This window comes from Helianthus annuus, chromosome 8 (assembly GCF_002127325.2).
Source record: "Helianthus annuus cultivar XRQ/B chromosome 8, HanXRQr2.0-SUNRISE, whole genome shotgun sequence".
Lineage (NCBI taxonomy): Eukaryota > Viridiplantae > Streptophyta > Magnoliopsida > Asterales > Asteraceae > Helianthus > Helianthus annuus.
Window position 1 is genome coordinate 26,078,724 of NC_035440.2, and position 72,089 is coordinate 26,150,812.

At 37.3% G+C, this 72,089-nt stretch overlaps 1 protein-coding gene and 1 long non-coding RNA gene across 7 annotated transcripts; both read left to right on the forward strand.

Annotated features, from left to right (window-relative positions):
• Positions 1 to 76: 76 nt before the first annotated feature.
• Positions 77 to 3,915, forward strand: LOC110870969. 6 transcript variants are annotated; one of them, XR_004864870.1, is made up of 7 exons: positions 77 to 242; positions 449 to 561; positions 1,809 to 2,082; positions 2,779 to 2,981; positions 3,058 to 3,340; positions 3,406 to 3,443; positions 3,697 to 3,915. It is a non-coding gene; the product is annotated as an uncharacterized LOC110870969 (long non-coding RNA). The 6 variants fall into 6 exon arrangements; XR_004864871.1 differs by lacking the exon at positions 3,406 to 3,443 and having other exon boundaries at positions 1,809 to 1,845; positions 1,942 to 2,082; positions 3,697 to 3,880; XR_004864872.1 differs by lacking the exon at positions 3,406 to 3,443 and having other exon boundaries at positions 1,809 to 1,845; positions 1,950 to 2,082; positions 3,697 to 3,880.
• Positions 3,916 to 41,016: 37,101 nt separating this feature from the next.
• On the forward strand, positions 41,017 to 42,224 carry LOC110869767. Its single transcript, XM_022118989.1, has 2 exons — positions 41,017 to 41,535; positions 41,616 to 42,224. The coding sequence occupies exons 1-2, from the start codon at positions 41,017 to 41,019 to the stop codon at positions 42,222 to 42,224; spliced, it is 1,128 nt and encodes a 375-aa protein (XP_021974681.1).
• The last annotated feature ends 29,865 nt before the right edge of the window (positions 42,225 to 72,089 follow it).

Genomic DNA, 72,089 nt, shown 5'->3' on the forward strand with positions numbered 1-72,089 from the left:
CAAGAATGTTGGGTCTGTCAAAATTAGCTAAAAGAAGCTAAACCATAAAAATAGGAGCATCTAACTTTTTAGAATTTGTTGTTGTTCCCTTGAGATTTCCTCAATTTTCTCAATCCCTCCCAACCCCTCTTCAAATTTCTCACACACACACACCAAGCCCTAGCTCTGTATCTATCTGCCCTACACCTGTATCTATCACTCATACATACACATCGGACCTATACAGGCCATTCAACCTTTTGGTATCTTCTTTCTCTCTCTCTTCCATATGCTTTTTTCTATTTTCTCTCTCTAGAATAACACAACAAGCACTCTGTTCTTTGTAAGTAGATTTATAGGGTTTATTTACAAGATTTCTTGAATTTTCTTTAAATTTAGACGCTTTTTTATGTTTGTTGTGTATTTTGTTGGTTGGTTTATTGTTTGTTTGACTGCGGTTTTTTGCTAGGGTTTCGAGTTATGGCGTCTGCAGATACTGAGCTGGAGCGACAACTTAAGGAGATAGGGAAACAGTTATCGCATCCGCATGATTCGGTTGAGGAACTCCTTCATGTTCTTGATGTAAGCTATTACTGTTTTGAGTTTTGATTGTGTTAAAAAAGTTTAGTTTTTGATGCTTGAAATTTGGATATTTGAATCTTAAGTAAACCAACTTTTGTTAGTTTTTAAGTTTACAAATGGATTGACATGTGGAAAGCTTTGTGAAATTATGGGCAACGTTTGAATCACTCGGGGCGACATATAATGTTCGAGATTTATGGATTTATGTTAGCTTGTTAATTGTTAATCATCATAGAATTTCTCCTGTTGACTTTTTGACCGATTGAATTCATCGAAGGGTGGTAAGAGTTAAACTCATTAATCATTATAAGACATTTGGATTCCAATTTTGTAATGTTTACTTTGATACTAAACCCTGCAATTTTCGAATCACTCTCAACACATAAGTAACAGTAGCATCAAGCCAGTTCAATGATTAAACATTAAATTATCAACAACTTTATAACATTTTTTGATATTTAATTTTCTTTATTTTTATAAACATCAAGTAAATTTCAAATTTTCTAAACAACTTTTCGTTCCTGTTTTTTTAATCCTCAAATTGTTAAAGCTTGAAATACAATAAAAAATGATTCACTTAACCATCAAATGCCTTTAAAAATGTTTAAATTGAAAATATCATAATGTCAAAGATAAAGAGATTAAAAATAAACAAAATGTAACCATACTTGTGTACTTATGTGTTGTCTTTAAATGCATCGTTATTAAAAGCCATCGCCTCTTGCGTCTAGGCCCAATTTCCTAGCGAGGCGAGGCAATTGCGCCTTAAGTCAAGGCAGTTGCGCTTTGATTCTCCAGGTGATGGTTCATGCGCAGATTCCGGCGAGATTCCTAGATTCTTGAGAGTTTTCGACCAAATTCTCTAAATTTTGACAAGATTCTATCTAGATTTCTACTTTTATCAAATGAAACTACTTTTCTACACTAATAAACTAGCATTTTATAACTTTTGGTACTAAATAGACCATATTAACTGTTATATAACAGCTTTAGTTTATTTTATTTGAAGAACAGTAAAAATTTTCTATTATATAAAAATAATTTTAGTTTTTTTTGTTGTACGCTTTTTTTTTTTCTCAGGCCCGCGCTTTTTTTGCGCCTTGCTCCTAGGCCCCAGGCGAGGCCTATGCGCCTTGAGTGCGCCTAACGCCTTTAATACCTATGTTTAAATGTATTAATTTGATTTAATACGGTATGAGTAATTACTGGAATTAGTTATTAATAGTTTCCCTTCCTGTTCCTTTCAGACCAATGATGAATAAGAGACCTTTTTGAATGCGTGAGGTATTTATGTGTGTTTTTAATTATAAAAACATACTTGGAACAATCGCTATTGGGACTGATCTTGTATGGAATATTGACACCACATTTGGATGGGAGGCTGGCAGGCGGCAGCATTTGCTGAGTTGATCCCGGGGTTGGACTGGTAGGCACTCTTAAGACCGCCACAGGCGAGCTTCCTGTCAGCGCTGTTGCTAGCAGCACTGTTAAGTCTTTTAACACCAGCACACCGGTTTGTAGGTAAGTCAGGCATGAAATCATGTTGCTAACCACCGTACCACATGTGATGGCTGCTTCTGCATGGGGTGCTAACACCACCATGCAAGCCACAACCACACAAGCCATCTTCATCAACATACTAGCAGCCATTGTTCTATGTTTTGGTGAAGAGAAATGTGTGGAGTATACGATGTTTATATAGAGCTAGCTAGCTAGCTAATAGTTATGAATCCCTTCCCTTCCCGACCACCACCACATGCTATTTTATTATAATCTAATCTAATATTTTGGTATGGGAAAAGCATAAAATGTTGCCATATAGATATAATTACGATATTGTCGGTTTGTACATTTCTTATTGATACGATAGGACAATTAAGACCAGCGAACTAACCTAAAAAATGCGGCTACGTCACCCATGCCCACCTATGTCCAGGCTTTAACCCCTCTGACAGTCACAGCATAAAACTCAAAAAACACTCCTTATTTTTTGTGTTCTTAAAGCACAAACATCTCTCTTCCGCACAAGCAAAAGAATGTATTGTTGACTGTATAGCTAATGCTCAATTTGTGTAAACATTAATGGTGATTTGTTGAGGACTTGAGGCATATGGAATTAAGTACTGTGATTGCTATTTGGCTTTTAGATGTTTGCTAGATATCTGAATGAAAGTTTGATGCTAGCATTTGGTTGTTTCTTTTGTCTGTGCTATTCAGAAAGTGGAGAAGCTTCTATTGAAGGTTGACCAGTCGCGAAATGATCGATGCTAGCTGCACTGAGGCCATCAATGAATGTGTTGATCAAAGATAGTCTATCAAAACATTCAGATATCGACGTGAAAGTAGCGGTCGCTTCCTGCATCAGTGAAAGAACAAGAATTACAGCTCCTGATGCACCCTACACTGATGACCAAATGAGGGTACACCATAACAAACTGCACCGTACTTCCTATAATTCTATAGCATATGTATTCAAAACCTCTTTTTTATGCACAGGATGTCTTTGAGTTAATTGTATCTTCTTTTGAGGATTTATCCGACCGCTCCAGCCGCTCTTACAACAAGCGGGCCTCGATTCTTGAAACTGTTTCTAAACTCAAACAGCTGACCTAGGGTTTTAGAATCAACAATGGCAACAGAAGGACTAAGATTCAGGCGCTGGCGAACCTCTTATCGACGCCGACAATGGCGAGGAGCTTATGCACGTCCAACCGGCCGTCGCTATTGTTCTCGCCAGCCACCCTCCAGGGTCTCCCGGAACTCTCTATATCTCCACCAAGTAAAACCCTAACTCTATTGTTTTCTTCATTTGTTTAAAAGTCAATTCATAGTGTAATTCTGCAGACAAGTGATATGGTTGAGCGATACTGAGAGGACCAAAGGTTAATACAAACTGAACCTTACATATCTGGTACAATTGTGTGTACATTTCTGTTAATACTTTAAACATTGGCTATACGACAATTATTTTGTTTATTCTATACGTGTTAGTTGCTATTATTTTATTCTACACCTGTACAAAAGGATTGGGTTGACCCGAACATGTTACCCGACCCGGCCCGGCCACGTTGCCACCTCTACTTTATCTCTTCTAGTGTTAAATCTTATCTTATGCAACTTACATGCTTGTTTCAGATGAAGTTGATCCGGAATGGGATTCATCACAAACCACAATTGGTCATGTGGATGGAAATAGTGACCTAGCTCACAGTGTGCTTGAGGTATTCTTTTATTTTATTATTCTCAATCTGCACACATTATTTAACATGATGCTGAGATCAAGCAATTAATCTTTTATGTTAGTATTTCATTATACTTAATCAACAATCTGAATTCTGAATATAACTGATTTAGAATGCATTGGTGCATCCATCGCCTGGCCCTATCCGTTCATGGAAATAATTTTAATACATGGATGGTTTATTTGTAGGTAGTCCATGAGGATTGAGTACGCATATGATGACTCAAGATTTTATGCTTCTTATTTCTTTAATTGCTTTTAGTTTCTTTGTTAAATGTTAAGACTTTATGTTAGATAATGTTATAACTTATTTATGGTTAGTGTTTTTGTTATGAACATGCTTATTTGAAATATAATGAAGTTTTATTAATTTCATAAGTTGATGTTATACAATAACTAGTAGGATGTTATATGTTGATGGTCTGTTTATAAAATTGGTTTTATAATCTTATTTGGGATATTAGGACCATTTTCTTGATATTAAAGTAGCTATACGTTACATCATAAGGGTCCTATAAATTAATTTTTAAGGACGTATGTGTATCAAAAGATTAAAAGTAGGTAATCACATATTAGAACATTGTAAAAGTGTCCTAATATGTTCTTTTTAGGACGCTATTTAAGTTGTATATAGACATATTATGCGACCATAAAATTGGTTTCATAATCTTATTTGGTATGTTAGGACCCTTTTCTTGGTACTAAATTAACTATAATGTTACATCATAAGGGTCCTATCAATTAATTTCTAAGGACGCTTGTAAGTATATCAAAAGATTAAAAGAATGTAAGCACATGTTAGAACATCGTAAAAGTGTCCTAATATGTTTTTATTAGGACACTATTTTGGTTGTTCAAAGACATATTACGCGACCATAAAATTGGTTTCATAATCTTATTTGAGATGTTAAGATGCTTTTTTAGTTCCGGGACTTATTACGACCCCTTTACATGAAACGCTTTTACCGTTGGTCCTATTAAATGAAAGGTCCTATAAAATTGCATTTTAGGACGCTTTTGCGCGTACAAAAAACCCAGTTTTCTTGTAGTGTAGTTATTGTTTCTAACTACACGCCAAAAAAATCCTACATGCCAAAAGTGAGAACGGTGTTGTGAGAAATTCATTGGAAAAGAAGATAAAAGGACAAAAAGCCCCTCCGCCTTGATTATATCACGCGCCACGTATTCGGCCAGGATCCGTTCTCACCGTTTTCACGCTTCCAAGCGTTTCTACTGATCTCATTTCTATATATGTGTTGTATAAATAATTACTCATGGGTTTATGTTCTACGTTGCGAGAGCATCATCACGAACCAAACTATGTCCAAAATGAAGCTAAGATAAATGAGAAATCGAGACTTGAAGTTGTATGATTGGAACAACCAAAGATGAGAAAAATGGATTGAGCTTTGTCAACTTGTTCCACATAAGTGGGATGACAAAGAAGTGGTTTATAAGGAGGAGCACTCCTTGTATATTGTTTACCTTTAGGAAAACACTACTTGGGACCCTAAAGGGTGCAAGCACCCTAACTCGCACTCACATAACGTGGCATTATGATGATGCACTTTGCGCTTCGCAACGTCGTGAGCCACTTGAGAGCCGCCTTTGGATTTTTTGTCAATGTACGTATGGTCAGATACTTGGCGGGTCTGCGTATGGCGTAGCCTTCAAATGGCAGATAACATGGCAATGGCATGTGCCATTGGCTACAATGGATAATGCGGGTGGCACGTGGGTATGGATGGCTGATGTATTGCAAAATACATCTCTTATTCGTGTAAAGTTTGTATAGTTTTCCTTTATTTTTAGTTTGAATTTCGTTACTTTGATCAGATCTCGTTTTACAGGTAGTTAATGCTTAAAATGTTGGTAAGACGATGAAGAATGAGCTGAGTTTGGGAGTTAGAATAATTTCTGGGATTTTGGAAGGCTGTAACTGATCAAAAAACGAGACAGTCTGTGAAAAATGCGCCGTCGCGCTACGCCACGAGGAACCACCATAGCAGTCGCGTGCCGCCACCACTTTAATATTAATTTTCAGAGTTTTGAGGCGTCGCGCCATGCGACGACGAAGGACCATACCCGTCGCGCGACGCGACGGGGTGTTATGACGACAATTCTTCGCTGTTGATTAGGGTTTCATATAAAAACTCAAGAAATTCATTAATAAACCCTAGTTACGAATTAAAGAGTTTAGAGGCGATTTTCAGAGAATACTTTGAGCTATTCGGAGCGTTTTTTATCACTGGAATCATTGGATTAAGTTCGGGTCGAAGATTGAAGACTAGCACGGGTTCTCTAGTTCCCTGTTTGTTCATTTCTCTTTCGAAACTTGTAAGGGTGAATTCTTGTTTGAACAATTTTGATTTGTTTTCTTTGTTTAATATGCTTGGCTAAACATTTAAATCGCCTAGACTATGATGAATGGATTGAAATAAAGTTTGAACCTTTTTCGTTAATTGCATGTCTTTTATGGATTGATTGTGTATTGTAAAAGGCTTAGTTTATTAATTTGTTGTGTATGCGTACTTTAATTTGGTTAATTCTTATCAATTGCTTCGTATGAATGTAGGTGGTTGTCTGATACAGGATAGGTTCATGCTAGATCTTTGACCTTGTGTCTTTGACCTTTAGGGTGAATTGGCCAATAAACCTTAGAAGTAATAGTTAATAATTTGCTAGATTTCAGTATTCTACTAGTCCTTATAGCTGGAAGGTACGGGGATATTGGTAGGTCTTACCCGGCGAATTGCTTTAGACAGTCTTTGGAAAAAGTCGTGCCTTAGTTGCCCTGTCGGTTTATTAGTCTATCAAGTCAAGTTAAGAAACCTAAACTACCCTAGATCTATAATTGGAAAAGAGTAGGTCAATATTAGGGTACTTACACAATAATTAGATAACCGGAAGGAAATCTAATAATCGGTAGGATTAACGGCCTATGTAGTGCCATAAGTTTCACCTCGAGAAGGGTTGAGGGGCTTAGTTGGTGTCTTAATAGGTTTAGTATCACAAGATCCCGGTTCCATAAAACATGCGGTTAACTTAATTGGTAAATTCTTAAAATCAATCCAGGATTCTAGTCTAGGTGGTACTCTTCATCATATAAGTAAAGTCTTCACATTAGTTCGTATTAGCTTAGTTCTAGTTTAATAATTAGTTAAATAGATTTCCTTAGATTTTCAGTAACCCCCCCCCCCAAAAAAAAAACAATTAAACAGTTTGAGTCGTGTCTGTCAGTGTATGTTAAAGTCTAGTTAGCGTGATTAATAGAGTCTCGTGGTTCGATATCCGGACTTCCTTAGGTCATACTACAGTGATCGGTACACTTGCTGATTGTGTGGTTTAGGTCGAGTCTAGATTTAAAGCTTTTTAGTGTCTAGACTAGAGAGTCTAAATTAATTATAATTTTAAGGGAAAATCACGAAAATGGCCACTGCAACGCCGTTTTTTCAATTTTGGCCATTTGACACCCCTCGACGAGCCGTTTCACCTTGCTGAAACGGCACAAGATTTTGTTTTAACGGCCAGCCAATCGTTCATGGACACGTGTTCGACAAAGCCTGTAACGGCTTGAGAATCCTGCAGTCAACGCCACGTGTCCGACAATTGTGGAAAGATCTTAGCCAAGCCATTACAATCGGCTCATGTTGAAAGATCTTAGTCGAGTTCTTCAACGAGCCAAGCCGTGTTCTTAGGTTGTAGCCGAGCCGTTACCGTACACACATGGACCCCACTTCTGCCAGCCAAGCCGTTACAGCTGACTCCGAGCCGTTTCAGCTGGCTCTAAGCCGTTTCAGCTGGCTCCAAGCCGGTACAGCTTTCTAATGCCGTTTCAATAAATGGTTCGAGCCGTTTGTGATAACCCTCAAAATCACATGTATTCCGTACAATTTATTATTGATAATTAAAGTGTTTGACGACTGTGTGGAATTACTTAACTACTCTCTGATTTATGTGTTATATTTACATGCGCTTGTTAACACACTAGTAGTATACAGAAAAGTTACTAAATAGTCCGGTATTCTTTCCTGAGTGTTGAAAATTAATAACGTTACAAATATATATATATATAGGACGCTTTACGGATTAATTAAGCACTTAAACGGAACAGGGTGAAACCGAACAACCGGACTTTACCCGTAACACAAAAATATTATCAGAAACATTGTTCCTATTTTTCTGAGCTAGTTATGGTCCCTGAACACCATAACACATTATATAAGGCATAATACACAAAGTCACTAACAAACTGTAACATTCCTATTTTTTATATAAAGAATTATAGGTTGGTTAAATTTATTAACCACTATTAACTAGTAACTAGTTTATTTTTAATATAAATATTCAACCCAAATAGTTTTACACACTATTTTATATATAATTGGTTGAAATATTATACTAATTAATTGGCCCTAAAATGGGTGACATTTCTAAATAAAATAAAAGTATATAAAAACTTATATTATTAGACAGGTAGCTTACGGGTAAGTTAACTATTACAAATATGAAGTATCTGGACGGGCACAAGAACCGTTTAATAATTAAAATATAAAAAAAATACATTATAATGGAACTACTCCGTTTTTAATAAAACTTGGTGCAAAATGTAGACAAAAATATTCTTGTTCTAATGACATATTCATTGCCTTATAAAACGTAATATTTTAGAAGTTATAAGCGTCAAATAAGTGAAGCAGGTAAATTAATTATAAGAATAAAATAATAATTTTAACATTTGAGAATTTAAATTATGAATCTTGTAAGTGTCATCGAAAAGAATAAAATAAATAATTAAAAAAAAAGAAAAATAAACTTACTACAAATTAGAAAGTCACCTAGCATATACAATTTAATGCAATCCTCTACGTGTTTGAATGGTGGAGGGTGTGTCATCCAAATTTTAGTAAAGGTGTCTTTTTGAACATAGTATAAATAGGATAGCTCAATTCATTTCTTTTACCTGTAAGTCGCCATTCCCTTCTTGTCTATTCATATCTATATATATATATATATATATATATATATATATATATATATATATATATATATATATATATATATATATATATATATATATATATATATATTATTTACATTATAATAAAAATAGAGCCCTGCCCCGTTTTAATTGTTTTAAGTCCCGATCACCGCTATCCTTTCCGATTGATCTGAGCCCCATAACGCATGTCAAAGCTCTACCTGACTAAGTTCGTTTGGGTTTTGTCTCGTGACATAGGGACAAGGTTGTATTAAGGGTACTATACTTAACACGAGTGCATTATATATTTTTAATAACTTAGAAGTTATACCCAAAATTTATACCAGGAGATTTTCTAGTTGAACCCTAAAGTTATAAAGTGGGTCCATTCTCTTTTCTCACCATTTTATTCCTTTTTATCCCAAACCATAACAACTCTCCCCAAAACTACTATTTATTATTTTATTTGCCCAATAGAAAACCCTAATTGAGACACCCAAGTAATCCTGCACAACTCCTAAAATTTTCAGAACAATCAGAATCAGGTTCAGGGCCCCTAAAACTCGGGGGGGGGGGGGGGTGGGGGGGGGGGGGTATTCCCCATTGACGATTATCATCATAGTTTGTTGTCAAAATAGAATTTTCAATTTCCGTCGACTCAGCTAGGCTACCAGGACACGAAGCAACCCTATGCTGAAATTGGACCCGTCGCGCCACGCGAAGGAGACAGGTCTCCCTGTCGCGACACGCGAGGGAGACCATTTTCCAGCTGTAAATAGAAGGGTGTGGGACTTGCAGTTTGGCTTTGGAACGACGATAAAACTCAATTCGTACACTGAGTTATAGTCTGATTACTACCAAACACACACTAGCTCGAATTCTAATACGATACAGGGTATTAACTCGATCGCTACTACGATTCAATATCCGATCGGTTGAAACTATCCAACAGGATATTTAATTGCTATACTTTGTCATTAATCGTGATTCCGACAGGATATTTGACTGCCACCCGAACTCGGGGTGTACTCTGTCATTCGTTGCGAATCCGATGGATGTTTAAGTATTGCACTTTGTCATTCGTTGTGAGGGTGTTAGTCTCGTGAGTTATCGTAAATGCTGTATTAGTTACTAACCTATTTCGTGTGCATTATCGCTTAAATTAGGTTATCAGGCTTATCAGTAGGCTAAACTTCACCCCATACACTTACAATCGAAGTAGATGCTAATTCTCAGAAGAATTAAACCAGGAAGCTTGTTGTAACATCTATGTTTGAAATCATTATGAACAGTTCAGTCATCAATAAAACAAAGTTATTTGATCCCAATGTTTGTTTGCTTATGTTTTACATTTTTCATGTTTTGACTTTTGTTCAATTTCAAACTCTACATCGCTTTCTGGAGAATTATACGCAAACTGGTGCGTAAACGTACTCAGTTTAATGCAACAAATACTCCGGAACATCATCCTATACATAACATACCTTAAATAACCTTTACATAACTTAGAAATAAGTTTTGAAGGCTTTGGTACGGCAAAAACAAGTTAATTCGCCTACAGGGACTAAATTTGACAAACTGTGAAAGTATGCCAGTATAAACTGTAACAGACATTCCGGAACATGACCATGAGTTAATCATACCATAAATATCCTTTATATAGCTTAGAAATAGGCTTTGAGAGGTTCGGTATGCTAAAATAAACTTTTGGATCATTCAGGGGCTAAAAGTGTCAAAAAGTGCATAAGTTTGCACTTTCGCGTATAACTTACATTCTAAATACATCCGGACATCCAAAAATTTATGTAAGCATCATAATATTATGCCTTAGTGTTTGGCATGAGAAAAATCCATTCGTCACGCATTTTGGATCGTTTTTCGCGCTTATGCGCATTCCGTCGTAATTAACCGAACATCGCGATCGTACGGCCAAACGAACCGACATCCGCATATTTTTGAGCATGTTTCATGTCCACAATGTTTAAACATCATTTTAGGGCCTTAAAGTTGGCTTAACGGGCCTTAAACATGTCGGAAAAGGCTTTAAACACCAACAGGGACTGAAACTGTCATTTTTCAAAGATGGTTGCAGATCAGAACATCCAGGCGGGCCGCGTAAGCCCTGTCTGAACCTTACGTGGGCCGCGAGGCCTCCCCAGATATGCAGAAACTCGTTTTCACTGCTGTTAGCAGCCTTTGAACACTCCAAAGGGCAATGCCTCTTGCAAATCTCTAGGGTTGGGGTCATATTGTGATACCATAGCATTTTGACACTTGTACGGATGTGACTCAAGCACGTAAATCGATAAACGATCCTAACGGTCTTGCATATCCTATAAATACCCCCCCCCCATTCTTGCAAAAACCCACAAATCTGATCTAAAAGCTCTAAGTTGAAGCCATTGCTTCATACCTGAGCTCCTGGATCAAGATTAGCTTTCAGGGACCCTTCGTAAGTGTTCTTTCGTTCTTTTATCGCTTTTCGAGTCCGAAAGTCAAACTTTGTTTGACTTTCTGCATTGACCAGTTTATGGTCAATACGAAGTTCTTTTGAACTTCATAACGTGAGCGTGATCACGATGGTTATAGTCCCTAGTGACTATACCTACTGATTACCACGTTATCTAGGCTCAGTGACGAGTCGTAGTTTCGGCCAAAATGTGCATTCTTGCGTATTTTGTAACCAAACTACTCATAGGTATCAAAACCGTTTGTTTTGATACCAAACCTGTTTTCTAAACTTAGCTAAGCATGTTTTAACATGCTTAGCTCGTCACTTTTAGTTTAGTGCTTATATAGGGTCATAAGGTAAGCGGTCTAAACAATCGTTTATACTTTCGAACCCGACCCATTTGGTTGATTTTTAGGATCCGACTAAACGCATTAGGTGACCATAGTTGTATAGGGAATAACCTTCCGAGGTTATACCTTATGGTCACATTACTTGAGTAGTTGTATTATAGGTAGTATATATGCCTTAGGTAAATTATCAAAATGCCCTTTTTACGCCAAAATTCATATTAAGCATATGTAACATAACTTTTAGTATCTAAACTGATTTGGCAACAATATTAGACATGTTAAGGCATATTTTACTTATCATAGGGCTAGTTAGGTGTTCCGAACGCGTTTTACGCGAACGACGCGTTAAAGTAGCATAAGCTACCTAAACGGGTCGTAATGGGTCGTAAGCACTTAGGTTAGGTTTCATTTTAGTATGTGGGCTTTGTTAATCCATATTACATGAGTTTCCATACTCACTTGGTTTACGAACCCTCATTCTATCCAATCCTCCGATTTTAGGTCCGGTATATTAACATAGTTACCTATATTAGGTGCCGTTTGATATCCGTGATCTCTAGCATTGTTTGGTTGTTACACAAGGACTTCTAAGCAATCTCAAGTGAGTACATAGAACCCCTATCGTTTAAATGTTTTCAAGGTGTTTATGTGAGTACATAGACCCCTCTTTTACTGTTTTCCAAACTGTTTTGGGGTGAAACACATGTGCCTACTTGTTACTTTCGTGCTTTCCTGTTTTCACATCATATACTTGCTATGCTCTTTAGTACACTATTAGTACATGATTTACATTACATTGTTTCGCTATGTATGTTTACTTAGCATACTTAGTACATTGTTTTACTTTATATTTCTGCTATGTATGTTGACTGATAGCATGCTAGCACATTGATTTACATGACTTTTCTGCTTTGTATGTTAACTTAGCATACTTAGTACATTGTTTTCATATAACATGTTTACATTTGCTATAACATTTGGTTTGCACAAACGGGACTTATATACGTTCATTAACATTAGCTACGCCGCTCGGTAGTAAGTAGTGGTACCATAGGACTTGACAAATCCCATTCCTGACATCCCTGGTTTGTTTGGATGTAAGGAATGACTGAATCCGAAAACATTTCTTTTGATAACCTTAACTTAGGGTTATCTGACTGTCTCAAGGCTTGAATGTATGCGTTAACTTACCACATAAATGTATGTATCAATGTAACATGCTTTTACTTTGCAAAACATAACTTTTTGATATATTCAAAATACTCTGTTTTGTACATTTTCTACTTTGGGTTATGTGACAATACTCTATTTACAATACATAACATTTGTTACACATTACTTGACTACATTTGGACTTTTTAACATTTGCCAAGGTTTATACAATGACTTTTGACAATTGGTTTAAACATAGACATTATACATTGTTGGTTGGTTTGAGTGACTTAAGTAACGAGATGTGAGTAGTATAATACAAACATGGTAAATACGCCGCTGGTACTTTTTGTATATAAGTGTTTGTATTATATTACATATCATAGCGTTACTTAAATTATTCCTTTTTGACTTATACACAAGTAGCCCGTTTTCACAAGGCTTTGGTTTGCAATACAGTTTATTTTATACAATACATTATTCTTTTATCTATACATATCATTTGATCTTATCGCTTTTAAATGATTTACAAAACAAAACAATTTACAAGGTTCATGACTAAATTTTTATTAAACAGTTCTTAAATCTTAAGTCATGAATCCTAAATTCACAAAACCTATGTATCTCACATGCATTTTTATGCTGACGTACCTATTTTCACATGTGTTTTCAGGAGCTTTTGCGTAGGACGATGATCATGACACTAGGGCGGACCTGTGCCTTAGAGACATAAAATGAAGATAGACTTAGTTTAACTATGTTATTTACTCTTGGTTTTCATGTTTAAGACAATGTTACTCTATTGTTGATAAATAAAACGTAACTTTGTATGCCATGGTTGTGAAATAATTAATTCTGTTACAACACTCCCCGACGTTTCCGCCACGTTTGATTGTTCCACGTGGTCGGGGTGTGACAGAAGAGTTGGTATCAGAGCCAATGGTTATAGGGAATTAGGTTATTAGTAATACTTTGACCTAGACTATAACTTTCTAGGACCCTAACACAAGTTATCTTGTGTTTAGATTTTAAAACATGCACTTCACCTATCCTTAGGTGATAACCACAACGAGAACATCGATTCCGAATCCGCTTTGAAAATTAATCATCTGTTCTAGGATGATTGATTACTAGGTTTTGAACCCTCTGATATATGGTTTTGAACCCCTTTGAATTTTCAAAAACCTCGTCAAAGTTTTGGGTTTTAATAGTGTGAACACGTGGAAACTGGAAGAGTGAATGCCTGTACCCTGGGTTTTCTGTCTAAGGCTAGAGTGTTCGTACAAATCCACATAATCGGACCAGTCACTCTTACCTGGGAACTCTTGGGGTGAGTGTTCACTTATAGGCGAACATGTCTTCGCAATACATTATTTTTGACCCATTTACTTTGATTGGACACTGTGTGTCGCTTGTTTGCTTTGCGATGCTGACGAATGACCACCATCTTTACTTTTGTTGAAATTGTTTCATCTCATTCTCTTCATCCAATCATCTCACTCGTTTCCTTTCATGTTTTCCTCTTTTAGAATGCCCCCTCGACGCGAAAACCAGATAGCGACTGCCGAACTGGCAGAAATTATTGCGCAGCAAATGGCTGCTCAATTCCCAAACCTCTTTGCTCAATGGAACCAAGCCAACAACAACAACAATGCTCCATGCAATTTCAAGAATTTTAACTCGGCTAAACCACTCAAGTTTAGTGGTTCGGAGGGAGCAACTGGGCTTCTTCAATGGTTGGAGAGCATTGAGAATACTTTCTGTCACGTGCAGTGTCCTGACAATCGCAAGGTCGAGTTTTCCTCGAGTGTGTTTCAGAAGAGGGCTCTTACGTGGTGGAACGGGGTAATGAGAGACCGTGGTGCAGAAGTTGCTCTAGCACAGACATGGGCTGAACTTAGGGCCCTTATGATGAGGGAGTTCTGTCCTCGTCATGAACAGCGAGCTTTGGAGAAAGAGTTTGATGACTTAAAACAATACAGTGGCGAGCACCGGGCATATACTGATAGGTTTGAGGAGTTAAGTCTGCTTTGCCCAACAATGGTTGCCCCACTCGACAAGGCTATCAAAGGTACACCGACGGCCTACCTGACTCGGTACAAGACATCATTACTGGTAGTAACCCTACCACACTCCGTCAGGCGATCGAGTTAGCAGCGACACTGACTGAGTCACAGATTCGAAAGGGAAAGCTGCACAAAAAGGGTGACGAGGGTAAGAAGCAGGTGTCTGACAAAGAAGATAACAAGAAAGGTCAAAACAGGAAGGGAAAGGATTCTGGTTCCTCAAGGGGGTCTAGGAAGCGAAAGGCTTCCAAAAACTATGTCGTTACTGCACAGGCTCAAGCTGCACCAAATCAGCCTACGCAACCACTAGCCAAGAAGCCTTATCTTGGCAATGCACCTTTGTGCAACAGGTATAACGGCCATCACCCACCTCATCTTTAGTGTCGTCATTGCACCAACTGTGGAAGAAATGGTCATCTTGCTGCCACCTGCCGCATTCCTGCTAACCAAAATCAGGCAGTTCAGAACCCAGCCCAACAAATTGCTCAGCCTCTTGCTCAGCAACAAGGTCAAGCTGCACGGCCTCATTTTCCACCTGGTTCGTGCTACAATTGTGGGGATCTGACCCACTACAGAAACCGATGCCCAAGGCTAGCCAACCAGAATCAGAATCACAATCCAAATCAGAATCAGGCTCAGGCTCGAGGACGAGTCTTCAACATGAACGCACAAGAGGCACAAGCAGATGATAATGTGGTGAACGGTACGTTCCTTATTAATAATCAGCCAGCATCTGTTCTTTTTGATTCGGGTGCCGATAAGAGTTTTGTGTCGTTATCTTTTGAACCATTGCTTCGCATGTCTAGAACGAAACTAGGTAAACCATTGACAGTAGAAGTGGCTAGTGGTGAACCCATTGTTCTTGATTCTGTTCTCCGCGATTGCCAGTTGAACCTTAACAACCATCTTTTTCCTATTGACCTCACGCCTATGCAACTTGGAAACTTCGACGTTATTGTGGGTATAGATTGGTTAGCCAAACATCATGCAGAGGTAGTTTACTTCGAGAAGATCATTCATATGCCGCTTTCGACAGGTGAGATCCTACAAGTTCGTGGTGAGAAACCTGCTGGTGGTCTGAAACTCATGTCTTGTTTTAAAGCTCGGAAGTATCTGCGAAAGAACTATGTGGCATTTTTTGGCACATGTTGTAGCAGATAAGGGCAAAGGTAAGTCTATTCAAAATATCCCTGTTGTACGGGATTATTCTGAAGTATTTCCTGAAGAGTTACCTGGTCTACCCCCAGCACGCCAAGTCGAGTTCCGTATTGATCTCGTACCTGGTGCAAACCCAATTGCCAGAGCTCCATATCGTCTTGCACCATCTGAGATGCAAGAGTTGTCTAAGCAGCTTCAGGAGCTCTCTGAAAAAGGTTTTATCCGTCCTAGCTTTTCACCTTGGGGTGCTCCCGTTCTTTTTGTCAAGAAGAAGGATGGATCTTTTAGGATGTGTATCGATTATCGTGAGCTTAACAAGCTCACCATCAAGAATCGATATCCCCTACCTCGCATCGATGATCTCTTTGATCAGTTACAGGGCGCTTCTTATTTTTCAAAGATTGATATGCGATCTGGATATCATCAACTTCGGGTGCATGAAGAAGATATTCCCAAGACAGCGTTCCGCACTCGATATGGGCATTATGAGTTCACAGTCATGCCATTCGGTTTGATTAATGCTCCTGCTGTTTTCATGGACATAATGAATAGGGTCTGCAAGCCTTATTTGGATAAGTTCATCATCGTTTTCATTGATGACATTTTGATATATTCTAAGACGCGAGCTGATCATGAGCAACATCTCCGTCTTACTTTGGAACTCCTAAAGAAAGAGCAAATTTTCGCCAAATTCTCTAAGGGTGAATTTTGGCTTAAAGAAGTTCAATTCCTAGGGCATATTGTCAATGAACAAGGTATTCATGTAGATCCCTCCAAGATTAATGCGATTAAGGACTGGGATACGCCTACTACTCCTACTGAAGTTCGTTCTTTTCTTGGTCTTGCGGGTTATTCTCGCCGCATCATTGAAAATTTCTCAAAGATTGCAGTTCCTCTAACTGCTCTAACTCAGAAGAACAAGAAATTTGATTGGGGATTCAAGCAAGAGGAAGTGTTTCTGACTTTGAAACAAAAACTTTGCGACGCGTCTGTTCTAACTTTTCCCGAGGGCAATGATGATCTCGTCGTTTATTGTGATGCATCTAAGTTAGGTCTTGGTTGCGTCCGGATGCAAAGAAACAAAGTCATAGCATACGCATCAAGACAATTGAAGATACATGAGAAGAACTACACCACTCATGATCTTGAGTTGGGTGCAGTTGTCTTGGCTCTTAAGGTCTGGAGACACTACTTGTACGGTACAAAATGTGTGGTTTTCACTGACCACAAAAGTCTTCAGCATATCTTCAATCAGAAAGAACTCAACATGAGGCAACGACATTGGGTTGAGCTTCTAAACGACTATGACTGCGAAATTCGCTACCATCCTGGTAAGGCAAACGTCGTAGCCGATGCTTTGAGCCGCAAGGAACGTACTAAGCTTCATTGCGTTCGTGTTCAATCTGATATTCAAGCTCAATCTGATATCCAAACCTTCATTTCTCAGGCTCAACGCACTTGTGTTTCACAAGGTTTGATGGATAAGGAATTCCCTTTATCACATAACACCTGCTCTTGAGCTGAAGGACAATGGATCGTATTACTTCATGGACCGTTTGTGGGTCCCAAGCCAAGCTGATCTTCATACCTTGCTTATGGATGAAGCCCATAAATCTCGTTACTCTGTTCATACTGGCTTAGATAAGATGTATAAGGATCTTCGTAGTCAGTATTGGTGGCCTGGTATGAAGAAAGATATTGCCTTATATGTATCAAAATGCCTTACTTGTCTTAAGGTTAAGGCTGAACATCAGCGTCCTTCTGGTTTATCGGAGCAACCAGAGATCCCAGTTTGGAAATGGGAAAACATTACTATGGATCTCATTACTAAACTCCCGCGCACAAAGAAAGGTCATGATGCCATCTGGGTAGTTGTTGATCGTCTTACCAAATCAGCGCATTTCTTTCCAATCCGTGAGGATTTTTTGGCTGACAAACTTGCTAAAATCTATGTGGATGAAATTGTAGCTCGACATGGTGTTCCTTTGAACATCATTTCTGACAGAGATGCTCGTTTCACATCTCATTTTTGGAGAACCATGTAATCTGCTATGGGGACCCAACTTAATCTGAGCACAGCTTATCATCCGCAAACGGATGGTCAGTCTGAAAGAACAATCCAGACTCTGGAGGATATGCTTAGAGCTTGTGTGATCGATTTTGATGGTAGTTGGGATTCACATCTTCCGTTGATTGAATTATCCTACAACAATAGTTATCACTCCAGCATCAACATGGCTCCTTTCGAGGCTCTCTATGGTCGAAAATGTAGTTCGCCAGTCTGCTGGAATGAGATCGGCGAGGCTCAGCTTACTGGATCTGCCTTCATTTTAGAGACAACAGATAAGGTTAAGAAAGTTCGTGATAACCTTCAGACAGCTAGAAGCCGTCAAAAGAGTTACGCGGACCTAAAACGCAAGCCCTTGGATTTTCAAGTCGGTGATCGTGTATTACTTAAGGTCTCACCTTGGAAAGGTATGATCAGATTTGGAAAGAAAGGAAAACTTGCACCTAGATACGTTGGACCATTCAAGATCGTCGGGAGAGTCGGTAAGGTAGCCTACAGACTTGAGTTACCTCCTGAACTTGGAAATGTTCATCCAACCTTTCACGTGTCCAATCTCAAGAGGAGTTTAGCTGATGAGAACCTCCACATACCGCTTGGCGAAATTCGTGTTGATAAAACACTGAAATTTGTTGAGAAACCAGTGGAAATCATGGAACATGAAGTCAAGTGGCTTAAACGCAAGCGCATTCCTTTGGTCAAGGTTCGCTGAGAATCTAAACGTGGACCCGAGTTTACTTGGGAACGCGAAGATCAAATGAAGGCGAAGTATCCGCATCTTTTTCCACGAGTTTCCTCTAAATAAATTTTGGGATGAAATTTCCACAAGTAGGGGAGACTGTAAAATCTGTGTTTGAAATCATTGTGAACAGTTCAGTTATCAATAAAACAATGTTATTTGATCCCAATGTTTGTTTGCTTATGTTTTACATTTTTCATGTTTTGACTTTTGTTCAATTTCAAACTCTACATCGCTTTCTGGAGAATTATACGCAAACTGGTGCGTAAACGTACTCAGTTTAATGCGACAAATACTCCAGAACATCAACCTATACTTAACATACCTTAAATAACCTTTACATAACTTAGAAATAAGTTTTGAAGGCTTTGGTATGGCAAAAACAAGTTAATTCGCCTACAGGGACTAAATTTGACAAACTGCGAAAGTATGCCAATTTAAACTGTAACAGACATTCCAGAACATGACCATGAGTTAATCATACCATAAATATCCTTTACATAGCTTAGAAATAGGCTTTGAGGGGTTCGGTATGCTAAAATAAACTTTTGGATCATTCAGGGGCTAAAAGTGTCAAAAAGTGCATAAGTTTGCACTTTCGCGTATAACTTACATTCTAAATACATCCGGACATCCAAAAATTTATGTAAGCATCATAATATTATGCCTTAGTGTTTGGCATGAGAAAAATCCATTCGTCACGCATTTTGGATCGTTTTTCGCGCTTATGCGCATTCTGTCGTAATTAACCGAACATCGCGATCGTACGGCCAAACGAACCGACATCCACATATTTTTGAGCATGTTTCATGTCCACAATGTTTAAACATCATTTTAGGGCCTTAAAGTTGGCTTAACGGGCCTTAAACATGTCGGAAAAGGCTCTAAACACCAACAGGGACTAAAACTGTCATTTTTCAAAGATGGTTGCAGATCAGAACATCCAGGCGGGCCGCGTAAGCCCTGTCTGAACCTTACGCGGGCCGCGAGGCCTCCCCAGATATGCAGAAATTCGTTTTCACTGCTGTTAGCAGCCTTTCAACACTCCAAAGGGCAATGCCTCTTGCAAATCTCTGGGTTGGGGTCATATTGTGATACCATAGCATTTTGACACTTGTACGGATGAGATTCGAGCACGTAAATCGATAAACGATCCTAACGGTCTTGCATATCCTATAAATACCCCCCCATTCTTGTAAAAACCCACAAATCTGATCTAAAAGCTCTAAGTTGAAGCCATTGCTTCATACCTGAGCTCCTGGATCAAGATTAGCTTTCGGGGACCCTTCGTAAGTGTTCTTTCGTTCTTTTACCGCTTTTCGAGTCCGAAAGTCAAACTTTGTTTGACTTTCTGCATTGACCAGTTTATGGTCAGTACGAAATTCGTTTGAACTTCATAACGTGAGCGTGATCACGATGGTTATAGTCCCTAGTGACTATACCTACTAATTACCACGTTATCTAGGCTCAGTGACGAGTCGTAGTTTCGGCCAAATGCGCATTCTTGCGTGTTTTGTAACCAAACTACTCATAGGTATCAAAACCATTTGTTTTGATACCAAACCTGTTTTCTAAACTTAGCTAAGCATGTTTTAACATGCTTAGCTCGTCACTTTTAGTTTAGTGCTTATATAGGGTCATAAGGTAAGCGGTCTAAACAATCGCTTATACTTTCGAACCCGACCCATTTGGTCGATCTTTAGGATCCGACTAAACGCATTAGGTGACCATAGTTGTATAGGGAATAACCTTCCGAGGTTATACCTTATGGTCACATCACTTGAGTAGTTGTATGATAGGTAGTATATATGCCTTAGGTAAATGATCAAAATGTCCTTTTTACGCCAAAATTCATATTAAGCATATGTAACATAACTTTTGGTATCTAAACTGATTTGGCAACAATATTAGACATGTTAAGGCATATTTTACTTATCATAGGGCTAGTTAGGCGTTCCGAACGCGTTTTACGCGAACGACGCGTTAAAGTAGCATAAGCTACCTAAACGGGTCGTAATGGGTCGTAAGCACTTAGGTTAGGTTTCATTTTAGTATGTGGGCTTTGTTAAACCATATTACATGAGTTTCCATACTCACTTGGTTTACGAACCCTCATTCTATCCAATCCTCCGATTTTAGGTCCGGTATATTAACATAGTTACCTATATTAGGTGCCGTTTGATATACTGATCTCTAGCATTGTTTGGTTGTTACACAAGGACTTCTAAGCAATCTCAAGTGAGTACATAGAACCCCCATCGTTTAAATGTTTTTAAGGTGTTTATGTGAGTAAATAGACCCCTCTTTTACTGTTTTCCAAATTGTTTTAGGGTGAAACACATGTGCCTACTTGTTACTTTCGTGCTTTCCTGTTTTCACATCATATACTTGCTATGCTCTTTAGTACACTATTAGTACATGATTTACATTACATTGTTTCGCTATGTATGTTTACTTAGCATACTTAGTACATTGTTTTACTTTACATTTCTGCTATGTATGTTGACTGATAGCATGCTAGCACATTGATTTACATGACTTTTCTGCTTTGTATGTTAACTTAGCATACTTAGTACATTGTTTTCATATAACATGTTTACATTTGCTATAACATTTGGTTTGCACAAACGGGACTTATATACGTTCATTAACATTAGCTACGCCGCTCGGTAGTAAGTAGTGGTACCATAGGACTTGACAAATCCCATTCCTGACATCTCGGGTTTGTTTGGATGTAAGGAATGACTGAATCCGAAAACATTTCTTTGATAACCTTGACTTAGGGTTATCCGACTGTCTCAAGGCTTGAATGTATGCGTTAACTTACCACATAAATGTATGTATCAATGTAACATGCTTTTACTTTGCAAAACATAACTTTTTGATATATTCAAAATACTCTGTTTTGTACATTTTCTACTTTGGGTTATGTGACAATACTCTATTTACAATACATAACATTTGTTACACATTACTTGACTACATTTGGACTTTTTAACATTTGCCAAGGTTTATACAAGGACTCTTGACAATTGGTTTAAACATAGACATTATACATTGTTGGTTGGTTTGAGTGACTTAAGTAACGAGATGTGAGTAGTATAATACAAACATGGTAAATACGCCGCTGGTACTTTTTGTATATAAGTGTTTGTATTATATTACATATCATAGCGTTACTTAAATTATTCCTTTTTGACTTATGCACAAGTAGCCGTTTTCACAAGGCTTTGGTTTGCAATACAGTTTATTTTATACAACTCGTTTTACTTGGTTATTCATTTAACCATACATTATTCTTTTATCTATACATATCATTTGATCTTATCGCTTTTAAATGATTTACAAAACAAAACAATTTACAAGGTTCATGACTAAATTTTTATTAAACAGTTCTTAAATCTTAAGTCATGAATCCTAAATTCACAAAACCTATGTATCTCACAGGCATTTTTATGCTGACGTACCTATTTTCACATGTGTTTTCAGGAGCTTTTGCGTAGGACGATGATCATGACACTAGGGCGGACCTGTGCCTTAGAGACATAAAATGAAGATAGACTTAGTTTAACTATGTTATGTACTCTTGGTTTTCATGTTTAAGACAATGTTACTTTATTGTTGATAAATAAAACGTAACTTTGTATGCCATGGTTGTGAAACAATTAATTCTGTTACAACACTCCCCGACGTTTCCGCCACATTTGATTGTTCCACGTGGTCGGGGTGTGACACTTGTTAAATCAATACTGCTTGCTTATAATGTGAGTCAATCTCTTTTTATCAACTGTTTTACAATACCTCAAATTATTTTCGAATGTTATAATTACAGAGGATTAAGTCGTGGTTATCTTAATCACTGGCTAGTGGGGTATTGTGCACATTACTAATTTCTCACGGTTAGGTTAATAAGCCCTAACATAGGTTAGGCAAATAAGTCCTAACAGTGATAATCGTCACTGCTTGGGTGAAAGGACCCAATAGTGGCATGACCATTGTCACCAGGAAGTGACACCGGCGCCAGATAAAAATAAGATAAATGCCATTGTAATCGCTCTTATGTTGTAATTTATAACTAAGGGTCATTTTATAAAAATGAATGAACTCACTCAGTATTTCCTGCTGACAAAAACTTTTTAAAACGCGTTTCAGGTAATTACAGTAGATTGGAATAAGAGATGGATACGGCACCAACAAGGCTTACAGAAATGGCTCATTTTATTAATTAAATTAAATTAAGAATTTTCATTTCATATAATCAAGTTTATCCCATATTAAAAGCTACCATTGTAAAACATGGGTTTATCCCCATTTATTTAATAAATAAAAATCCAGTGTTTCTAAACTCTGATATTTGTCCTAACTCACGGTCCTGATGAAATTTCCGCTGCAATGTTTTTAAAATAATCACCGGTACCCCTTGGCTGCTCGCGGCGTCCGATTCCATCCAGGGTGGGGTCGAGGGCCGTGACAGAAAGGTGGTATCAGAGCTACTGATTTAAGTCAATGGGTGTTGTGATAATAATACCTAAGTTTCAATAAAAGAGTTAGGAACTTGATATTATCTGGTAGCACACATGATAGCATTTAGACTTGAACTTAAGAAAAGATGCCTTAGTATAAGCTTTGAGATAAGCTAAATACTTGAGTAAATAAAGTGTGATGAGTTTTTGATATGCCATGAAAATAATAACTAGAATGTTGCAAGTATAATAAATAAGCAATAACACTTGACCACTGTTATTTCTTATTTATTGATACTACTTTATTCTAGAATATGATCCGTCAAGTAAATACTAATTTCCTGCTTCTTTGTTGAAAGTCATAATGCACTTTCCAAATCATGATTTAAGAAAAATACTATTTATGGGAAATAGAAATTTTTTCTCCGGCAAAACTGGATATGGTGTAGCAGACTCTCCAGCTTGTCCGGATATACTGAGATTACCTCTCCGGCGCGAACCGGATAAGACAGGGTAAATAATATGTCAAACAAGTGACAAGATTTCCCTAAATAAATATCATGACTTGATATCTGACTTCTTTTTGGAAATAAGAATCTGTTAAATACATTGACCTTATAGAGGGTATGTATATTACAGCATGTGAAACATATGATTATATATATATATATATATATATATATATATATATATATATATATATATATATATATATACATGTATATATATATATATCAGGAATTCCAAAAGCCAAATAGGAATAAAGTACAAGCATATGTGTCTAGATTTCTTTATCAGGAATCTTTTTTCCGATATCAAACATTATTCCGTTTGATCATCTACCTCGTAACTCGTGCAACGAGAACCCTTTAAATTGGGACACCATCAAAAATATAAGAATTTCCAATACATTACCATAAACTATTAACGCAAGTAAGAAGCATGTAAAGTTGTGCTAATGCACAAGACAACACATGAAACTTAAATTATACGTCCACAGACGTTGAAGTATATTACACACGACTTCCAAGGCAAGACCTTTGGAAAATATAAATTGGGCACGATAACACCAATACTAATTCCGTCAGTAGAAGAACTACTAATCAGAAAGAAGTACTTTGCCACGCGATCTTACAAACGGCACGAATCTTGCCGAGGTACGTTAAAACAAGATTTCACAACAATCGGTACATAGTTTAATCAGAATCATAATTATTGATGCTGCAAAAAAAGAGTCACATATTTTTTACAAATTTCCTATTTCATTTTATTCGACATTCCCTGGTAATGTCACTTAACAACAGTTATCACACGAAATTCCAGATAAAGTTCTTATATTTCTTTCGTTAAAATTCTGACCTCTATGAATAGACTTTGGCCTTGCTACTTCCCCTAAATGGTCATCATACCATGAGGATTTCTTTCATAGTAGCGAATATTGATTCATTTCATTTTGGTAAATCCACACGTTACACATGCACTGTTTGTTGCGCATGTGGTTCGTTTGATTTATGAAGACCACTGGAGGGCTTCATTCCAATTTGTTGTTTTATCAAAAGTTCAAATCTCGTTTTGCTATACTTGATCTTTGCATTGTAAACTGCATTTTTGCAAAACGATAATTCTTTGATATTGAATCAATGAATTTCCTGAAAAACTCGATTTTCTTTTGAATGGTATACATGGTTTCTGTTGTACTTCCTTATTAAAACTCGTTTTATTCAAACCAAGTTAACTTGCTCGCAATACAATTCAAGGTCCCATATGATATTTTTAGGCCATCATATTCGAAATAATCCCAACAGGCACTTCGATTCTCTTGAACTATAACATGCTTGTTTGGTCTTCTACTTCATTGAAGCATTTCTTTAATCACGATCACCTTGTGGTGACGTTTTCACAAATTTGAAAATTGCACTAATCTAGTTTGCACACATCGTATACGGAATTAATTATTTATTTATTTATATTGAATCTGCCTTATTGGTTATTCATATTCAAGCAATCTTAACACAATCATGTGCTAAGATAATGATATACAAAATCATTTCATATTTCAGTGTATCCCTTAATGGTTCTTACCGCATCAATCGAACCTTTCATAATAATTATCACTTTATTATCTTCAATCGAAAAACCTTATTAAATTATTACAATTTTAATTAAAAATCCTACTAGATTGTTTAAAAACATTCAGATTTACTTTGTTGAACTTTCATGTGGTTTCAATCCTGGTAAACTCATTTCAGTCACCACTATTATTATTTCAATTTCTACGACACCTTGGGGTGGCGTTTTCTTTAGTTTGGAACTTGAGCTAATCTTCTTTTCACACCTATGTACGAATTTATTTATTAAATTTTGTTAGCTCATTATCTTAAAACAATCTTAATACAATTATGTGTTAAGATAAGAGTACACAAATTCATATCATATTCCGTATATCTCTAAAGTTTCTTTCATCATTGATCGAAAATTTTATGATATTCATTTGGTCTTTCATCATCAGTTGAAAATCCTATAATATTTAATTAAAATTTAAATACAAATTTAATTAATTATATATGGAAACTTATAAGTAAATACCTAATTTATAATATAGTATTGCTATAGTTAAAATTCTTGTTAAAACAATTGAAGTGAAGAATTTATTTTTTTTTTAAAGTATACTCTTATTTAAATTTAAATTTATATTTAGTTATTTATTATTAGTAATTAATATTAATTTTATTATTAGTAATAATAGTAGTAGTGTTAGTATTATCTTAAAGTACTAAGGTTATTGTCAGGGGCAGATATTAGATAGCCTAGCCTTAGTTAGGCATGGACTGATCACCTATGCTTAAACAAGGCAGCACTAACCAATATCCAACCATGATAATGACTAGTTAATGTATATAAATTAAGTCATTATACTTATTTAATATTTTTATATATATATATATTTTGTACTGTAAGGAGAATACATATTTTCATAAAACAATACAAGAATTAGAGGGACGAATAAAATTATCTAAATAACTGTCTAAGTAGTCATGGACAAGACATTTTATACTTATAAGTAATTGTTCATCTTGTTTAATATTCCACAACTATTAAATACTTATAAAAATATTATTTTATAATATATCTATTTTAATATATTAAAATATCAAATGTTATTTACTCAAGCCAATATTTAAGTGTGTTTGATATTAAAATAAACATTTATTATTTTACTTTTATGATTTAAAATATCTTTATTGTAAAATCTTATAGTTAAACATACTTGATATTAAAAATAATAATCGTGAATTCTAGGATATTTGATAAACATATTTATAAAACATATATTATTATTTTATTACCACGGATTTTGATATTTTAAAACTATCTATATTAATTTATTATTTTACTTTATGATAACATAAAAGAAAAAGGTATTTAATAAATTAAAATATCACCTATCTTTTATCAAACATTTTAATTAAAATCGTCTTAACACAATCATGTATTAACACAATAATACACTAACTCTATTATCTCTTCTTGTATCCTTGCAATTTACTCATCTCAGCACATTGATTTTCTCATATCATAATTCAAAATTCAATATCTGACAAATCATTTTCATGCTTTTATTTCATTTTGAACCTGTCGATTCTAAGTCTTCCTCAGTTGCCAATCAAAGTAAGCTTTCTTTTGACAAAGAATTTTATTGATTCTAAAAGTCCTTCACATTCATTTTAAATATCTATGGATCATATATCTTTTGGCTTGAACTTAATCACTTTGGAAATTATATCATTTCATCTCATTCGTTTATCATCGATTTCCTTGAACTAATTCAGTTGAACCATTGAATCCTACTTATTATACAACTCGTATTCACAAAAATTTGATATTTTAATTATGTGTCATCTACCTTAATATTGTTTTTATTGCCTAAAATATGACTTAAGTCTAAAAGAAATATCGTAACCCAAATCTCGAGGACGAGATTTAAAACAAGGTGGGGAGGATGTAACATTCCTATTTTTATATAAAGAATTATAGATTTGGTTAAATTTATTAACCACTAGTAACTAGTAACTAGTTTATTTTTAATATAAATATTCAACCAAAATAGTTTTAAACACTATTTTATATATAAATGGTTGAAATATTATACTAATTAATTGACCCTAATATGGGTGACATTTCTAAATAAAAGAAAAGTATATAAAAACTTATATTATTAGACAGGTAACTTACGGGTAAGTTAATTATTACAAATATGAAGTATCTGGACGGGCACAGGAACCGTTTAATAATTAAAATATAAAAAAAATACATTATGATGGAACCTACTCCGTTTTTAATAAAACTTGGTTCAAAATGTAGACAAAAATATTCTCGTTCTAATGACATATTCATTGCCTTATAAAATATAATATTTTAGAAATTATAAGCGTCAAATAAGTGAAGCAGGTAAATTTATTATAAGAATAAAATAATAATTTTAACATTTGAGAATTTAAATTATGAATCTTGTAAGCGTCATCAAAAAGAATAAAATAAATAATTAAAAAAAAGAAAAATAAACTTACTACAAATTAGAAAGTCACGTAGCATATACAATTTAATGCAATCCTCTACGTGTTTGAATGGTGGAGGTGTGTCATCCAAATTTTAGTAAAGCTGTCTTTTTGAACATAGTATAAATAGGATAGCTCAATTCATTTCTTTTACCTGTAAGTCGCCATTCCCTTCTTGTCTATTCATATGTATATATATATATACATATATATATATATATATATATATATATTTATTATTATTTACATTATAATAATAATAGAGCCCTGCCCGTTTTAATTGTTTTAAGTCCCAATCACCGCTATCCTTTCCGATTGATCTGAGCCCCATAACGCATGTCAAAGCTCTACTTGACTAAGTTCGTTTGGGTTCTGTCTCGTGACTTAGGGACAAGGTTGAATTAGGGGTACTATACTTAACACGAGTGCATTATATATTTTTAATAACTTAGAAGTTATACCCAAAATTTATACCAGGAGATTTTCTAGTTGAACCCTAAAGTTATAAAGAGGGTCCATTCTCTTTTCCCACCATTTTATTCCTTTTTATCCCAAACCATAACAACTCTCACCAAAACTACTATTTATTATTTTATTTGCCCAATAGGAAACCCTAATTGAGACACCCAAGTAATCCTGCACAACTCCTAAAATTTTCAGAACAATCAGAATCAGGATCAGGGCCCCTAAAACTCGGGGGGGGGGGGGGGGGGGGGGTATTTCCCATTGACGATTATCATCACAGTTTGTTGTCAAGATAGAATTTTCAATTTCCGTCGACTCAGCTAGGCTACCAGGACACGAAGCAACCCTATGCTGAAATTGGACCCGTCGCGCCACGCGAAGGAGACAGGTCTCCCTGTCGCGACACGCGAGGGAGACCATTTTCCAGCTATAAATAGAAGGGTGTGGGACTTGCAGTTTGGCTTTGGAACGACGATAAAACTCAATTCGTACACTGAGTTATAGTTTGATTACTACCAAACACACACTAGCTCGAATTCTGCTACGATACAGTGTATGAACTCGTCGCTACTACGATTCAATATCCGATCGATTGAAACTATCCAACAGGATGTTTAATTGCTATACTTTGTCATTAATCGTGATTCCGACAGGATATTTGAGTGCCACCCGAACTCGGGGTGTACTCTGTCATTCGTTGCGAATCCGATGGATGTTTAAGTATTGCACTTTGTCATTCGTTGTGAGGGTGTTAATCTCGTGAGTCATCGTAAATGCTGTATTAGTTACTAACCAAGTTAGTGTGCATTATCGCTTAAATTAGGTTATCAGGCTTATCAGTAGGCTAAACTTCACCCCATACACTTACAATCAAAGTAGATGCTAATTCTCAGAAGAATTAAACCAGGAAGCTTGTTAAATCAATACTGCTTGCTTATAATGTGAGTCATTCTCTTTTTATCAACTGTTTTACAATACCTCAAATTATTTTCGAATGTTATAATTACAGAGAATTAAGTCGTGGTTATCTTAATCACTGGCTGTGGGGCATTGTGCACATTACTAATTTCTCATGGTTAGGTTAATAAGCCCTAGCACAGGTTAGGCAAATAAGTCCTAACAGTGATAGTCGTCACTACTTGGGTGAAAGGACCCAATAGTGGCATGACCATTGTCACCAGGAAGTGACACCGGCGCCAGATAAAAATAAGATAAATGCCATTGTAATCGCTCTTATGCTGTAATTTATAACTAAGGGTCATTTTATAAAAATGAATGAACTCACGCAGTACTTCCTGCTGACAAAACCTTTTTAAAACGCGTTTCAGGTAATTACAGTAGATTGGAATAAGAGATGGATACGGCACCAACAAGGCTTACAGAAATGGCTCATTTTATTAATTAAATTAAATTAAGAATTTTCATTTCATATAATCAAGTTTATCCCATATGAAAAGCTACCATTGTAAAACATGGGTTTATCCCCATTTATTTAATAAATAAAAATCCGGTGTTTCTAAACTCTGATGTTTTTCCTATCTCACGGTCCTGATGAAATTTCCGCTGCAATGTTTTTAAAATAATCACCGGTACCACTTGGCTGCTAGCGACGCCCGATTCCATCTAGGGTGGGGTCGGGGGTCGTGACACAAACACCCTTTAAACTACCACTAACTAATCTAGTTACCATCCAACTACAAGTTAACCCCCCCCCCCACCATAACCGTCCCATAGGGGACCCACCACAAGATTTCTCTAATCTTGTTAAATCTTCCATAAAATCCCTTTAGAGATTATGATGAGATGTTGTTTGTACTTTTGAAGGCACATAATCCATTGGACATAAGGACTTAGAGATTTTATAAACCATCTTCATCTTCACAAAACTCACACCAACCCTCTCATCCTCCCTCTCTTGTTCTTGATCTCGGCCGAGAGCCCCACCCACACACCACCCATTTTCTTGCAACTTCAATCCAATCCAAGGTGATAGCAAGGTGCTAGGAGGTGAAGTAGGAAGCCCGATGTGCTTGGAACTCGAAGGACCTCTCTTGTGTGCTATTATCCTCCACATTTCCGACTTGTTTCTTCCCTAGCCTTGTGCTAGTAGTAAGACACTCTAACACTCTTGATCTACATATTTATGATGGTTAATAGTTATGTTACGTTGAAATCTTGATAAACACTAAAAGACATAAACAAAGTCTTACACATAAAGCTTAACATATGGGGATAGTTGGATAAAAAGAAGTTGTATGATGATTTGCTTGTTAATATTGTTGTTTGATGTTGTTGTGATCACTAAACATGTTAACGGAATCAATCGAACACGAGTTAGAAAGCTAAAAGCTGAAAACAGCTTTTGTCCAAGCTTTTACAGCCAACTTCAGTTGGCTGGCTGTAAACAGGTCAATACTTAATGAAAAACAGATTTTCTTGAGTCTATGACAGACTATTATGAAATACGGTTCTAACGGCACTAGAATCGTAATTTTTGGATTTCGTTTACTATTTTTAAAGTGTCATTTTCTAACAGCAGCTAAAGCTGAATTTTTACTGCTGAAAATATGCATTCTGTTTTCTGTCATAACTTAAGTTCTGAGTAGGATTAGATCATGAAATTGGTACTGTAGATGGACACTGATGTCATAGTAATTGTCCCCCTGGAATTTCGTCAATCCGACTTACAATGAATTTTTAATGAATTATTCCGTGGACTGCAGTCAGAAAAAGATAAATCTGAATGCAGTCCGGAAAATGATTTTTAATAAAATATTGGTAATGAATCGGATCCCGAGATTTTTACACAATAATATTTGGATCGTTTAGCACCTTCTGCAAAAAGTTGGGAATTTTTGAAATAAGATAACTATTTTATTAAAATGCTCGAAAATAGCTCAGTTTTGGATATTTAAGTTGAAATGACATAAGTAGTAATTTGCGTGTCTAAATGTCGAGTATGCTATCTGTGAATGATCTAACATGCTATGTGTCGATTAAAGTATTATGTGGAATGTCGTATGTTTATTTGTGAATGGGAATAGATGGGGAGGTTACATGGGCATAAACCGTTAAAGTAATGCATGTTATGTGATAGATACGTGTAGGAACTTTGTGCTCTATTTGAAAACCACTAAATGACTAACTGGTAATCATATTAGGACGTGATTGACCGACCTTGACTGTTAGCTATATTTGAGAATCTAACCGAGCAAACCGAGGTGAGTTCACACACTTTCTAAGGCATGGGATTCCCGGTGGTTTGGGAATGGGTTAAAGAATTAAAACGGAATTTACATATCTTACTTAGGTAAGATATGTACGTCCATCCTCCTCGGGTAGGATGCCAATATTAATCCTGCGTATTCTCTTTGGGAGAACTACGTACGTTCGTCCTCCTTGGGTAGGACAACAACCTTAAAACTTACTAGACAAAACTCTATCATAAGTCCCTTATTTTATATCGACTTAATCGCCGAGGCCAATGGCGAGCGGGTCATTAGTTAATAGCGATATTAGGTTTAACAAACCTCACACCGTGCCAGTCGGACAGGCGTGTACTAATGGACTATGGCAAACCATCAGTGATGATAGACACTGATGTAGGGCACAACTTACTTGCGTAGTAGTCGATATCATACAGTCTAGTAGTTCACATGGGGAAGCCCCCACTAATCATAAATATGGTCTGGGTAATAGAGAATGAACTGGTTAATCTTACTTTCAACTACGGGGTAACCCCCACGGCAATTACGCCAACGAAAGACAAACCACGTTTTCAGAAACAACTTAAAACTAAACAACCAAACGTGAACTCACTCAACTTTGTTGTTGACTCGTTGTTACATGCCTTACAGGTTGCTAAATGCTTGGAGCTTGCACGAGGAAGGAGTCGTTGTGGAGTACGGACTGTTATGTTCCGTGCTTATTATCTAAATCCTCATGAACTGATTAAACTTACGCTTTGAACCTTAAACTTATAAACTATGGACTCATGTTTTTGGATTTACATTTATGCTTCCGCTGTTTAAACTAAACTTAGCTAACTAGCTTTGGTCATCAATCGTATTGTGTTTGATTTCATTTACTTAATTACATTGTTCAATATGATTGGTGGCTCGATCCTGGTCATGTCACGCATCCAAGCGGTGATACTCCGCATGGTGGATTTTGGGGGTGTGACAGATTGGTATCAGAGCCATTGGTTATAGTGAACTTGGTTTTAAAAAGGGAAAAGCTTTTGATAAAACCAGACTATAACCTGTACAGTGCTCAACGATCCACAACGACGCTTCGCTCCACGTGCAAGACTCGACACAATAGGTGGTATGATCTAAGTTATATTGTCGGATAGATAGTTTACATTGTGCATTAGATAACATGATAATTGCTATTTGAACCTTGTGTGCTTACTCTCTACTGTCATCCCACACTTACGCACTTTCGCGACACTTTCCTCACTTACGTTGCTTCGTTATGAAGATCATGAACGGACGCGGAGGACGTATCAACCTAACTCAAGCCCAGCTGATGACTTTGATCAACGAACGAGTTGCTGAGGCACTCGCAGCTGTTCCTGCAAGAGGTATAACCTGCCATATCAACCTATCTTAGGACGTTTAGATCCTACCTTCGCAAACCAACCCTCGTGCTTAACTTTGTCTTTCATTCTCGCACCACAAGTCAACCTGCACAGCCTCCTGTGTGCACATTCAAAACCTTCATGGATTGCCGACCTAGCACTTTCAGTGGCACAGAAGGAGCTGTAGGTCTTCTTCACTGGTTCGGGAAGCTCGAGTCTGTTTTCGAGATGTGTGAATGCCCTGAAGATCGTAGGCTGAAGTATGCTACTGGAACACTCGAAGGTGGTGCGTTAACCTGGTCGAAGGCACATGTTCAACTGCTTGGGTTGGCGGTTGCTAATGCCACCACGTGGAACGGTTTCAAAGAACTGATCAAAGAGGAGTACTGCAGTCGTGACGACATCCACAAGCTGGAGGTTGAATTTTTCAATTTGAAGATGACGGGGTCCGAGATCGAGGCATACACGAAGAGGTCAAATGAGCTAGCCATCTTGTGCCCTACTATGGTGGACCCTCCCATCAAGCGCATTGAGCTGTACCTTAAGGGCTTGGTGCCAGAAATTCAAAGCCACGTAACCTCAGCTAATCTTGGCACCATTCAGCAAGTCGTCAAGTTGGCTCATCGTCTCACCGATCAGGCAGTTGAGCAGAACAGGCTGCCCAAGCGTATTAGCGCTACTACTTCTGATGCTCCCAACGATAATAAGCGCAAGTGGGATGGAAATTTGGGCAAGGGTTCTGCTTCAGCTCAATCGCAGCAGAGAAAGACTGATAAGTACAGGAGCCCCAGTCAGCAGCCTTCTAGGAATCAAGGTCAGGGTGGGTACAAGGGAAATCACCCTAAGTGCAATCGATGTAATCTGCATCACAGCGGGCAGTGCAACAAGGGTCGTTGTCAGAGATGTCACAAGCTGGGTCATGAGGCCAAAGATTGCAGGAGCCCACGTCCTGCGAATCAGAATCGCCAACAACAACAACAAGCTCCACACAACCACCAGCAGCAGCATCAGCAGGGTAATAAAGGATGCTTTCAGTGTGGCGCTGAAGGCCACTTTAAGAGGAACTGCCCCCAGCTGAACCAAAACCATAATTAGAACAATCCAAGAAACAGGAACCACAATGGAAACAACAATGGAGGCAACAACGGAGGTAACAATAATGGCAATGGCGCCCAAGGTCGGGTGTTCGTGATTGGTCAGGGAGAAGCAAGGAACGATCCCAACATTGTGATGGGTAAGTTTCTTCTGGATGATTTCTTTGTTACTGTTTTATTTGATTCAGGTGCCGATACTAGTTATGTGTCCTTAAAAGTTAGCCAAATGCTTAAGCGCACTCCAACACTTTTGAACACCAAACACACGGTAGAAATAGCAAACGGTAAAAGTCTTGAAGCCACACACATAGTTAAGGACTGTAACCTCGTCCTAGCTGGCCAGACCTTCTCCATCCATCTTATTCCTATCGTTCTGGGTAGTTTCGACGTCATTATTGGGATGGATTGGTTATCTCAACACCAAGCGGAGATTATTTGCAAGGAGAAAATCGTCTGTATCCCTTGTTCTGATAAAGAACCCCTCGTGATTCGTGGCGACAAGAGTGGTGCTGTTGTAGGCATCATTTCTTTCCTTAAGGCCCAGAAGTGTTTGCGAAAGGGCCACACCGCTATTCTAGCCCTCGTTTCTGATTCATCCTCGGAAGAAAGGAAGATAGAAGACATTCCTATTGTGTGTGACTTTCCTGAGGTATTTCCTGAGGAATTGCCTGGTCTTCCGCCTCATCGACAAGTCGAGTTTCAAATCGAGCTAGCTCCTGGAGCAGCACCCATAGCTCGAGCACCATATCGCCTAGCTCCATCAGAACTTGAAGAACTGTCCACGCAACTACAAGAACTCTTGGAAAATGGTTTCATACGTCCTAGCTCTGCGCCTTGGGGAGCTCCAGTATTATTTGTGAAGAAGAAAGACGGTACCTTCAGAATGTGTATTGACTACCGCGAACTCAATAAGGTGATCGTGAAGAATCGTTATCCTCTTCCACGCATTGATGATTTGTTCGACCAGTTGCAAGGGTCGAGTTATTACTCTAAGATTGATTTGAGATCGGGCTACCATCAGTTGAGAGTCCGAGAGGAAGACGTCTCCAAAACAGCATTCAGAACTCGTTACGGCCATTATGAGTTTCTGGTTATGCCTTTCGGATTAACAAATGCACCTGCGGTCTTCATGGATCTCATGAACCGAGTATGCAAACCTTACCTGGATAAGTTTGTCATAGTGTTCATCGACGACATCCTGATTATTCTAAGAGTCAGAAGGAACACGAACAGCATCTACGACTTATTCTGGAACTTCTTCGTAAAGAGCAGTTGTATGCCAAGTTTTCGAAATGTGACTTCTGGCTTCGCGAAGTCCATTTTCTAGGCCACTTAGTGAACAAGGATGGGATTCACGTGGATCCATCTAAAGTTGATTCGATCAAGAACTGGCCTGCACCCCGTACAACAACAGAAATCCGCCAATTCTTGGGTTTGGCAGGATATTACAGAAGGTTTATCAAGGATTTCTCAAAGATTGCGCAACCTCTCACTTCTCTGACTCAGAAGGGTGTCACCTACCATTGGGGGTGATGCACAGGAGTCTGCATTTCAGCACTTAAAAGATAGACTTTGTAGCACGCCTATCCTCTCATTGCCTGAAGGCACAGATGATTTTGTGGTTTACTGCGACGCTTCCATCCAAGGACTTGGTTGCGTGTTGATGCAACGTGACAAGGTCATTGCCTACGCATCGCGTCAACTTAAAGTTCACGAAAGGAACTACACTACCCACGATCTGGAATTGGGAGCAGTTGTTTTCGCGCTTAAGATATGGAGACATTACCTGTACGGTACCAAGTGCACCATTTACACCGATCACAGGAGTCTCGAGCATATCTTCAAGCAAAAGGAGTTAAACATGCGTCAACGCCGATGGGTCGAACTCTTGAATGATTATGAATGCGCTATCAAATACCATCCGGGCATAGCCAATGTTGTGGCCGACGCCCTCAGCCGAAAGGATACCATACCTAAGCGTGTACGTGCGTTACAGCTTACCATCCAATCTAACCTTCCCGCTCAGATTCGCGATGCTCAGGTCGAAGCATTGAAAGCAGATAACATCAGGGCTGAGTCCTTACGAGGATCGAGGCAGCGGCTAGAACAAAAGGAAAACGGCGCCTACTATGTAAATGGACGCATCGGGGTTCCACTTTATGGAAACTTACGCGAGCTTGTGATGGATGAAGCACATAAGTCTCGATATTCAGTACATCCTGGTTCGGATAAGATGTACCATGACCTAAATACTACATACTGGTGGCCTGGTATGAAAGCCAGCATAGCAACCTACGTCAGTAAATGCTTGACTTGTGCTAGGGTCAAGGTCGAATACCAGAAACCATCAGGTCCACTCCAACAGCCAGAGATACCTAAATGGAAATGGGAGCAAATTTCCATGGATTTCGTTACTGGCCTGCCCAGATCTCAACGCGGAAATGATACCATTTGGGTGATCGTGGATCGACTGACCAAGTCTGCACATTTTCTGGCCATCAAGGAAACGGATAAGTTTTCTACTCTAGCAGACATCTACCTAAAAGAAGTGGTATCAAGGCACGGAGTGCCAACCTCCATCATTTCTGATCGTGACGCCCGTTTTACCTCTGAACTGTGGCAAGCTATGCATAAGTCTTTTGGCTCTCGTTTAGATATGAGCACCGCTTATCATCCACAGACGGATGGGCAATCAGAACGCACCATCCAAACCCTTGAAGACATGCTTAGGGCATGTGTAATCGATTTTGGAAATGGCTAGGAAAAGCACCTCCCGCTAGTGGAGTTTTCATATAACAACAGTTACCACACCAGCATCCAGGCCGCTCCGTTTGAAGCCTTGTACGGACGGAAATGCCGATCACCTCTTTGTTGGGCAGAAGTTGGTGACAGCCAAATCACTGGCCTAGAACTTGTAGTAGATACAACCGAGAAAATTGCTCATACGACAACGAATGGCGGTAGCTCGTGACCGTCAGAAAAGCTATGTTGATAAGCGAAGAAAGCCACTCGAGTTCCAGATTGGGGATCGAGTGCTACTCAAAGTCTCACCTTGGAAAGGTGTAGTTCGTTTTGGCAAATGATGCAACCTCAATCCGCGTTATGTCGGACCGTTTGAAATCATTGAGAAAATTGGCAAGGTGGCCTACAGGTTGAATCTACCTGAAGAACTCAGCGGAGTTCACAATGTTTTCCGTGTGTCGAACCTGAAGTAGTGTCTGTTAGACGAAACCCTCATAGTTCCTCTCAATGAGCTCACTGTCGACGACCAGCTGCGATTCGTCGAGGAACCAGTAGAGATTACTGATCGAGATGTTAAAATTCTCAAGCGCACCAGGATACCTCTTGTCCGAGTTCGTTGGGATTTCCGTCGTGGCCCAGAGTATACCTGGGAACGAGAAGACCAAATGAAACTCAAGTATCCCCAGCTGTTTAAGAAAAGTGCAACCACTACTGAGGCAGAAGCTACTGCAGAATTTCGGGACGAAATTCCAAATCAACGGGGGGATGATGTGACACCCCAGGAAAACCAGGAAACCAACGCAACTTAACTAGCTTCCTCAGTAACCACGTGCTAAATTTCGGGACGAAATTCTCTTAACAGGGGGAGAATGGGACAACCCTCAAAATCCCATGTATTCCGTACAATTTATTATTGATAATTAAAGTGTTTGACGACTGTGTGGAATTACTTAAATGCTTTCTGATTTCTGTGTTATATTTACATGCGCTTGTTAACACACTAGTAGTATACGAAAAAGTTACTAAATAGTCCGGTATTCTTTCCTGGGTGTTGAAAATTAATAATGTTACAAAAAAATATATATATATAGGACGCTTTACGGATTAATTAAGCACTTAAACGGAACAGTGTGAAACCGAACAACCGGACTTTACCCGGAACACAAAAATATTATCAGAAACATTGTTCCTATTTTTCTGAGCTAGTTATGGTCCCTGAACACCATAACACATTATATAAGGCATAATACACAAAGTCACTAACAAACACCCTTTAAACTACCACTAACTAATCTACTTACCATCCAACTACAAGTTAACCCCCCCTCCCTTCACCATAACCGTCCCAAAGGGGACCCACAACAAGATTTCTCTAATCTTGTTAAATCTTCCATAAAATCCCTTTAGAGATTATGATGAGATGTTGTTTGTACTTTTGAAGGCACATAAGGACTTAGAGATTTTATAAACCATCTTCATCTTCACAAAACTCACACCAACACTCTCATCCTCCCTCTCTTGTTCTTGATCTCGGCCGAGAGCCCCACCCACACACCACCCATTTTCTTGCAACTTCAATCCAATCCAAGGTGATAGCAAGGTGCTAGGAGGTGAAGTAGGAAGCCCGGTGTGCTTGGAACTCGAAGGACCTCTCTTGTGTGCTATTATCCTCCACATTTCCGACTTGTTTCTTCCCTAGCCTTGTGCTAGTAGTAAGACACTCTAACACTCTTGATCTACATATTTATGATGGTTAATAGTTATGTTACGTTGAAATCTTGATAAACACTAAAAGACATAAACAAAGTCTTACACATAAAGCTTAACATATGGGGATAGTTGGATAAAAAGAAGTTGTATGATGATTTGCTTGTTAATATTGATGTTGTTATGATCACTAAACATGTTAACGGAATCAATCAAACACGAGTTAGAAAGCTAAAAGCTGAAAACAGCTTCTGTCCAAGCTTTTACAGCCAACTTCAGTTGGCTGTAAACAGGTCAATATTTAAAGAAAAACGGATTTTCTTGAGTCTATAACAGGCTATTATGAAATACGGTTCTAATGGCACTGGAATCGTAATTTTTGGACTTCTTTTACTATTTTTAAAGTGTCAATTTGTAACAGCAGCTAAAGCTGAATTTTTACTGCTGAAAATATGCATTCTGTTTTCTATCATAACTTGAGTTTTGAGAATGATTAGATCATGAAACTGGTACTGTAGATGGACACTGATGTCATAGTAATTGTCCCCCTGGAAATTCGTCAATCCGACTTACAATGAATTTTTAATGAATTATTCCGTGGACTGCAGTCAGAAAAATATAAATCTGAGTGCAGTCAGGAAAATGATTTTTAGTAAAATATTGGTAATGAATCGGATCCCGAGATTTTTACACAATAATATTTGGATCGTTTAGCACCTTCTGTAAAAAGTTGGGAATTTTTGAAATAAGAAAACTATTTTATTAAAATGCTTGAAAACAGCCCAGTTTTGGATATTTAAGTTGAAATGACATAAGTAGTAATTTGCGTGTCTAAATGTCGAGTATGCTATCTGTGAATGATCTAACATGTTATGTGTCGATAAAAGTGTTATGTGCAATGTCGTATGTTTATTTGTGAATGGGAATAGATGGGGAGGTTACATGGGCATAAACCGTTAAAGTAATGCATGTTATGTGATAGATACGTGTAGGAACTTTGTGCTCTATTTGAAAACCACTAAATGACTAACTGGTAATCATATTAGGACGTGATTGACCGACCTTGACTGTTAGCTATATTTGAGAATCTAACCGAGCAAACCGAGGTGAGTTCACACACTTTCTAAGGCATGGGATTCCCGGTGGTTTGGGAATGGGTTAAAGAATTAAAACGGAATCTACATATCTTACTTAGGTAAGATATGTACGTCCATCCTCCTCGGGTAGGATGCCAATATTAATCCTGTGTATTCTCTTTGGGAGAACTACGTACATTCGTCCTCCTTGGGTAGGAAAACAACCTTAAAACTTACTAGACAAAACTCTATCATAAGTCCCTCATTTTATATCGACTTAATCACCGAGGCCAATGGCGAGCGGGTTATTAGTTAATAGCGCTATTAGGTTTAACAAACCTCACACCGTGCTAGTCGGACGGGCGTGTACTAATGGACTATAGCAAACCATCAGTGATGATAGACACTGATGTAGGGCACAACTTACTTGCGTAGTAGTCGATATCATATGGTCTAGTAGTTCACATGTGGAAGCCCCCACTAATCATAAATATGGTCTGGGTAATAAAGAATGAACTGGTTAATCTTACTTTCAACTATGGGGTAACCCCCACGGCAATTACGCCAACGAAAGACAAACCACGTTTTCAGAAACAACTTAAAACTAAACAACCAAACGTGAACTCACTCAACTTTGTTGTTGACTCGTTGTTACATGCCTTACATGAATGCTTGGAGCTTGCACGAGGAAGGAGTCGTTGTGGAGTACGGACTGTTATGTTCCGTGCTTAATATCTAAATCCTCATGAACTGATTAAACTTATGCTTTGAACCTTAAACTTATAAACTATGGACTTATGTTTTTGGATTTACATTTATGCTTCCGCTGTTTAAACTAAACTTAGCTAACTAGCTTTGGTCATCAATCGTATTGTGTTTGATTTCATTTACTTAATTACATTGTTCCATATGATTGGTGGCTCGATCCTGGTCATGTCACGCCTCCAAGCGGTGATACTCCGCATGGTGGATTTTGGGGGTGTGACACTGTTTCCGTTGGCTCCTAGTCGTTTCAATCCTTTACTTTATAGATTTATATTTATCTGTTTTTTTCTATGTGTTTGTGCAACATTTTTATCTAAAGTTATCAAAACATTTAGCTTTTGTAGAAGGAACTTTCCAACTTAAATTTATGAAGATTCGTTTGGTTGATTCAAGTAGACGTGGTTTAGAAATTGAACCCAACCTTTCATACACTGCTCTTCTAAGTAAAGTGTCAAACATGTGTAGTTCTACAAACATTACGAAGTTATCATATCGGTTGTCTTCCTTTACTGATCCAATCGATATAATAAACGATGAAGATCTTGCAATGTTTTATAATTTTGCTATGGAAATATTTTTGAAATTTATAAATTATATGTCGTTGAAGGGTTTTGTGCTGGATCATCTAGTTTTTCACCTCCAAAAAAATTTTTAGTTCCTGATTTGAATTTCTGTACTGATGAAGAAAATTATGATGTTGTAAACGACTACCAGCCAAATCCTGATAATTCATTTGAAAATTGTTTGCGATCTTCATCATTTACTTTTGAACCAGGGCACGTATTTAATAACAAAGAAGACATGAAACTTGAGTTGGGAAAAAAATGTTTGTTAGAACACTTTGAGTTTAAAGTAGATAGATCTTCTAAAACTCGGTACGAAGTGTCATGTTTGGTGGACGGTTGCGTTTGGCTTTTTCGTGCAATAAGTTTTGGGGATAGTGGGGTGTTTTTTGTTAAGAGTTTTAACGATAAACACACGTGCTCGAAGACGCTAACGTACCCACATGTTCGCCAGGCAAACCCAAAGGTTGTTGCTCACTATTTAAAAGAACCTTTAAAAGACAGTGGTAGAATATATCGTTGTAATGAAATAGTGAAAGATTTTAGACAAAGATTCCAAGTTGAGATAACCACTAGTCAAGCTTGGCGTGGAAAAAGTCTGGCACTAGAGCTTTTACAAGGATCAAGCAGAGATTCGTTTGCAGAACTACAATTTTACTGTTACAATCTAGAGCGGGCAAATCCTGGTTCTGTTATACATATCAAGACTGATGACGAGCATCGGTTTGAAATGGTCTTTGTCGCGATTGGTGCTGCGGTAAGTTATAGCAGTCTCTGTTTTTTTTTTATTTCGTCAAACTACATGTTGTTGACGTTTTTTAAATAATTTTGTTTCAGATTTGTACCTTTATCTGTAATCTAAGACCGGTGGCGATCATTGATGCTGCACACCTAAAGGGTGAATTTAAAGGGACGTTTTTTTTAGCAGTCGGGATGGATGGAAACATCCAAATTTTACCAATTTCATATGGAATAGGAAAATCAGAGGATGGTGAATCGTGGACATGGTTTCTGTCAAAGCTTAAAGAATGTATCGGTGAAGTACCTGAAATTGCGATAATATCGGATAGAGCGAATTCTATACACCTAGCTGTTAGAAACGTCTTTCCACATGTTTATCACGGGTTATGCTGTCGTCATTTAATGATGAACCTACGTTTACCCTCTGATAAAAAAAAAGAAAATGAGAAGCTGTGGTGGAAGACATGCAAATCGTACCGATTGTCTGATTTTAACGAGTCATTCAATGCTCTTTGTCTTGCCGTTCCTAGAGTACGCCACACTCTAACAAGTATTGGGTTCGGTAGATGGGCAAGGGCGCATTGTCCAGGCAATCGATATCATTATATGACATCTAACAGCGCGGATTCTATTAACGCTTTATCTAGACACTCGCGTAAAATGCCGGTAACGCAACTCTTAGAGTTCTTCCAGCAGTCTGTATAGAGATGGTTTTACGATCGCCGTTTGCAAGGTATTCATGAAAAACATTTACGTACACAATGGGCACAGAAGAAAATTTTTAAAAAAATTGAAGGGTCTAGAACCTGGACGGTTACTGGGATTTAGTTAAACAGTTATTCTGTTGCAGACAGTGGAAAGGGGGGTTTAGTTGACTTTGTTAATGGAACCTGTAGTTGTCGAGTTTGGCAGGTTTCTGGTTTACCGTGCGGGCGTGTTATTGCCGTGTCAAAATTTTTAGGTGAAACCGATTGCAGTAAGTATTGCTTCCCGTGTTACTCAAACGAAGTCTATAAAAAAACTTATGAAGAAGCAATTTATCCTCTTCCTCATAGATCTGAATGGGAGACTCCAAAAGACCTTATCAATCTTCAACTGCCGCATATGACAAAACGCCAGGCCGGTCGTCCTCGAGAGAACAACCGGATCTTATCCCGCGGGGAAGAACCTACTCCCCTGTATTGTTCCCGGTGTAACTCATACAGTCATCATCGGGATGTCTGTCGGCAGCCCATGCCGTCAGAAATTCGTACTCGCAAAGGCCCAGACAAAGGGAAAGGGAAAGAAACCGATGATCCTGATCATTTTACACAATCTCCATCTAATTATATGTATCCATCTTTTAACTTGGGAGACTTTTAATAATTTAATTTATTTTGTGTATTTTAATTTCTCAAGTAACGTAGCAAGTCTATTTAGTTGCAAATAATTTATATTGAAAATCATTTCATTAAAATATGTTATTATTTTTTTATATTACATGCATACATAGAACCATTAAACATTAACAGGTGTGAAGCGCCCGGCGTAGAGTTCATCTGCCATGTATCGTCTGTATCTGAAACAAGCATCCTGAAGGTTTCCTTCGGTCCATGTTAAAGAACGATCCCGAACAAGTTTTTCCATTAGCATACATATGATGACTCCTGAATTTCTGCCAATACGATCTGTTTGATCAGGCCACACGAAATCCCCTACTATTTGCATGGCACGCATCTCATATATTTCTGAGTGTTGCCAGTACGATATACGTCCGAGAAACCACAAAAATAGAGACTCAAATTCTAGCACAATTTGATGTACTCTTCTGTGTACGCAAAATGAATCTCCGCAATTAATCGTGTCACAAGTATTGGCAAAAAAAAATTCTTAATTGTAGTGACTTTATATTTATTTTAAAAAGCAACCAATTTTGTTCCTTGTCCGGTATAGGAATGTATACCTGCAAAAAGTGAATAATCTTAGGTTCTAAATCAATGTTGTAAATAAAAAAACAAAAATTCTTAGCAAAAAAAAGTAAATATTACATCAAACACGTTTAAGTTCTTATTCAAAAAAAAACCCTGACATTTAACTAATAACCGGAATGGTCTTCCGCTTCAGAATCATACTCTACTCCTTCCATTTCGGCACGATAGGCTTCAAAACGCACTTCATTGTACAGTCTTTCGAAATCCAATTCCTCGTCTGAGTCTTCGTCAGCAGTAACCGCCTAATATTCTTGTGGAATAATCTGGTCCAAAGGTCGTTGTCGTTCATCGGGGTTAGGTAACGGAACAAGCGCCTGACACTGACCTGAACCGCTAAATGGTGCTACACGTGTTGGCTGTTGCACCGGGTTTGGGGGGTTACGAGTTTGGGAATTGTTTTGTTTGGGGTTATGTGAGGGTGGGTTTGGGTGGTTAACCGGTTGGGAAATGTTGACGTTGATATGAATGTGTAGATGAATGTTTTGTTCTTGCTTCGCCATGAGGTAGAAAAAAAAGGGGATGCAAGTTGAGTAGTGAACCAACATGTGTTTAAATAGGTGTGGAGTAAGACTGAGAGTCGTGCATCAATATCATGCATCAATATCTTGTTCATTTAATAAAAAACAGATATAATAAAATAAAAAAATTGATTGAGCCTACCGTATCAATTTCCCAGAATGGAGGATATGTTGGTGTAGAACCATCTGCGTATCTGGTTGCATCAATATCTTGTTCATTTAACATGTCAAAGAAATTTGGCGGTAGAACTGTCCAACGATAATCGTTTGACGACAGCGTCCTTGCATTTATTTCAATCTCTCGTTCATACATGAGTTTGTTACACCATGCTTTTACGTGCTAAAAAATAACGTTAATTTATTTATTACAAAAATAATAAAATAACTCTTCTTTTTAATATGTTTTAATATTTAATATTATATCCTCCCATTTAACCCCATTCAAAGCTATAAATACATACATTACTCCCTCCCATTAAACCCCATTGTCATCTCAAAGTTCACACTAAAAAAAATGGATTCTTGGACCGACGAGGAAGATATTGCTGCTGTCGTTTCATACGCTGCCGCTCGTGATCTGGGCACTTATTCAGTTTCCGATATTGCTTTCTGGTGGCAGGTTTTCAACAATTTCTGCATTCACCTACAAGAGACGTCCCCAAGTTTCGAGGCCTTGATGACTCGTCTTTCTTTTCTACGCTTTAAATATACCCGTTTTTTAAGAAGATGCAAAAATGTTAAAAAAACTAATTCGAACATGGAAGAAAAAGAGATCGTTGAAGAGGCCCTGCTCGACTACGCAACACTTTACGACGAGGACTTTGAACACCTTTCAGTGTTTGAAACTTTAAAAATTTATCTGTAATTCACGAAATGAATTTGTAATATTTTTAGGTTGTATCGTGCAACTTAATTTTGTTAAATTAATAAAGTTAACAAGGTTAGCTAACTTGGTTAATTAGTTATTAATAATCAAATTAACTAAGTAGGTTAATAAAATTCAGTTAGATCAGTTAGTATACTTATGAAAACTTCAGGGCCCTAAACTGAAAAATTTAAAAAAACGGATAAAAAGGGGGGGTTCTTCTTTAAAGAACCGGCCTTTTCATGGATCGAACCCGCGCCCTTCGTATGAAACCATAACGTGTTATCCAGTTTATCCTCCTAATAGGAGCTGATAGAATTCTTAACTTAATGAATCTTATACACTCGTTGAAAGTTAAAAAACGGCCCAAACACATTAAAGTTAACGGCCCAAACACGCTATAATGTTTGGGCCAAAGAGCCCACAACGTTTTAAAACAAATAATTATAAAATTTATTAATTAATATTTTAATTAATTAAACTATTTAATAAAGTTAAATAAAAGTAGTTAAATAATAAAAAGAATTAATTGATAAAATTAATATTGTTAAGTTAATAAAGTTAACAAGGTTAGTTAACTTGGTTAATTAGTTAACAAGGTTAGTTATTAATAATCAAATTAACTGAGATAGTTAGATATCCTATATAAAGACTAAGTAGGTTAATAAAATTTAGTTAGATCAGTTAGTAAACTTATGTAAACTTCAGGGCCCTATACTGAAAAATTTAAAAAAACGGATAAAAAGGGGGGTTCTTCTTTAAAGAACCGGCCCCTTCATGGATCGAACCCGCGCCCTTCGTATGAAACCATAACGTGTTAACCAGTTTATCCTCCTAATAGGAGCCGATAGAATTGTTAACTTAATGAATCTTATACACTCGTTGAAAGTTAAAAAACGACCCAAACACATAAAAGTTAACGGCGCAAACACGCTATAATGTTTGGGCCAAAGAGCCCACAACGTTTTAAAACAAATAATTATAAAATTTATTAATTAATATATTAATTAATTAAACTATTTAATAAAGTTAAATAAAAATAGTTAAATAATAAAAAGAATTAATTGATAAAATTAATATTGTTAAGTTAATAAAGTTAACAAGGTTAGCTAACTTGGTTAATTAGTTAACAAGGTTAGTTATTAATAATCAAATTAACTGACTTAGTTAAATATCCTATATAAAGACTAAGTAGGTTAATAAAATTCAGTTAGATCAGTTAGTAAACTTATAAAAACTTCAGGGCCCTAAACTGAAAAATTTAAAAAAACGGATAAAAGGGGGGTTCTTCTTTAAAGAACTGGCCCCTTCACGGATTGAACCCGCGCCCTTCGTATGAAACCATAACGTGTTAACCAGTTTATCCTCCTAATAGGAGCTGATAGAATTGTTAACTTAATTAATCTTATACATTCGTTAGAAGTTAAAAAACGGCCCAAACAGCTATAATGTTTGGGCCAAAGAGCCCACAATTGACAGCCAACTTTTATAAGAGCCCAAATGTTTTTCGTTGCAGTCAAGTACCGCCATTTTCGTTGCAGTGGACAAAATTTTATAAGATCCAAAATTTTATAAGATCCAAAATATTTTTTTTATATTAATAAGATAAATATTAAACATAAGCATAAAAAAAGTAAACAAAACATACTAAAAAAAACTAAAACCAAATCCTAATTGCCTCCCACTCCGAGACATGCTTGAAATCATGTCCCTCGTCATGATGGTAGTTGATCAGCGCCACCGCCTTCTGATCATCCTCAACAAGGTTCGGCATTTCTCTCTCCACCTTCTTGAAATACCGGTCAAACCTCTCACATTCCAACCGCACCACCCGAAACCTGGACGATAAGGCGTCGACGCTCCGGTTATGGTCCGACCACGAAGCTGGGCAAAAATCTGTTGAACCCGAAGCCAACGCCCCCCTGTCCACGTGGTGGAGGATTGGTCACTGCCTCCTCCCATGCTTCGCACAAAGCGATGTCTTCAACATCGGTCCAAGAAGTTGCCATGTGAACGGAAACGGAGTCGGATAAGAATTCTATTGAAAACGGTGAAGAGTTTTTTAATGGGGACGGCGTGGTGAAATGGAGTGGTGAGGGTGTTTATATAGTGGGTAAACTTGGAACGGAAACGGGTAGCTATTACGTGGGAACTTGGAACGGCAACGGGTGTTTATGTATTTATTTATTTTTCTGTTAACTTGTTAAGTGAACAGCCCATATAAAAAGCCCAAAACAGAATTAAAATTATTAAAAGTGAACGGCCCAAACACATAAACATCCCAAACAAATTTAAAACAAGTCATTATTATTATTTAATACAAATTACATAAAAGATATAACATGTAAAAATACAAACATAACTTCGCCAAACCGCTAGTAAAGTGATTCAATTTCATCCACATAATTTTTCATAGGGACCCTTTCTCATAACCGCAGAAACGGCTAGTAGAGAAAAAAGCTCGGTCTCCAAGAAAGCAGTCTTCAGATAACAACATAACTTCACTAAACCGTTGCTTAGAACTTAGAACCTCCCCGAGAGCAAATTGAAAGTTAGGAGTGAATCAATTCTCTTCTTCTGGAATTCGAGTCAAAATGCTTGTAGCAATGATAAAGATGCGTCTTTTGCTCGATAGTTCATCCACACTCACTGGGTAAGTAGAGGTGGCATTTCTGAAGAGAAAGACACTCCAATATGAAAAACAATATTAAAACCGAATTTGATAACTAAAGCCCAGGAACACGTCTTTTACACTATCAGATACGTGAGATTTCATAAATATTTCTTGCCTTTGATACACGAAAACATCTATGACAATCAAATGAAGAAAGCAAGATAACATTTTCTATGAGATTTAAGTGTGGTAGAGAGATTCGTTTAACAAGCACACAAAAAAAACAAGTGGGTAAATATATAGTGGGAACAGACGGTCAAACGGCTCGAACAACACGTTGACCCGGTTCGAAGTATAGGTTGAACCATCATTAGACAGCTGTACCGGCGCGGAGCCAGTTGAAACGGCTCTGAGCAATGGAAACGGCTCGAACCATATATTGAAACGGCTCGGAGCAGCTGTACCGGCTCGAAGGCAGCTGAACCGGCTCGAAGCAGTTGAGACGGCTCACACATTGGGGCGAAACGGCTCGGCTGGCAGAAGTGGGGTCCATGTGTGTACGGTAACGGCTAGGCTACAACCTAAGAACACGGCTTGGCTCGTTGAAGGAACTCGGCTAAGATCTTTCAACATGAGCCGATTGTCACGGCTTGGCTAAGATCTTTCCACAATTGTCGGACACGTGGCGTTTCCTGCAGAATTCTCAAGCCGTTACAGGCTTTATCGGACACGTGTCGATCAACGGTTGGCTGGCCATTAAAACAAAATCTTGTGCCGTTTCAGCAGGGTGAAACGACTCGTCGAGGGGTGTCAAATGGCCAAAATTGAAAAAACGGCGTTGTAGTGGCCATTTTCGTGATTTTCCTTAATTTAAATAGTCTGTTTAGCACACATCAAGTTTTTGGCGCCGTTGCCGGGGACTCTTGGCAATTGTGTTAATTAGCTTTGATAGACTTGATTGACATATACGTGCTACGTGTTTTGTTTTGTTTTGAGTCTTCTATTTTTATTTTCATTTTTTAGTTTGAGTCTTTGTGACTAGTGTTTGCTTTTCTCATATTTAGGTTTTTGCTTGTAGTGGATGCCACATCTGCGCTCGCACGGACCGCCGCCGAAGCCACCAGTCACAGAGTTATCATCTCGATTAGGCCAAGGCCCGCAGGTTAGTACTTCATCTTCTTCTCATTTCCCTAATTTTGATACCACTCCGTTACCCACCCCTCCTCCATCACCACCCCATTCACCTAAAACATCACCTAAAGCTTCCCCACCCGATAGTCCCACTTCTAGCACCTCTAGCGCCCCAGATAACATAGACTTAGAACAAATGGCCAATGCAAGACAGACCGTCCATTAACAAGCCACCCAAGGTTTCACTGGTCTTGCTTCACCCATCACCGTTCCACCCATAGTTAATGACAACTCATGGCAGATTCCATCGTATGCCATGCAAGCCATCACCAATAGCATCCAGTTCCACGGCCGCGAGGACAGGACGCCCCTACCCATATAAACCGTTTCTCTCGTATACCCTTCTTTAAACACCATTTTCTCTCGTATAAACTGTTTCCACCCAATCCTCTGTAGCGGCACGCGACCCCACCCCGAATCGAATATAACCCCTCTTTTCATCCGTCTTTCCCAAAAACTCAACCAAACCCTATTCCCTTTAACGTCACCGCTGAACACACGCACTCCACCCTAACTCAGCCAAATAGCCACCATAGACCACCATTTAAACACCATTTTGACCGAAATTCTGTCGCGAATAAACCCCATCCAACTAAACTCACGTTTATCCGGCCGGTAGCTCCGATTTGTGACCTTGAATCACGAAAAATTTTCGGTTTTTCTTGCAAAGTTCAGTGAATTCAGGTATGTTTCCTGTTTATTCTATTATATACTTAGTTTGAGTCTTTGTAGAAGTTTGTTCGGGTCCGTAGGTTGTTAGTCGAGTCAGTCAGTCAGAGTCATGTTTGTGTCTAGTCTTAGGGTTCTTTGTTTTAGTAAGGTTAAGTCAGCCGTGTGTTGGGTTCAGGTCAGTCTAGTGTCGAGCCGACTCCGTTCGTGTCTAGTATACTTAGGTTGGGTAGTATAGTTCAGGGGTGCGGCTGGCTTGGTTTGGGTTTATGCACATGATGTTATTTCCATGCCTAACTTGACATTGCAACTTTGACATAACCTTCGGTCTTTGTTTCAAGTTGTTAGCGGGTGCGGATGGTTTGGTTTGGGTTTGTGTACATGATGTTCTTTTATGCTTAACTTAACATTGCCGCTTTGACATAAAAATTCGGTTTTTGTTTTAAGTTGGTTTATGGGTGCGGATGGATGGTTTGGGATTTGCCATTGCTTTGCTAAATATTGGTGGGTAGGTAGTACATTGACGCGTAAAGTTCAAAACTTGCATAACGAATTGGAAATTTTTGCAAAGGAAAACCCTCCTTTAACTAGGCGGACTTTTTCAAACTTTGAAAAAAATTTGATTTTAAAACTAATAAACGGTTGATTTCTAAGCAAGGTTGGACTTCAATGTCTTGGTTAGGCACTCAAGTTTAATTGCGGACAATTAAAGTGCCGAGGGGGGTAGTGTACATTGAGTCCAATTTAGTGTCTTTTTGTTCTTTTTAGTCGTTTTAGTCTAGTTCGAGTCGTATTTTGTCGGTTTTGGGTTTACTTGCATGTACAAGTGAATTAGGCTCGCCCGTACTCAATCTCCATTTGGGCGAGTTTAATTATCACTTAGCATTTGTAAAAAGTAACCCGGTGCTTTTAATTCAACTTTATTTTCAGAATTAGCCGCGAATGAAATGCTATACAGCTATTCTAATTTTTTTTAGAAAATTTTTTTATAAAAAATCAAAAAAATATAAAAATTTCAAAAAACTTCAAAAAATTTAAAAAACTAAAAATACTAAAAATAGTTTGTGATTACTTATTATCTGCTTGTTTTGTCTTGTTTAATATCTATTTTGCAAACATGGCAGCTCCAGGTAGCAGCTCAGGGCGTAGTGGTAGGGCCCGGAAAAGGGGTGCGGGTCAGACAGCACCACAGGAGGATCCAATTGCACAGGAGACTCCGATTCTACAAATAGGTGCTAATGATCCAAGATTGAGAAAAATTAAGTATCAAAGGGCTCATAAATGGATCCCAACAAGGAAAGTTAATCGACTCGACCACCCGATACTGCAGTTCGAGCCGAGTACACCTGAATGGGATAAATATGATAAGTTGACGGATACGGACTTGCTTCAGCATAGGGGATAGATTGGACTTGGCTGGATGAAATAGGTTCAAGGCAGGTAGTGTTGGACCTCCTGGGTCAAAAGTTGACTGAGGCGCTAGATTGTGGGCATGAGCAGTATGAGGAGTTCGTACTGGAGTTTCACAGCACATGGAAACACAAAAAGGAATGTTTGATGATGAAAAAGCTGTGTCTTTCAGTCTGGGAGGCAAGTGTTCGAGATGAATATGGCGAGGTTTGCTATTGTTTCGGGTTTTTATACTGAGGAAGAGGTGAAACAGCCTGGGTTTGTGACTAGTTTGAGGGGTGCAAATAGTACTGTGAGGGAGCACAGTGTTGGAGGGGCTGAGCTACGCAATTTCCGGAAGACGATTTCCGACCATCCATTTACAGTTACGAACCTGATTACTTCGGTTCGTAATCCAGTTTATCGGTATGTTTTGAAGATTTTGTCGACTACGTTGGTGGGGCGGAAATCGGGTGAAAATAAAGCGAATTGGATCGAGTTGTTCGTTCTTATGTGTCGGGTGGAGAACTGGGAGATGAACTTAGCTACGGTGTTAGCGGATTCTTTCAGTAGAGGGCGTAGAGGTGGTCATCGAGCAGGGTTGGCTATGGGCCCATATATCACTCGTATTGCATTGAGTCTGAGGGTTTTTGACAAGTACGTCCCCCAAGTTCTACATGAGGGGCCGAAGACGATGAAGTTTGGGATTAAGGAGTTGCAGCAGGCTGGGATTGTGTCGTATAATGAGCCTTACGGCTGGGAGCCGATTAGGCAGGGCCCCCAGGTGCAGCCGCCAGAGGGACATCCAGCTGAGGATGTGATGATACAGATTGATCCTACCCACCGCCAGCGGCCACCACAGCGACATGAGCTGCCGGCGCAGCAGTATCTGCGTAGGCAGCCACCACCTGAGTAGATTACTCTAGGGTCGTTCTCTGGCTATGTGGAGTAGAGATTCGACAGGATGGAGCAGAGACTCGACAGGTTGGAGCACCTCATCCAGATGGGACAAGAGAGGCAGGAGGAGGCTATCTGGTACATGATGAGCAGGCATAGCATGGGGATTCCGGACTTCTTTCAGCCGAGACAGCATGGTGGCTCGGCTGGTGCTAGGGAGCGGTTTGATCCGGTTCCCCCGTTTCGTGTATTTGGTGAGGGTAGCTCTGGTGCAGGTGGACGATAGGAGGGCAGTGAGGAGACTGCCAGTAAGCATGGTAAGGATTAGTGTGGGGATGATGAGGATGCAGCAGCAGCACTGACGGACTATATCTTTTGTTTTATTTTTCTTTTATGTTGTTTTTGATCCACATGTGTTGGCTTGTACTTATACTTAAATACGTTGAACAGGTTGGTTGGGCAGAGTGGTTTGGTTTGTGTTTGAAACTGATACTTTGGATGGTATATATATTATGATATTTTGGTAGTTTGTTGATGATGTTTATAGGTTGATGTTAGTAGCCGCTTTCGTTCGCGTGTCCGAGACTAGGAGTTGTTTGCTGAGCGCGTTTCGAATTGGAGGGCTTATGTGGAAACGACTGGCACTTTGACAGTCTCACATATTCAACTAAGTCATTTCCCTTGTACTCTTTTGTTTATTTATTTATTTCGTTTTTAATTTTTAGTTTTTAGTTTTTAGGTAGTTTTGAGTCGTATTTCTGTTCTTGCATTAGGGACAATGCAATCTTTAAGTGTGGGGATGGGATACATGTAAATAATCGAGTCATAAATACGAAAAAAAATTAAAAATTTAAAAAATTCAAAAAAATTGAAAAAACAGAAAAATGTCTTTCGAGTAAAGAAGTAAGCAAATGAATACGGAAAATGATAGAAAAGATGAGTTTTTATTCGGGATCAAATAATAATAATAATATGAGATCAAAAATAAATTGAGCTTATGTCTAGTTAGGGATATGTGAATAGGCCCGGGTTTGGTTTTAGGTCCCTTTGAGTTAATATACCTTAATTGTCGGTCTACTAGTGCGTTTTCATCTGGGAAATATGGGAAATTGAAACCGCCAATATGAGTATAAGGAATACTGTTATAAGTTAAAACCGCTAGAATTTGTAATCAAGAAAAAGAAAAAAAATAGAAAAAAATGAGATAGAAACTCAATGAAAGTAGCGCAGACCTATGTAATCTGGGTTGGAGATAGTGACTTTACAACCGGAATACCTCTAGGATGTGTGAAATCGAACTTGCAAATAAAAAAAGTACTGAGGCCTATGTAATCTGGGTTGGGGATAGCGACTCTACAGCCGGAATGCCTCTGGGTTAGGTAAAGCAACGTCTACGCTCATTAAAAGAAAAAAAAGAATGAAAAGAAAGAAAAATGCTAAAAAAATGAGAAAAAAGAGTTGATTTTAAATTCTCTTGGCTTTGATATAATACGGTTGGGAATTGGTCCAGTGATCGTTCTTTTTGTTCTATAAGTTTGAGACGGGGTTAGATGGATGTAGATTCTAGCATGAGACCCTAGGTAGATTGACCGCACTTAAACTAAATTCACATGATAAGCGCTTAAGACCGGATTTGGGTTTAAAAGGACAAATATATTCGCAATCGCGGCTAACGCAAGCTTTGATTTTAACAAAATATAAATATGCTTTTGACCCGAGTATCTGTTCATCTCTGATTCCGTTGCATAATTCTTTTTCGAGGACGAAAAAAGAGTAAGTATGGGGATATTTGATGTATTGCAAAATACATCTCTTATTCGTGTAAAGTTTGTATAGTTTTCCTTTATTTTTAGTTTACTTCTAGTTTGAATTTCGTTACTTTGATCAGATCTCGTTTTACAGGTCGTTAATGCTTAAAATGTTAAAAAAACGATGAAGAATGAGCTGAGTTTAGGAGTTAGAATAATTTCTGGGATTTTGGAAGGCTGTAGCTGATCAAAAAACGAGACAGTCTATGAAAAATGCGCCGTCGCGCTACGCCACGAGGAACCACCATAGCAGTCGCGTGCCGCCACCACTTTAATATTAATTTTCAGAGTTTTGGGGCGGCGCGCCACGCGACGACGAAGGACCATACCCGTCGCGCGACGCGACGGGGTGTTATGACGGCAATTCTTCGCTGTTGATTAGGGTTTCATATAAAAACTCAAGAAATTCATTAATAAACCCTAGTTACGAATTAAGGATTTTAGAGGCGATTTTCAGAGAATACTTTGAGCTATTTGGAGCGTTTTTTATCACTGTAATCATTGGTTTAAGTTCGGGTCGAAGATTGAAGACTAGCACGGGTTCTCTAGTTCCCTGTTGGTTGATTTCTCTTTCGAAACTTGTAACGATCAATTCTTGTTTGAACAATTTTGCTTTGTTTTCTTTGTTTAATATGCTTGGCTAAACATTTAAACCGCCTAGACTATGATGAATGGATTGAAATAAAGTTTGAACCTTTTTTCGTTAATTGCATGTCTTTTATGGATTGATTGTGTATTGTAAAAGGTTCAGTTTATTAATTTGGTGTGTATGCACACTTTAATTTGGTTAATTCTTATCAATGGCTTCGTGTGAATCTAGATGATTGTCTGCTACAGGATAGGTTCATGCTAGATCTTTGACCTTGTTTCTTTGACCTTTAGGGTGAATTGGCCAATAAACTTTAGAAGTAATAGTTAATAATTTGCTAGATTTCAGTATTCTACTAGTCCTTATAGCTGGAAGGTGTGGGGCTATTAGTAGGTCTTACCCAGCGAATTGCTTTAGACAGTCTTTGGAAAAAGTCGTGCCTTAGTTGCCCCGTCGGTTTATTAGTCTATCAAGTCAAGTTAAGAAACCTAAACTACCCTAGATCTATAATTGGAAAAGAGTAGGTCAATATTAGGGTACTTACACAATAATTAGATAACCGGAAGGAAATCTAATAACCGGTAGGATTAACGGCCTAGGTAGTGCCATAAGTTTTACCTCGAGAAGGGTTGAGGGGCTTAGCTGGTGTCTTAAAAGGTTTAGTATCACAAGATCCTGGTTCCATAAAACATGCGGTTAACTTAATTGGTAAATTCTTAAAATCAATCCAGGATTCTAGTCTAGGTGGTCCTCGTCATCATATAAGTAAAGTCTTCACATTAGTTCGTATTAGCTTAGTTCTAGTTTAATAATTAGTTAAATAGATTTTCTTAGATTTTCCGTAAACCCCCCCCCCCCCTCCCCAAACAAATTAAACAGTTTGAGTCGTGTCTGTCAGCGTCTGTTAAAGTCTAGTTAGCGTGATTAATAGAGTCTCGTGGTTTGATATCCGGACTTCCTTAGGTCATACTACAGTGATCGGTACACTTGTCGATTGTGTGGTTTAGGTCAAGTCTAGATTTAAAGCTTTTTAGTGTCTAGATTAGAGAGTCTAAAGTAGTTAATTTTAATAGTCTGTTTAGCACACATCAATGGCGCATGACCAGGTAGTGTCCTGGTAGGCATAGCGGCTTCCGCATGACACGAGTCCTCAGCATGCACGCGGACTCTAAACGGTGTGGCGTGAGGTCCATGTAGTGTGGCGCGCGGACGGGCGAGCCAGTACAGGCGCACGCGCGCATGTTTGCAACGGTAACTGAACAGTTGGCCAAACCAGCAATTTCAACTCGTTTAATTCTATCATGAATGAAAATGACAATTTTAACAGACCACTAAAAATTTTTTTATAAAAAGGCTAAACTCGGTTTAATACAAGATTAATTAACTTGTTTATGACCAACTTTAATATTGTTAAATGAGTCATTAAACCCGGTTTTATCACAAACTTTAATATGATTGAAAAGTCTTTCATTAGTGAGTATAAGAATAAACATGGTGGTTCAATTTAAAGTAGAGGAGAAATGCTCACAAAAATTTGCTTTATTCCATGAAAAATTTAGAGAGGGCTACTCTCTAAATTGTCCCTTTACACAATTTCATCTTTTTTCTTAATTTTATACACACTAAATTATGCCTGGTGTAAGATTCCTTGTTTAATATAGAAGATTAACGAGTCCGCATTTTGAATAGGGTATAAATAAGTCGAGCTCTAGCATGACTAATCTTGTGATGGACTTTTCTGACTTAATATCAACTTTAAACTTGAATAGTTTTGAGTCCTATATGTGAAGCTGAAGTACGACACACAAAGTAATGTTATATTCTTAAGCTTGTCTCAAGCTCTATTTATTAGTTTCGTTATTATGGGTATGTTTGGCAAAACTAGCTAATGGCTGGTGGCTGTAAGCTGGTAGCTGGTGGCTGGAAGCTGGTAGCTGGTGGCTGAAAGCTGGTAGTTGTAGTTTTTTAGATATATATTTAATGTTTGGCAGAGTAGCTGAAGCTTTTAATAAAATGTATAAAATGACCAAAATGGACATAACTAAAAATTAAAAAAGTTTGTGCATTAAAAAGTTCATTATCTTTAGAGGTTAAAATAGTCATTTTTCCCTAAAAGCTTGTAGCTCAATCCAAACGCTACTAGTAGGAGCGTTCAACCAAAAGCATGAAGCTCCCAACCTAAAGGTTCAAGCTCCTTCAACCAAACAAGTCTTTTTATTGAGTAGGAGCTTTTTCCTAAAAGCTTAAAGCTAGAAGCTGCTAAAAGCTCCATGCCAAACATACCCTATATGCATAACTATATATACATACATACATATATGTATATTTTACTAAAATTTTATTATGTGTACATATGGGGTAAATTCACTTACATGAACCAGCGGAGGGATAAGCTAAGTAAATTTCACCGGGTCCTAGTATCTGTTGGTTATTTGGAGAATTGGTCGGCTACCTCGGTTCTTCCTCTTGACACAGGCTATTCGATCACAAGCCTCTATTATTATCTATGGTCTCCTCGGATTATGGTCACATCCCGTTTCGTTTCCTTAACTCATGGTTGGATTTGCCGGGTTTTGTTGATTTTGTGATTTGCATGTGCAACGAGTTCAGTTTTATTGGGCCGACGGATCTAGCCTTGGCGACTAAGTTAAGATGGCTTAAGAACGGAGTTAAGGATTGGGTAAAGGTGGAAGAATCAGGTCGTTGGCCTGGAAAATTTAGCTGAAGAAAGGGCTTTCTTTCGGGCGAAATTAGATCAAGGGGCTGAATTTAATTAGTTTTCATTGGAGGCCGATCACGAGAATATGTTGGACACAAGGAAAAAGTCATGGTCCAGGTGGGCATTGGAAGGGGATGAGCATTCTAGCTTTTTTCATAGTATTGTGAAGGCGAACTCGAGCTCCAATCATACATATGGTGTACTACAGGATGGCGTATGGGAGACAAACACGGTAATGGTAAAACAACATTTTTTTCGAATTCTATGAGAAGTTATTCAAGGAACCAATCCCGATAAGACCGAACATGGTCAGGCCTTTATCATTACGTGAGATAAAGGATGCGGTTTGGGAGTGTGATGGCAATTGCGCTATGGGTTTGGATGGACTAAACTTCAAATTCCTAAAGCGTTGCTGGAGTGGTATAGAAAATAATTTTTTTGAAAATATTTGATGTGTTTTTTGTCAACATGCAGATTAACATATCTTGTACATCTTCATTTATCGCTTTAGTCCTAAAGGTGGCGGACCTGATGTCTCTTTACGACTTTGATCCTTTTAGCCTAATAGGATTTATAAATAAATTCATTACAAAAGTTTTGGTTAACCGCTTAAAGAAGGTTGTTGGTAAGCTTATCTCCGAGGAGCAATCGACTTTCGTCACGGGTAGCAGTATTACCGATGGGACTCTTATTCTTAACGAGCTACTCGCTTTGATGAAATCCTCGGAAAAAGTATGTTTTTCAATGTGGATATACAAAAGGCGTATGACTCTCTAAATTGGGAGTTCATTAACTCCATCATGGAGCAAATGAAATTTCTGGTTAGATGGCGTGGGTGGATTATGGCTATCTTAAAGTCGGCTCGAGCTTCAGTACTAGTGAACGGCTCGCCGACCATGGAGTTTGAGTGCTCACAGGGTCTCCGCCAAAAAGATCCTTTATCCCCTTTTCTCTTTGTAATAGGCATGTAAGCTTTGATCGGGATTACGAAGAAAGTCGCCTCTTTCGAGTTGTATCATGGGGTGCCTTGTAACACTAATGGTCCAATTTTGTCACACTTCCTCTATGCGGATTACATGATATTTCTTGGGGAATGGTCCAATATGAATGCCTTAAACTTGTCAAGAATTTTAAGGTGTATTTATCTGACATCACGTTAGGTAAATTTATCAAAATGTTGCCTTTACATGGTGGGATTGGGTGATCGGGAAGTTTAAATTTTGGCTAGTGTGTTACATTGCAAGGCAGGGTACTTTTTGTTTAGCTATCTTGGTTTGCAAGTTGGTGTGCACATGAATTTGGTGAGAAATTGGAAGCCTATTTGTAACACCTTGTAAAATCATGTTCAATTATGTGAAGACACGTGTCCTAAACCCTTAAATGTGTAAAAGATTAATCTTGAAGGACTAAAGTTGTCAATCGATGTAAATACGTATGCGGAGGGACTAAAAGTGTCAACTTGCTAATTTATGCCTCTGAGTGACCTTTTACCAAACCCGAGGCTTTATAATGTTAAAACATGCTCTCGGAAATGATCAACATTGAAAACAAAAGTTGAGGGGTCAAATATAAAAAGTTTCAAGATTTAGTTCTCTGATCAATCGCTTACGGACCGCAAAGGTTCAGGCTTACGGTCCGTAAGGACTATACCTGGGCGATACAATTCAAAAGCGGTTACGAACCGTAAAGGTTCACGATTACGGTCCGTAAAGACTGTATCTGGGCAGCAGTTTTGGATAGCTGCAGGTTTGTCACCTTCTACACACATAATTCGAAACCAGGAACTTTTTGATAGTTTTGGGAATTAGCTAGGACACGTGTGATGATCTTTGGACATCCATAACACCTGGCTTGATCCTTGAACACCTCCTTCAACTATAAATAGGAGCCTCATGGTGCCTCATTCTTTGCTCATTTCAAAATTCTATCTTTCTCACTCTATTCTGAGGTTCCTGGTAAAAAAGGAAGCTCTCTCTAGTTTAAAGTTCGAGATAGGACCCTTTGTAAGTGTCCTTAGCCACTTTAGTTCAGTTTTTATACGTTTAAAGACCGAAAGTCAAAGTTACCGCAAAACGGCTTTGACCATCGGTTTAGACCTAAATGGTCCAGCCATTGTTCGAGGCGAATATGGCTATGTGATCATAATTAGGTAGGTGTTAATCCCTCAAAAGGGCACCTCCTAATTATCACGTTTACTTAGTTAATTGTCGGGTCAAAGTAGTTAGTCAAAAAGTTAAAACTAGTCAGATTTTTAAATAATAATCAAAACTGATAATGTAGAGGATATAAATCATATTTTGTCACTTAAATAACTTGGTAAATATTATTAGAACATGTCTAAACATGTTCAACCTGACAATTCTAAGTTTAAGCTCGGTTCGCAACCGAAAGTCGCAAAAGCTTGACTTTTGCTTTGACTTTCAGTTCTGACCCGATTAAGCTTAATTCCTTTATGTTTTAAGCTTTCATAGTGATCATATAATGTTGTAATATAACTCTTTGAGGTTGTATTACATGGTCATTTAGAAATTCTGAATTTTATGCATGTTTCTCTTGTTATGCTTATTGTTGACAATTATGCCCTTATGGTCTAAAAATAGAATTTTTAAATAAATGAACATGCAAATGGATTAGGTAATTAGTAAACATATTTAAAATGCTTTGACACTTACATTCTGGTATGAAACTGATGTTATGCAAAAGATCGTAAATTAAGCTTTTATAAGACTAAAATACCCTTTGGTGTATAAATCATGTTTAAAACATAAATTTGACTCTAAACTCATTACCTACTGTTGTGATATTACTTTTAAGGATTTTTGGAATATTGGGTCAGATTATATACTGACCTTAACATTGAGTTTTTGTATAAATTCTATAATTGACGATAATGCCCTTTTTGCAAATAAAATGTGTTTTACATATAATTGACATGCGAAACTTTTTGCTACTGATCTAACATGAAAAATAAAATATTTTGACCATTCAAGGCTGGTCAAAATCTCAGAAACACTCAAACCTTGAAATTATCGTCAAAGATCGGTTTTTACGCCAAATAGGTGCATAGTATGGTTTTAAACCATATTTAGCACCCAAGACTTATTACCTACTGATTTTATAAATGATTTTTAATAATTTTATAGTAGGTATAAGTCATGAACTCAGAATTCCAATTATGTCCTTAAAAGCATATGTGAAATGACCAAAATACCCTTTCAGGGCATAGTTTGGCCATAAATGGTAAACCACACATATGTATGATATCCTACTGTTATAACATCATAAAATAAATATTTTTACAGAATGTTTTTGACCAAAACATCAGTTTATCTATAAACCTCTTTTATAAATCTTAAAATGACCAAAACGCCCTAATGAGGCTTAATTCGATTTTAAATCCTTTTTGGGCATATAGTTGACATCCTAATGATGTCTTAACATATTTTAAGCATAATAATATATGGAACTTGTATATGGTTCATTCGGTTAACCGTTATGCTTATACGCGTTCGGTTCGGTTCGGTTTATGTGACTAGTTTGCATAACTTAGCCCAAACGGGTTTAACCTTGTCATTCAAACTTCAAAATCCAAAATGTATTTGCCGGGTTTTGTTGATTTTGTGATTTGCATGTGCAACGAGTTCAGTTTTACTGGGCCGACGGATCTAGCCTTGGCGACTAAGTTAAGATGGCTTAAGAACGGAGTTAAGGATTGGGTAAAGGTGGAAAAACAAAGAAAGGAGGAGATGTACCTTGACCGGAAGAATCAGGTCGTTGGCCTGGAAAATTTAGCTGAAGAAAGGGCTTTCTTTCGGGCGAAATTAGATCAAGGGGCTGAATTTAATTAGTTTTCATTGGAGGCCGATCACGAGAATATGTTGGACACAAGGAAAAAGTCACGGTCCAGGTGGGCATTGGAAGGGGATGAGCATTCTAGCTTTTTTCATAGTATTGTGAAGGCGAACTCGAGCTCCAATCATACATATGGTGTACTACAGGATGGCGTATGGGAGACAAACACGGTAATGGTAAAACAACATTTTTTTCGAATTCTATGAGAAGTTATTCAAGGAACCAATCCCGATAAGACCGAACATGGTCAGGCCTTTATCATTACGTGAGATAAAGGATGCGGTTTGGGAGTGTGATGGCAATTGCGCTATGGGTTTGGATGGACTAAACTTCAAATTCCTAAAGCGCTGCTGGAATGGTATAGAAAATAATTTTTTTGAAAATATTTGATGTGTTTTTTGTCAACATGCAGATTAACATATCTTGTACATCTTCATTTATCGCTTTAGTCCTAAAGGTGGCGGACCTGATGTCTCTTTACGACTTTGATCCTTTTAGCCTAATAGGATTTATAAATAAATTCATTACAAAAGTTTTGGTTAACCGCTTAAAGAAGGTTGTTGGTAAGCTTATCTCCGAGGAGCAATCGACTTTCGTCACGGGTAGCAGTATTACCGATGGGACTCTTATTCTTAACGAGCTACTCGCTTTGATGAAATCCTCGGAAAAAGTATGTTTTTCAATGTGGATATACAAAAGGCGTATGACTCTCTAAATTGGGAGTTCATTAACTCCATCATGGAGCAAATGAAATTTCTGGTTAGATGGCGTGGGTGGATTATGGCTATCTTAAAGTCGGCTCGAGCTTCAGTACTAGTGAACGGCTCGCCGACCATGGAGTTTGAGTGCTCACAGGGTCTCCGCCAAAAAGATCCTTTATCCCCTTTTCTCTTTGTAATAGGCATGTAAGCTTTGATCGGGATTACGAAGAAAGTCGCCTCTTTCGAGTTGTATCATGGGGTGCCTTGTAACACTAATGGTCCAATTTTGTCACACTTCCTCTATGCGGATTACATGATATTTCTTGGGGAATGGTCCAATATGAATGCCTTAAACTTGTCAAGAATTTTAAGGTGTATTTATCTGACATCACGTTAGGTAAATTTATCAAAATGTTGCCTTTACATGGTGGGATTGGGTGATCGGGAAGTTTAAATTTTGGCTAGTGTGTTACATTGCAAGGCAGGGTACTTTTTGTTTAGCTATCTTGGTTTGCAAGTTGGTGTGCACATGAATTTGGTGAGAAATTGGAAGCCTATTTGTAACACCTTGTAAAATCATGTTCAATTATGTGAAGACACGTGTCCTAAACCCTTAAATGTGTAAAAGATTAATCTTGAAGGACTAAAGTTGTCAATCGATGTAAATACGTATGCGGAGGGACTAAAAGTGTCAACTTGCTAATTTATGCCTCTGAGTGACCTTTTACCAAACCCGAGGCTTTATAATGTTAAAACATGCTCTCGGAAATGATCAACATTGAAAATAAAAGTTGAGGGGTCAAATATAAAAAGTTTCAAGATTTAGTTCTCTGATCAATCGCTTACGGACCGCAAAGGTTCAGGCTTACGGTCCGTAAGGACTATACCTGGGCGATACAATTCAAAAGCGGTTACGAACCGTAAAGGTTCATGCTTACGGTCCGTAAAGACTGTATCTGGGCAGCAGTTTTGGATAGCTGCAGGTTTGTCACCTTCTACACACATAATTCGAAACCAGGAACTTTTTGATGGTTTTGGGAATTAGCTAGGACACGTGTGATGATCTTTGGACATCCATAACACCTGGCTTGATCCTTGAACACCTCCTTCAACTATAAATAGGAGCCTCATGGTGCCTCATTCTTTGCTCATTTCAAAATTCTATCTTTCTCACTCTATTCTGAGGTTCCTGGTAAAAAAGGAAGCTCTCTCTAGTTTAAAGTTCTAGCTAGGACCCTTTGTAAGTGTCCTTAGCCACTTTAGTTCAGTTTTTATACGTTTAAAGACCGAAAGTCAAAGTTACCGCAAAACGGCTTTGACCATCGGTTTAGACCTAAATGGTCCAGCCATTGTTCGAGGCGAATATGGCTATGTGATCATAATTAGGTAGGTGTTAATCCCTCAAAAGGGCACCTCCTAATTATCACGTTTACTTAGTTAATTGTCGGGTCAAAGTAGTTAGTCAAAAAGTTAAAACTAGTCAGATTTTTAAATAATAATCAAAACTGATAATGTAGAGGATATAAATCATATTTTGTCACTTAAATAACTTGGTAAATATTATTAGAACATGTCTAAACATGTTCAACCTGACAATTCTAAGTTTAAGCTCGGTTCGCAACCGAAAGTCGCAAAAGCTTGACTTTTGCTTTGACTTTCAGTTCTGACCCGATTAAGCTTAATTCCTTTATGTTTTAAGCTTTCATAGTGATCATATAATGTTGTAATATAACTCTTTGAGGTTGTATTACATGGTCATTTAGAAATTCTGAATTTTATGCATGTTTCTCTTGTTATGCTTATTGTTGACAATTATGCCCTTATGGTCTAAAAATAGAATTTTTAAATAAATGAACATGCAAATGGATTAGGTAATTAGTAAACATATTTAAAATGCTTTGACACTTACATTCTGGTATGAAACTGATGTTATGCAAAAGATCGTAAATTAAGCTTTTATAAGACTAAAATACCCTTTGGTGTATAAATCATGTTTAAAACATAAATTTGACTCTAAACTCATTACCTACTGTTGTGATATTACTTTTAAGGATTTTTGGAATATTGGATCAGATTATATACTGACCTTAACATTGAGTTTTTGTATAAATTCTATAATTGACGATAATGCCCTTTTTGCAAATAAAATGTGTTTTACATATAATTGACATGCGAAACTTTTTGCTACTGATCTAACATGAAAAATAAAATATTTTGACCATTCAAGGCTGGTCAAAATCTCAGAAACACTCAAACCTTGAAATTATCGTCAAAGATCGGTTTTTACGCCAAATAGGTGCATAGTATGGTTTTAAACCATATTTAGCACCCAAGACTTATTACCTACTGATTTTATAAATGATTTTTAATAATTTTATAGTAGGTATAAGTCATGAACTCAGAATTCCAATTATGTCCTTAAAAGCATATGTGAAATGACCAAAATACCCTTTCAGGGCATAGTTTGGCCATAAATGGTAAACCACACATATGTATGATATCCTACTGTTATAACATCATAAAATAAATATTTTTACAGAATGTTTTTGACCAAAACATCAGTTTATCTATAAACCTCTTTTATAAATCTTAAAATGACCAAAACGCCCTAATGAGGCTTAATTCGGTTTTAAATCCTTTTTGGGCATATAGTTGACATCCTAATGATGTCTTAACATATTTTAAGCATAATAATATATGGAACTTGTATATGGTTCATTCGGTTAACCGTTATGCTTATACGCGTTCGGTTCGGTTCGGTTTATGTGACTAGTTTGCATAACTTAGCCCAAACGGGTTTAACCTTGTCATTCAAACTTCAAAATCCAAAATGTATTTAGTTTACCCATATTATACAAGTATTCATACTTGTTGGGTCTAAATTACAATCCATTCCGGTTTCCGCTTAATCTAGCATTTCAAACCGCAAAAGTATTCTTAAAACTAACGGTCTAAGTCTTTGACTTAAATAAGACCCGTTAGTATCCTAATAGGTTAATAAAACCTTCCTTACAGATTAAGTAGCTTCGGTAGAAGATATTTGCATAAGGTCTTAAGAATATACGGCTGAGTAGCATTTTCTTGCATACTAATTCAGGTAAATACTTTTAACTTATTTTCCCTATACGGGCTTGGGATACGGTAAATTATTACCGCTTGGTCGGGTATGGGATTATTTAGTCGGATTGTGATTTAATAAATCTGCATAACCTGTTTAAAGCTGTTTTGTTTGATAACATAAACATTGGGGGTTAACGACCGTGTTCTGGATATCCTCGGCTCATTTAAGTTATTAATGGCCACGACCTATGCACGGGGTGTAGGCACACACCTGACAGATGCAAATGCTAAATATTAAATTACCCACAAGTTGGGGATAACTCCTTTGTGGGTTTTATAAGTGGTGAGTCGGTTAATCATGACCGGCTTCCAAACCGGCCCCAATTGTATGACAAACATGTAAATCTGTATACAAGATTTTAATAAAAATTGTCCCAAGTTATAAATGATTTTGTGCCTTGTGCGCCTAAACCAATTTTCATAAACTCTTTTCAAATGAGTCAGTTAATTGTGTTTACCAGTGAAAACTGACGTATTTTCCAAAAACTAAGTGACAGGTACCTCTCGAAACTAGGCTGGAGCTACTTGGCGTATAATATGAGGATCTTGCAAATCCCTAGATGCCTGAAGTCTGTTAAACTCAATTTTATGTATTTGTTTTTTTGGTCCTCCTATGGATCTCTATTACAATCCGTCTGTATATTCTTTTGTTTTGAACTTTGGACATTATGGGTTGTAATAGTATTTAAACTTCCAAGCCTTCTGTTGTGCTATAATTGTGTTAATTGTCTATGATGATATCAACTACGTCACGATACTCCCCACCGGGCCCATCGGAAATATGTGGAAATATCGGGGTGTGACACTATTGTAGATCTTTTCAGGTCACGATTATCACTTTTGAAAGCTAGAAAGTTGTCTTTTTCGTTTTTTTTTTTTTTTGGGTGGGGGGGGCGAATAACGTTAATAAAATTAGTTTAAGCTCGCTTCCAACCTATTTTTTTCCTTGTATAAAGCTCCGATACAAGTCTTGCCTGACCTTGAGCATTTGAGGAGACATTTTTTTGAGGTGGGTCAGAGGAGGAGGCAAAGATGAGTTGGAAGGCTTCGAATAAAGTTATCGGCCTGGTAGAGTATGGGGGTTGGTTTTCGGATCTTTAAAAGGGTGGAGGAGGTTCAAGGTACAAAAGGAGGGATTGTGGAGGAAAGTAATTTGTTCCATGCATCATACTTCTAAAGCATGGAGGCTCTCTCTTGCGGGCACTGGAAAGCAAAATTTTAACATATCCTTAGCACTATTAGAAGGATGAATTGACACTGCAAGAAGTATTAAGGGTTAAGTAGGGGCTGGGAGGGAAGTCGTTTTTTGGGTGGATGTTTGGATTGGAGATACTCCACTTTTTACACTATGTAAACAAACTATGTAGCGTAGCGGAGAGGATAAAGAACATTATCATATTTCAATCGAGCTAAAAAAAAGGGCTTTAGTTAGTTCGGTCGAGGTCATAGAGCCATAACAGATCACGACTTTGTTGCAACCTTAATTCGATTGGCATATTATTGGTGAACAGTATTAAATGGGTTATTCAGCTGAAAAATCGAGTGATGCCATGTGGTATCTTGGAATAATTGGACTCCGAAGAAGGTTAGGGTCGTTGCTTAGAGGGCTATCAAAGAAAGACTCCTGTCTAGAGTCGCTTTGTCTAAAAGAGGTCTTGTTGTTCACTGCTTGGACTGTGTTTTGTGTGACGAATATAGAGAGGCAAGTGACCATATCTTCACTTCGTGTGGGCTGGCCTAAATGGTCTGGATAGTCGTGTTTCAGTGGTGCCATGTCCCTCCCCGGAATGTGGTTAGCATCCACGACATTCTTGATTCACATTTGTCTATCGTGGGTTCAAGAAAGAAACGAAAAACGTTCCATGTTGTCGTATTAATTGTCATTTGGAGTGTGTGGAAGTCAAGAAACAATATGTCTTTTAGAGGGCAACAAAAGTGGGAAATATTGTGGAAGAAGGGAAGAGGCTAAGGGGGTCGGTGTGATTTCCGTAACCCATGCGGGGATTGAGTTCAATAGCGATATACCGGACATAAACGTAGACCCCTCACCAACAAGACAAAAAAAGAAATAAAAGAGGCCCGCAACATCACCAACCGATAGCAAAACGGCTTTGACGGCGAAGCTCGTGCAATACACTCTTATGAAAGAAGAAAAAAAAAGCATGGGCGATAGAGTTGTCGAATATAAAAAGAAACGCGAAGAAGACACCATAGCGTTAGTGGCGGAACAACGCGAGGCGGTGAAACAACTTTTGTATGATCGGGATTTGGAGACATTTACTAAGCCAAACGACCATGCTTCACCCGAGATGTTGTCGTTTATTCTAGCACGGAAACGAGATATCGCAAGAAAATATAATTGGCAATGCAACTTCTAAATTTTAGGTTTATTATTTTATCGTTTAATTTTCTAGTTTTAAGTATGTAATGTGTTTTTTTTAATTAAAAGTCCTTTTATTTAGTTTATTATATGTTTTATTTATTTATGCATAATTGATAATTTCTAGAAATAAAAAATATATAACTCAAACACATGTTTGAATCATTGTCAGTGATTGAGTGCAAAATGGGGAGTGGAATGGGGACTTGACATGACATGAAATTATTCGTTGAACAATGACTCAAACACCCTAAAGTGTTTGAATCATACCCATTACCCTCCACCCTAAGCTTCATTTGGATTAAAAATCATTCAAGAGCTCTATCTTTCCTGGGAGGAATGGTATAAGTTTTGATGTTTTTAAGGATAACGGATAGTTTGTTTGATTTTTGCTTTCCTTTTTGGTGTATTTTTGGCGGATGTAAGTCTGGAGATAGCGCCTTGCTAGATTTACTGAAGGGCTTTTGTTAGCCGTTCAGAAAAAATTGTTGCGGTACCATGACAAATCAAACCGATTACGAATGAACATCAACGATTCCGTTATTGGTATTATCGGAATCGGTATCGATATTCGCTTCTATCGTTTCCGATGAGCTGAACCGATAACAATCAAAGTCACGTCACGTAGCATAGGGTAAAATGACTAAACTCCCGTCACGTAGCGTGGAGAAAAGACTTATTTAGACTCACGAGACTAATAAAACCCAATGTATAAACCTCAAGCTAGATCATCTCTTTTAAACGAGTTTTGTTTAGGCTTGTGTATGTGATTTATATTTTAACTATCTAATCTTACATAACTCCCGAGTTACATGAATCATTTCCACCCTTGTTAAACAAATATAAAGCAAACCCGTGACTTCTTTGAACTCATTAAACATGATTACTAAATTAAAATAAGCTTGCATTAGAAAGATAAGTAGATAACCAATAGAAATGAGTGAAAGGTTCTATAGGTGCAAGTTATTTAAAAGTTATTAACTAGTAGTCCACGAGGATAATAACTTATGCCACACGCGAAAGAATAATATCCCATACAACTAAAAAGGCCAATTTTTTATCCGGCAAAAAGATAATACGTTTTAGCTTTTTTCGTATTGACAAAGATATGTGGTGTCAGATTAATTTCATTATAATATGAACATGTTTATGAGTATTACATAAAGAAAACGTTGTTTTATGAGTTTGTCGTGGCGCTACTTCTATTACAAGTTAGTAAGATTAGGTTGGGTACTGAAAATTTAGATGTCTTGTTTAGGCCTGAAAAAATGTGTTTTTAAAGTCGTAACGATGCAAGTGTTTACAAACATCGAGTACGTTTTTTTGTATATTTTGAAAATACATAACATAATTTACAAATTACAATCTAGTGTTAAAAGGGCGATTTATGTAATTAACTCATTGATTTACTATTCAAGTATGTGACATTATTTCCCTATCATTTTAAAGTCTTTCGGAACATCGAAAAACATTTAGTCCCTGTGGTATGGGTCATTTTATCAATTTAGTCCAAAGGTTTTATAATACACATGGTTTATAAAAATATAACAAGATATAAGTTTTTATTGCCCATACAATACATGAGTTTCTTGAAAATGTAAGTTTTTTCATTATTTAATATATAAAATTAAACTTCCTCAACCCGTAAAATACACAGGGTTCTTAAAGATATATTTTTTTATTATTTGACATATAAAATTACATTTACTCAACCCATGTAATAAACGAGATTTTTAAAGATATATTGTTTTATTATCTAGTATATAAAATTACATTTATTCAACTCGTATAATAAATGAGGTTTTTAAAGATATTTTTTTATTATTTGATATATAAAATTACATTTATTATACACAGGGTTCTAACCTTGTTTCAGTATAAATAAACTTACATCAACAACTTATTAGAAAGGTAAACTTAATAGTTAAGTTTTGGTGTTATTTTAAAAGGTGAACATGTATCAACAACTTCTTGATAATAGAATCAATACAGTGAAGCTGCTGAACTAATCAAAATGGTACAATGTTGTAACTAAAGTGTTCTCAACTTTAGACATGAAGATAGTAAGTTTCCTAAATTGTATTTTCCTCCTATAAATATGATATTTATTAATTATAAAATTAAAATAAATATTATATTAGGCTAAAGAGTGTAGGGTCATGGTTGGGACATAATTCACCACCTATGAACATGAATGGTAGGCTACACCACCTCCTTGCTTCATCAATCATGGTTTGCATGGATTAAACCATGGCAACCATGATCCTCCTTTCCATTTTTCAAGAAATCATTTCTTTTTTCTTTTGACAAAGATAAACTAAAATAAATAATGGGCGAGTGGTTTGGGTAATGACCACACCCTTCGGGTAGTGATTTTGGATGATGGATTAGAGATGGTGACATGACACTGACGTAGAGAGTCACGGTGGTCATAAGTGTCATGACCACATCCTATAGCCTTATAGCTAATACGTTTTTTTATAATGATGGAACCAAAAGTTATGTTAAACCATGTTGAGTTATCAGTTTATTAAAATCACAAGCGTTAGGTGTAAATAATTGAGTTGAGCCATTCATTTGTTTTGGACACAAGAGAAAAAAAAAAAAGAAAAAAAAAACTCAAAACAATATTGTTTTGAGGTACGAGATCGGACTAAGTCTAAATTGAAATTCATCTAATAAATGAACTCGAACCCAACCTATGTATATTGAATTTGATTAGATACGTGAGTATGTACGAGTCTATTACTTATATAGATATAACTAGGTTATAACCCCGTGTATTACACGGGTTAAATTAATAAATTTTATATACTAAATAATAAAACAATATATCTTTAAAAACCTCATTTATTGTACGGGTTGAATAAATATAATTTTATATATTAGATAATAAAAATTTATATCTATAAGAACCATATTGTACGGGTTGAATAAATTTAATTTTATATACCAAATAAAAAAGTTATATCTTTAAAAAATCTCATTTATAACACGGGTTGAATAAATGTAATTTTATATACCAAATAATAAAAAAATACATCTTTAAAAATATGCGTATTACACGGTTTGAATAAATGTAATTTTCTGTACTAAATAATAAAAAATATATATCCTTAAAAAAGCCCGTGTATTGTACGAATTGAATAAATCTAATTTTATATATCAAATAATAAAAAGTTATATATTAAAAAACCTCATGTATTACATGAGTCGAGTAAATGTAATTTTGTATAGTGAAAATAAAAATATTTAATATATTAATACAAAGTTTGGTTTTCGTGATAAAAATAGATTATTCTGTTGCAAAATTTGTTAGCGAAGTCTCAATAAATTTAACCCTTTATTTAAAACTCCGTAAATGTATAAATGATAAATAATATTAGTTAATTTTATTTTAAGTTTCGTAAAATCTATTTGATACCAAACTAAATAAAGCGTTCAAATATAATTAATTCAAATAAATAATATTATAAATAAGAAGGAGATTAAACTAAATAATAATTATCCATAAGATATTAAACTAATAATATTTAATAGGAGGATTATCTATAATATAAGATATTAAACTAAATAATATTTAGTAGAAGGGTTATCTATAAGTAATTAGAAGAGATTAAACTAAAATTATAATTATCTATAAGAGATGGCCTAATATGATGACAAGTGTCCCTAAAGTGGTTTCTTTTATTATAGTAGCTAGATAAATTTAGGCAGATGATATATAATTACAAGGTAAAATTATCCTATAAAATTTTCTAAATTTAGGAAGGGTACAAAGACACAATGAATCGCAAAATATAACACAATGTATCGCATAATATAACACAATGTCAAAGAAAAAAGACAAAATGACGAACAAGAAACATAATGCCAAATAAAATGACACAATGATCTAAGCAAAATTCTAAAATTTACAAGCTAAAAATCCAAAACTGAAACCCTAAAATCTAAGATCGTAAAGATCGACGAGACGGTTCCAATACCGCTAGAATGAGTTCAATTGAAGTCCTTTTGATATCCTTCCTACGACTTCGTAGTTTTAGGAGACTATGCATTTGAACGTTTACCTATAATTACATTATAGAGGTTACGATGTATATATTAAATATAATAACAAAAAATAACTCTGTGTGTGTGTATATATATATAGGGTCAGGATTTAGAGAAAACGGTGAAAAGTGTGAGAACGGTGAGAACGCTTAAGGATCGTCCGATCAAAACAATCCATGGACTAGATTGCGCGGTGGCGTTTTCGTAAATAACATCAATATTATTATGTGGGACGCGCTTCATTAAGGGTAAAAGGGTTTTTTACCGCTCCTATTTAAAACGCCATCAAATGATAAAACGCCATACAAAAAATAGAACGCCATTAAAAACAAAACGCCAAAAATTAAAAATAAAACGCGTTGAATATTACAGGAAGATGAAACAACACAAATAACTGAATTTCAGTTAATAACATTTATTAGAAGAAATTCCCTCCTAAATTACGCGCCAAAAACATCATTATATAAACAAACATAAAAAGATAGCTTCCATAATCACTTAAATCTATCCATTTTCTACAAAAAAACATCTTTAACAAAAAATGCCAACTTAAACAAAACGCCAAAAATGGCAACAATCGTTTCGTGGAGATACACTCTGGGAATCAGGCGATACGTCCTCCATTTTGACAACAGAAGGAGGGTGTATGTTAAGACGGTCAAGGCAGTTCTGAAAATGGAATAAGAGATACCGAGGCAAATCTTATCCATTTGCATCGCTTTAGACAACGAATGCCATGAAACGCATATGCTTATGAAAGCATTAACCAGCAAATTTGGACCAATCAAAGGAAATGTGAAGCCAGACCCTATCATGACATCATGGCGTTTTGATGATGAAACAGACATGGTGACAGTTACATACGACAGCGGAGAGGAGGAAGTCTACTGGCTAGAGAACATCATGACAAAGCAGCGACTGGGTTTCATGGAAGAATTGCATAACGCCACTTGTACCAACACAGAAATAGACTCAAAATTGGAGTTAATGCAAGACATGTTCAGGTGGAGGCTTCAGAATATTCAGGAACAAGAAGCTGATGAAGGTGAATGTGATGACATGGATGAAGATCAAGAAGAAGACTCCGAGGAGGAAGAAGATGACACAAGTGATGGATACTATTCAGATAAAGTACCTTCTGACGAAGGATTTTAAATTTTTTTTCTTCTATGTAATCTTGTTTTTTTAAGATATTAATTAAATGATATATTTCTATCTTTATTAGCAAAACGCCA

What these genes read in the sequence shown, in the direction of transcription:
- LOC110869767 (XM_022118989.1), top strand. Translation starts at nt 41,017, where the DNA reads ATGAAACTTGAGTTGGGAAAAAAATGTTTGTTAGAACACTTTGAGTTT. An exon ending in TTGTCGCGATTGGTGCTGCG is followed by an intron (nt 41,536 to 41,615) that starts GTAAGTTATAGC and finishes ATTTTGTTTCAG; the next exon opens with ATTTGTACCTTTATCTGTAA.